This window comes from Aphis gossypii, unplaced genomic scaffold (assembly GCF_020184175.1).
Source record: "Aphis gossypii isolate Hap1 unplaced genomic scaffold, ASM2018417v2 Contig00284, whole genome shotgun sequence".
NCBI classification, from domain to species: domain Eukaryota; kingdom Metazoa; phylum Arthropoda; class Insecta; order Hemiptera; family Aphididae; genus Aphis; species Aphis gossypii.
In genome coordinates, this window is record NW_026083054.1 from 14,078 (window position 1) to 86,166 (window position 72,089).

Here is a 72,089-nt window from a genome sequence, read left to right on the forward strand (position 1 = left end):
GTACAAAATATTCATAACGATTTAGCGATAATGAACATTGTCCCAAAAAATGAATGCAATTTTACAAACCAGATAAAATTGTTTGCATACAAACAACTCGCTCAACGTTGGTTTAAGAAAATGCATGAAAATGGTGAAGACCGTATGACTACTAACGATGTCGGCGTCAGCGGTACCGGTGTTGATGACAGCAATTGGGTAATATATTATTACATTATATATATATTATAAATTATAATACAACATGCATTATTTTTACAGCCGATTACACTCGAGACGATCAATGGATCGACGATGCTCTCTTATACCAACTATTGATGTACAGCTGTTTCCTGAACATTCTATTCACCCATTCACCCATCGATCGAGAATAAGAAAAAAAATAGCTGATTAAACGCATTACAATATATATATATATGTAAACATTAATTATATTGTTACATGACGTAACGTTCGTGTTGTATGTTATATTATCATAAAATACGATTTTTATACATACACATAGTTAATATTACTATATTGTATATATTATTATGTATAATAACATCTATGATATTATATTATATTATAGAAAAAACAAAACGCATTTTATTTATTATTAGTATTAGTTTATCCATTCAAAAAGTATAATTATAAATATTGTATATCGTATGTATTACATATTCTATATTACATATTATTATTATTATTATAAAATAATAGTATACATTTTAAAGAAAAAACATAAATGCAAACATATTATATATATATACATGTATTATAGTCTTCTCACTTCCCCCGTAAACGGATTGTATTGAACGATGCGATCGTGTATGATTAAGCAGTAGGCGGCTGTATTGGCTGGGAAATTATTAGCTGCCTCTATTTCAACGCGTAAATCGATGCTTGAAGTTTTAGCGTCATCATTTTGACGCGAACAATCTATGCAGATAAATGGACCCAACTCTTTATATTTTTCTCTCGTCAGGCACGGTTGAGCGTTAAATCGTTCGTAATAATGTTTTTGAAAATCTGCATAATTTTGATAGAACATAGTGAACAGATTTTTATCGAAACTTTCGTTGAAATCTTCGTACGGGTATTCGACCGAATTAATATATGCTTTAACGTTCGTCAACGAGCACGTATCGTAATCAACGTTATAGCCGTCTGATACGGTGCCGGGTGAATTCGTGAGAAAAGCGATTATTATACACCTAGGTCTTTCTACTTGCGAACATGTTTTCACCATCCAAGAGTGTTTGTTCGTCTGCGGCAGATTTGGATACTCGCAAAGCTCCCAATTTCTAAAAGCGCAATTTATATTTTTTTTGCTATCGACGATTTTCAATAATTTTACTTTCCCGATCATCGACTTTAATAACAGGTATTTTCCACAGCACTCGCGTTAGTTGTACTTTGACTTTTTTCACCAAGGCCTTAACCGTCTCGGTGTTCATGTCTCCTCCCACGACGCTAGTGAAATGTAACGAACTCAAATCCGACATCGATCTATTCAATATCAACTGTTGGCTACAATTCACAAGTATTCGTTTGTAGTCCTCGCAAAAACCGAAAACATGCTTTAACGGTATACATCCACTGAACGAACCGTCTTTAATGAAATTAGCATTGTGTCCAGTGATATCCCAGGCAGCGTTTTGTAAAATATTCGCGTCGGCAGGCGAATACGAACAATATCCTTTCATCGCACTAGTTATCCCAGGTTTTTTAACCCGTTGTACTTCGGTAGAGTTAATCTCGTATTTCATTTCGTTAAACAAATTCGTTAGACCGTTGTGTGCTAAACTTATTTCTGTCTTAAGTTCATCGGGTTTCGTTATTTTACCCTCAATATAGATAAAACTATCGCTCGGTAACGTATGTGCATCTCGGTTTTGAATTGCTATACGGATTTCATCGCCATTATTCAACGCACTCGTCGAAAACGGTAAAAAAGAATGCACAAACATTTCTCGAATAGGCGATTCATTTACATATGCACCACCCACGTCTAAGAACGATTTATCCATAGTAGTGTTTATATTGCAAAATAAAAATTAACAGATAAAAAAATAACTACTTTTCGGCGATTAAGCGTAAAAATTTCCGATTATCGAGTGTTAACGATTTATTTTTATTATTATTAATATTTTTTTTTTTAATATTATTACTATTAACTTTTTTATGAACAGCGGCGGTGATGTATTGTAATGTGTGTCTGTCGGCAGTCACGGCTTTAATGAGTGCATTACCATTGTCCGTATTATATTTATCGAAATTAAATTTCAAACCCATTTTTTATAAGAAGTCTGATATTCACGGCTTCACCACGGAAATTAATTAACTTCCCGTTTTGATCTGTCAACGAAACTCGAATGAAATCAATCGTATTTGTTTTCAGTTTATATAACACGCTATATTTCGGTATTTCAACTATTTTATAGCCCGGCGGTACGGTCGGATAAAATTCGTGTATCGCATGCGATTGAAGTCCGTTGTCGAATGAGCCTGTAACCAAGTTACATTCGACTTTTATCGTGTTGACGTTCATAATTTTCACCACGCGATCGGACTCATGTCTATGATTTCGGAGTAAAATACGTTTATCGAAACCCAATAACGGCGCAATGCTATCTTCGACGTTCAAATCGATATCACTATTACAATGCATGGTGCATTTCAATGTACTGCTATTAGTTGACAAATTAAAAAAATTCACCCCGATGTCCTTCAGAAGTTCACGTATTTTAGTTTCCAAAACAATTATTTCATAACACCCAGTAGGTATTTTAATTTTAGTGGGCAGCGGATGATTGCTGTGAATAACATGTAGAGTATCACATCCAATTTCGACGTTAGGAATGGAATTGTATGTCTGCATACTTAGAAGTCCGATTTCCGATTTATCTCCAACTTCTATGGGCGGAAAAAAATGACATTCTAACTCGGAGCTGTTTCCACTCAGCGATAGTGTTTGAGACGGCATGATGTTGATGATGACGATGACAATAATATTATTTTATATTTAACAATAATATTATAAAATAATAATAATAATAATAATGCAATAATGTAATTATTGTTTTTCGGTTAAAAATTTCAAACATAAATGTCCACAGTTGAAAGTATTGTATGCTTGTTGTCGTTCATAGTTATATTCGATAACACAGCCTTTAAAATATTTCACTAATTGCGGCGGCGGGCGGAGATTACCGTAACTATCGTAATAAAAAACTGATTTTCCGATTTTTTTATAACATACCCAATGCGTGCCTTTATTTTTTTCAAAGTCAAGGTTAACGATTGCACATTCTATGCGTATAGGTCCAGCAGCGGGCAACCTGTCTATGCAATATACACCTCTGAAATGACGTATTTTCTTAAATTTAGCGTATTTTACAATTTCAAAATCATAAAGAGCGCGGTTGGGTAAAATTAGTTTTTTGATATCGACGATTTTCTATTGGTTTTCGATTTCGTCGACTTACGCGTTCTTGACGGTGATTTTTTATTTTTTATTTTTTTCAATGATATTTTTTTTTTCCTTCTTGTCACAGTCTTTTTCAATCCACTACCAGTGCGTTTAGCACCAGATTTCCGAATAATAGTATACGAGCCCCCGCTTTTATGCGGATTTAGATACACGCCTTTACCTAATTGTATAGGCGATCCGCTGTTCGATCTAATACTGCGTATCGTCTTAACTATGTTGGACACCCCGCCGGCCAGCGTACCCAAAGCCGAAAGTCCCGCTAATATAGGGATTAGCGCTAATGAACCACCAGTTTTAGGGACTTTGATCACACGAGGCAGTTTATTTTTATTTTTTTTTTTCGATCGAGCGCCCCTGCTTACTTTCACGTGTTTTCGCGCCACGCATACCATCGATTTAATTAATTTACCCATATTCTGTGTCACCGGACTTGTTTCGATCGATTTTTTTAACGCTTTCTTACATACGCCAACAATATTACCGAACCCGCATCCGCTACCGATTTTACGTTTAGCCTTCATACCAGTAGTTACAAGCCACGCGGCGGCCTTTTCTTTGTAGTCAGCGTCTTTCGCGTGCACTCTGTTCCAAGCACGTTCTTCCAATATACTATCGGCCGCACTGCGTACAGTTAAAGAATTACTTTTATCGTACGCAATATCGTGGTCTCTGCACGCCGAATCTAGACCGTTTATTCCGGTCTGTCCGAGAGCAAGTCTTTTCTCTAAGTTAGTTCCCGGTCCGCAGTACTGATAACCCGGCAGATGTAATTCAACTGGTAAACTATTTATTATAGTGTTCAACAGCCCCGTACCGCTATTGGACTTGACCTTTTGACGTGGTAACATTATATGAGCGCTTCGTACGGTCGACGCACGTATTTATATGCATAAAATGCGATTCATCAAGCAAGACGTAAAACTCGAAGTGGATAATATCGACCCGTTATCGTTATGTAATAGTGATGTCGAGAAGCTGCCGCCTAAGCACGGACCGTTGTTTCCAAATTCTATTAGGGCGTTGATTGTAGGACCATCGGGATGCGGGAAAACAAATCTTATTTTCACGTTATTGGTTCACGAGAATGGAATTAAATTTGAAAATGTATACATTTATTCGAAAACACTACATCAGGCTAAATATATCATGTTAGACAAGATTTTATGCGATGTGCCGGGTATTAATTTATTTAAATTCAATGACAACGACACGGTGATACCACCCGAAAAAGCTCTACCAAGCTCAGTCTTTCTATTCGACGATATCGCAACAGAGAATCATGGAATTATTCGCTCATATTTTACGAGATGTAGGCATAATCTAATAGACGTGTGTTATTTGGCTCAATCGTATTCGCGCGTACCGAAACAATTGATTCGTGACAATGCCAATTTTATAGTGTTGTTTAAACAAGACGAAATTAATTTAAAACACGTTTACGATGAACATTGCTCGGGTGATATAAAATACAGCGAGTTTAAAGATTTTTGTATGACGTGTTGGCGTGGAGGCAGATTTGAATTCGTCGTTATAAGCAGTGAACACGAACGTGATAACGGCCGATATAGACACGGATTTGATACATATGTTATTATATAATAAGCCGGTATGTCGAAATTTATTGCATTACCCGGAAATCATGGGAAAGGTAAACAACTTGCCATCGGCGACACCATCACCGACATTATTGGCAGATATTATTCAAGCAAGAATAAATATTAAAAAAAAATATGACGCGTTGAAAACTGGACGATTTGAAACGGAATCACTAATAAATAATACATTCAGTTCTATTATCGATCCACTTAATAAAATACGCAGTAATATCGATACCCCCCGCACACATTCATCACAACACCAGTTCAAACCACCGCCACCACCGCCTTCTACTCAACCACCATCAAGGTCGACATCGTCGCCCTGCACGACGTCGCTGCTGCCGTCTTCGCCGCCATCGCTATCGGATGTTGACAAAAGACATTCTATCGCCCTGACGTATCCGCCCACGTCGTATAATTTGGATGAACTGTACCGCGATTGGACTAACCGTGAATTAGATAAAATATACGGACCTCGAAAATTAACCGATGGCACATTTGTTCTGGGTAACAAAGAAATTCAGTTTATCGATAACAGAATTCATATCAAAGATGATGACTACACATATTCTATAACATCGGGACTTATTGACTTATTATTTTCCAAGTCCCCAGCGTCGGATAAATACACGAATACAGATTTAAAAACATATAAACATATTTTAAATCAAACATCTGCGCACAAAACGATAGACGGTACCCGTATTCGCAGCTCTATAGGAGTAAAATATATGAATATAATCTCAAGACTGTTTAAGACCGGCGACGGCGGCGATAAGTCTGGAAGTGGTATAAATATGCGATTGCAGAAACATAATATTGTTTATTGGAACGATCCCAACGAGCTGGTCGACAGATTGCGTCTATTGTATTCGTCTCTCGCGGCGGGTAATACAGGGGTACGCAACGAGATAATTTCGATTTGCGAAGAGTTGGTCGAGACTAAAATATTGAAAAATATTCCCAATGTCTAAGCACGCGATCGCAGCTGAACTTCATGGGGCAGCCAGGAGAACATACCCACGACGTCGTGTCATTGTTTACGGAAAAAACGATTTATTTCAAGCAGATCTCGTGGACATGCAACAATATTCTAACGTGAATAAAGGGTATAAATATATACTATGTGTTATCGATTGTTTTACTAAATACGCGTGGGCAGTCGCGTTAAAGTCTAAAAAAGGCGAAGAAGTCTCGACGGCTGCTAATAAGATTTTCGCACAAAATAGCCCCAATCTATTGCACGTCGATCGTGGACGCGAGTTTTACAATAAACATTTCGAAACTTTAGTGAAAAAATACAATATAAAAATGTACAGTACGTTCAGCGTGCTCAAGGCGTCTATTGTAGAACGATTCAACCGCACGCTTAAAGAACGAATGTATAAACAATTTACCGGTAGAGGTTCACGCGTTTGGACGACTATTTTACCGTCATTAATCGACGACTATAATAAGTCGGTTCATCGTACGATCGGGATGACACCGGTACAGGCTGACACGGATCCGACTCGGGTAAAATTGATTCGAGTTATGGAAAATAATAAAAAAATAAAATTTAGCGTAGGCGATAAAGTTCGCATTAGCGTGTACAAAGGAGTTTTCACCAAAGGATATTTACCCAATTGGTCTACGGAAATATTTACAATTATCAAAGTGAATAGAACAACGCCGAGCACATTTATCCTACAAGACTATACGGGTTGTCCGATAGCCGGCGGATTTTATGCCGAAGAAATACGTAAAACAAAACTACCCGACGATTATCTGGTGGAAAAAGTAATCCGCACCAAGGGACGGCGTGCATTTGTTCGTTGGCTTGGTTTTACAGACGAACACAATAGTTGGATAAATAAGGACGATCTTAAAATATAAATATAGTTAACGCGATACCATGGATGTGTTCGGTGGTTCGCCGACTAGCCGGTTGGATAAAAGAATCGCTGACATTAGCGAAAAGTTTACTGAAGAAATCGATTCACATGTTATTTTAATCGAGATTAATAATACAAAAATCACCGCACTCGACGAGAAATGTACGAAAGAACTGAGTTTACATGTTAATTTAATAGAGACAAATTATAAAAAAATCGCCGATTCTATAAACTCCGTAGAGATTATAAACAAAAATATTGTAGAATTAAAAGCCGCTTTAGTCCAGACAAATGCCAGAATACTTATTCTCGAAAAAAGAATCACAGATGTATTGATCGCTAATTGATCAGTTATAATTTAGCGTTCTCCCTAGTAAGACGTTAATAATAATATATATATTATATAAACGTGCGCAGTAACTTGAACGATGGCGTCAGCTATTCTAGACATTCAATGCATAATGGGCGCGAATTTTAAATATTTGATAAAAGAAATGTCTATAGTGGACGTACACAGTCGCGCTAGCCAACATTGGATTTTCAAGCACACCCAAACACCGCATACGGCTAAAAGCAAAGCCGTAAACATATGGCTGTTTCGTAACTACCATCAACTGTCTATGGATTGTGGAGACGTACAGTATTCTGAAATCGATAGGATTTTAAAATCACTACATTTTGAATGCATTTACGTGAAAGGCGAAGAAAAAAGGCAAATAATTCAAGATTTCATTCCTCAAGTCGATGTAATCGATATGGGTGCAGATTTAGACTGCCCGCGACTCAACCAACTTCATCAGCAATTGGACTATGTTAATATTAATAATAATAATAATTATAATAAAAATAATGTTAATCGTGTGAAAAATTGTAAACTATCATTTCCGTGCTGTATATACCATATGGACTTAGATCACTCACAATGTACATACAACAGAATTTTCGCATTACAGAGGTGGTTTATAAATAATGTATAAAATAATATTATATCGTGTTTAATTATTATGTACATAATTATAATATTGTATGTATATAATATATTTGTATCATGCTTAATTTTTTTCATATAATAATATTATATTTTCAAAATAAAATACTTACATATTATATTATTTTCTTGCGACGTTTTTATTTAAAATATAGGAATGTTTATGTTTACTATATATATATATATATATATATACATATAAATATATAATGATCGGATATTTGGAAGTCACGTACCTATACCATATTATTATTCTCACGCCATGAGTGATGAATGCATTTAGCATTAGAGACTGCGTATATACATAAGGAATGTAAAATCGATAAGAATCTCACAGACATAATCAATAATACACAATGATTTTTTCGATATAAACAGCATTTTCTTGCAACGTTTTTATTTAAATTATAGGAATGTTTATCATGTTTACTATATAATATATAAACAGCAATAATAATAATAAAAAAATTTTCGTGAAATATTTACACACAGGGGTCGTTGCGGGTGACTATAGTATTATATGGTGCTATACCAAATAGTGGGGAGATTGATTTTGTTAATAATGAGTTAATTGTATATCACTCCAGTGGATCAGTATTCAGTTGCTTCCAACAATCTTCTAAGGCAGTCCATCTGAATATTTTAATTATAACCAGTGATAAATTAATATATATTAAATTATATTCGCTCCAGTTATACTTATAAAAAGTAAGTTTTATTTTATTTATGTTCTCTATAATAATTATTAATAAAACCAAACAAAGTTTAGCCTACTTATTAGTTTTCAACATACAATTATTTTCGAATGAAATAATAATATTATATAGTTATAATCAATTAAAATAAAATTTCAAAAACTAAATTTTAATATTAAAGTTTATAACACTTATTTATTATCTAGATCCGAATTGTCATCGTAGCATCAGCGACAACAATAACAACAACAACAACAACGACGACGACGACGAACGACGATAACAAGAACAATATTCAATTCAATTATTCAATTTATACAAAACGTAAGTTTTCTTAAATCTTATTTTAGTATTATATTTTGTACATAAAAATTGCATGTGTTGTGTGCGAAACGTGAGTGTGTGTGTGTGTGTGTGTGTGTGTGTGTGTGTGTGTGTGTGTGTGTGTGTGTGTGTGTGTGTGTGTGTGTGTGTGTGTGTGTGTGTGTGTGTGTGTGTGTGTGTGTGTGTGTGTGTGTGTGTGTTGTCTTCTTAATAATAATAATAATAATAATAAACGGTTATTATATAATGGGTTATAAGTGATTTGATGATTAATTAATTAATTTTTATTTTACAGTTATTCAAAAAATGAATTTACTAAAGTCCCTGAAGGAACAGTCGGAAGTCCGTAACCTCTCAATCGACGATTTGGTCGTCGATGTTTCATACCCAATAAAGTCAATGAAGAGATTGGAAACTGCATTTGGGATGGCAGTATCCTGCGCACTAGAAGATTCAGTAATGGGGGGTACTATAAATGTATTCTTACCTAAATCTGTGAACGTCGCCTCTGAAGAGGTGACGAGTTATAATTTGGGGGAAGTGCCACCAATTAATTTAATTTTTAAAGGAAAAAATAAGAACAAATTCGTTATCAAATTCGAATAATGGATTTATTCTTATTTATTTTTTTATATTCAATATAATAACAGTTTTTGTTTTTTAAATATTATATTCATAACAATTTTTTTTTTTTTTTAATTATTGTATTCATAATAATATAATAATGCTATTTTAAATATTTTTGTCATTTTGTTTATGTTCAATATGCTTATAGGTTTAATTATAATTATAATTTAATACTGTTTGGAATAATAAAAAAAACATTTTATTTAGTATCTATAAAGAGTATGATTTATTATTATTATTATAATATTGAATATTTTTAAAAAAAGAGTACAATATTGTTATAGAAATCTCTGTAACATTTTTTTCTTCCAATGCACTTTGTCATCACGATATGGATCATACGACCAATGGAACGACTGTGCATCATCTAGAAAATACAAAAAAATAATAATAATTTTCAAATTTAAAAACCGTAGTATTTTTTAATTTTATAATATAGGTATCAAGTGACTTACTCAAATAAGGACTTTGTATCTCATTATCCGGGACATATGTTCTATCTGCAGAAAGAGGTGATCGCCACGGAAAAGGTTGATTTGGATCGAAATCTAATGCCCTGTCTCCATCATCGGTAACATTAAGTGTATAGTGTTCGAAATCATATGTATTGGGGAATAATGGTGGTGAAATCTAATATAAAATTAAGCTTAATTTATAATAAGGAAAAAATATATTAAAATAGTATAGACTTACTGATGGCGAGTGTAATCTCGTAGGACTACTAAAAAATGAACACTCCGATGAATCTGACTACATATTTATAGGTACGTTAAATGTCTGTGAATACAAGTACTGGATAGTGGATACGGGTGACTATAGAGACTGCAGTGAAAGGGATGACTACGTTCGCTCACGAGTCGATTTTTAATAAATATTTTTTAGAGCATTATGAAGAGTGGGAGATTTTTAGTAAATATTATCGTTTAACGTATCAACACTATATAAAAGATAGAATAATGATAGCATTTTAAAATCTATAACAAATCTTATCAATTATAAAAAAGTATAAAAATATGATACTATCATACGATTATTAAATATTATATTTTAATAAACCATGTACATGCACATCAATAATAATTATAATAATAATAACAATAACAATAACAATAACAATAACAATAACAATTTATACAATTTTATAATGACCGTGTGCAAGTGTGTGCACACGATCGGGTAGAACGTGTCGTTTGTCATCCGATCTGTTCAATGTTAATTTCATTGTTTTAATTGTTTTCATTTGATGTTTAAACGATCGGATCGACACGTTCTCTCTATACGGGGTATACAATTCGTAAGACTGTTGTGTTAGTGGTTGAGGTGGTGGTGGTGGGAGCGGATAAGATGTTGACGGCGTTGTCGATGCTGCTGCTGCTGCTGCTGCTGCTGCATGTAAGCACGCGATGACTTGTCGCGCGCAAGACGATGCTATCAGCTTACCCATATGTGCGTCGAACTCGTCATCGCGTTCATCGGATTCGACGTCATCGTCGTCATCGTCGTTGTCGGCGGCAAACAGACACCGCTTGTGATCGTCGAACGTTAGGTGATTTCGGATCACATGACCTCTAATCCCCTTTGCTCGTATGGTGGTCGAGTGCTCAATATCATACGCGTAAGATTTAGCACGTAACGCCACAAACTCATACATGGTGCGCCCCCCGGTTTCGTCTTTGAACAACCCGGGGATTCTCTTACGCGCCGACGTGTAACACGCATGATCCGGCGGCAGATTAGAGGTATCCGTACGGTTCATTAAGTTCGGGTTGCCCTCCAAGTCGCTGTAAAAGTCGTCCGTCAACACTCGATACAGGAGGGAATCTATGAAGTGTAATAAAAATTATAATAACAATAAAACATTTTTTATATTAAGTGGTATACGTACCGGTGTCGGTGTACAGCAGAGTTATCTTATCACCATAATGACGTTTCATGACGTTATAGTGATAATCATACATGAGTGTCTTGCTCCGCTCAAGGACTGCAAACCCGATGTAAATTGGTTTACAGAAATCGATCTCTTTTTTATGCATAGACACTGCTGCAAGATTTTCACTATAAGTGGTACACTGTTTAAACGTTGGGCGGTTAATGAGCTTTCGCATTTTCTGAGGGCATGAAACGAGCTTCATATCAAAACGATTTCGGACATTCTCCATCGTTTTACCTTTGTAATAGTATTAATCTTTAAATCATATCACGCAATTAATAATAATAATAAAAGTTACCGAAAACGCTGTTATTTTGTGCTTTAAAAAAATTTTCTTCAAACTCATTCGTCGCCCGTTTACGCATCTCGGTGTTTAACGCGATGTATGGTGCCAACCAAGGAGATTGTTTAAACTCCAATACTCTGTGCACCTGAAACGTATGAATAATTTGTTTGTAAAAATAAAGAGTAATGTATAGTATATATATATTTCTGTGTGTTTATATTTATATATAGTATAATAAATATTACCTTATCGACAACCACACCGTTGGCGATGGCCTGTTTTAAATTCGAGTAATGCACGACGTAGTGCACCTTCCGCTCGAACGTAGCCATCAACTTTCGGACTGCAGACCCACGCGGAATGCTGGCGTGCGGTAGGAACGGCATATCGTTGTGTTTGTCGGATACGAAATGTCGACTTCGTAGACTCGTCCCACGTCATCCGTATCCGACATCCACTCCAGCTGAGCCAACGCGACGTCTGGATTTCCCGCGTACCACGAGAAACCACCGTATGGCATATATTCGCTCATGGCCCATCCGTAAAGATTGTTGCCTTTGGAAAAAATTAATACACGTACATAATATATTATTATGTATTGTTATTATTATTATTATTATTATTATTATTATATAATTACAATCTTGATATACGAGCCACGTATTCGGCTCTTCGGCTTTGTATCCGGGCGTCTTCGGGTTATTGGCCTTGGCGTGACGTCCGCTCGCCTGTACCAGGCCCCCTCGAATTCCAAGCTCGAAAAAAATTACCTGTTCGTAATCAGTGAGGAGTTCTAATTTGACCGACGTGAATTTCAGCATACAGTCGAAACTGAACCCGGGTGCCGTGTAATAATACGCCGGGTCCAGCTGGTACGTCGATATACATATGTCACGGAAATTTTCAAACACGTCGGCGCTGAGCAGTACGTCGATTTTGAGGTATAAATCGCTATAATCGCCAAGAGTCTGACACTCAAAACGATTCCATACCAGGGTCGCATGTTTATAATCGGCGTCGCTCACGTGCGTCTCGGTCAACGCACTATAGAACTCCCTCCTTGCTGGCAGCTCCGTCTCGCGTAATTTCGAGTAGGAATCCGTGTATTCATACGGAAAAACGCCTTTGCGCGTCACCAGTGGCATCTGCGTCGGAGTGAACACTTTTGCGACTTCGCGAAACTTGCAAAAGTCCGCGGTCGTAAGGTTCCGCGCCAAGTCAGCCAAACTCGACGCCATGAACCGACACGTATCGATAAATCTAACAGAGAACTCGTTGTTGATATATTTCGAAAACGAAATATACTTTTCCTCGCTGTTAGGTATCACCGATATCGTATCGGTATCATACCCCAACTCAGTGACGATAAAATGAGCGTCATAATTCGACAGATTATGTAAATAGCACGGAACGAACTTCGGCGTTTGTAATTTAAGATTGCACGTATTACACAACGTTTTAAGAAAACGACCGGACAGGTGATCGTGATGTGCGACCTTGTGGTTACTCGCGATAAACGTTTTCGCGCACAAGTCGCACGCAGCCTTAACTCCGTGAGCGCGAGCATCCTCAACAGACATCGCAATCGGTACGTTGGTCGTCTTGAGCAATTTACATATTCTGTCTACCACATCGGTGACGGCCAGGACAAATCGTTTGGCTACATCGTCGACGGACTCGGAGCCACGAAAAACGGTGGGGGTTCGCGGGATATCGAATTGCTCGAGCAGCTCCGCTGGTACACCGTCCGCAGCTACTACCAAAAACCCGTAACTCATCGGGTGATGCGAGTGCAACGCGGAGGTATTTACCCCGTAGCGCTGCGTCGTTTTCGGGAGAAGAGCTTCGAAGTCGGCGTACAAAACGAACGGTAATCGTTGCGTTTTGCACAGCGCGTTGAATTCGAGCGTTTTGCCCTCCGCCGGCATTAAGGGTAAGATTGGTTTGTGCGTACCGCATACCAGACGATGTCGCGCGAGCGCCTCCTCACCGTGTAATTTATACCTCAAAGGTTGGTCGTCGAAACTGGTGAAACACTTTTTACAAAAAAATAAACGGTGACCGTGATTATTTTTTTGTAAACTAACTAGACGCGAAAAATTCGAAATATACGTGTAATGGTTATTTTTCTCCGAACCGGCGATCAACAACAAGTCGAAATGATTCGGCTGCTCGTTGTCGACCACCCGCAGCGGGTACGCCGCCGATTGTGTCGAAGATTTGTTTTTTTTATTTTTTTTACAATTTTTCACGCCGTATACGTTAACCGACGTACCGGGATTAGCTCGCTCGAATAATTTTATCTCCGACACGGGCGTTGGGACTGATAGCGCGGAAAAGTCATAACGGTACTCCTCGTTCGAATAATTCACGCCTACATGTACACGATTGTCGTGTGATACGTGTTTTGCCAGAATCGCCCACTTGAAACACTGACGATCAATGTTTTGTGGGTTTACGACGGCCTTGCGATTTAGAATACTTTCCGGTAACGGCAAGTACGACGAGCCGCCCATCGGTGTGAACTCGTACACGCCCAAGAGCAACCCGTCGATACACGATAAGGTGAACCCACTACCCTTGCCCGCGTAAGCGTCTTCTTCGGCGAGAAGAGCGGTTAAATCGCGATCGATGGAACCCGCAACGTCGCTATACGCAAACAATTCCCTCGCGCACGTTTTAAATGCACGATTTTGGGCAGATTCGTCTTGGTTAGGTACGACATAAGTGGCCTCCAATTTTAGGTTGTATTTAATCGGTTGAATACGCACGCATTCGCGTAATTTGTCAATCAATTCCGGCTCCAGAAAGTGGAGAAAAGCGCGATAACTGGCGATGTTATCGACGTTTTTTCTGAAGTACCACACGGTCGTACGTTTAAGCGACGACTCGATTTCAACAAAGCCGGGCGTATTCACCAATTGCATACGCGCCTTTTTTCTTTTGATATTTTTTCGAGTATTTTCCGTATAAGGAGCACAGTGCTGTACCGGCGGTGGCGAAGTCGGTCTCGATGGAGTCGCAGTGGTAGTGGGAGGTGTTACGGCGGCGGGTTGGTTAGAGATGACTGATGGGCGGGCGGATGACGAGACCTGAGGCGGGGTAGATGTGGCTGAGATGGTCATCGGAACAGCTGACCGAACGTGCGACTCTGTAGTAGGGGGTGCCCATTTTATAACTGAAGCGCGACCTATCACGAATTATTAAGATTACGATTTATTAATTAATATTGTAGTTATTATTATTATTATTATTATTTATAATAGAAAATAATTTATTATTTACCCATTGTACCGCCTATCCGCACAGCATTATGGAATTCAGGACTATTTTTAGCAATCTCTATTTTAAAAATAATTTTATTAATAACGTTATAGTAAATAATATTCAATGTAGGTACTTACTGTGGTAATTTTGTATGTGAGCGATAAGTTTATCCATCCGACTTAATACCTTGCGACATATCCCGCACGAATTCACCGGACCGTCATGGGTTTTAGCGTGTCTGACCAGCACGTTCTTACGAGCGTACACTTTACCACACGTAATGCAGTTGAACATTTTTTAAATTTAACGAAAATAGAGTTTAAAAAATAAACGTAAGAAAATACGACATGGACGTCGAACACTATAGAGCTCTGAAAACCGTCTGATTCGGAAAAATGTACACATGTAGCGGATAACCGATTTCTGTATATTGTAGCATAATTAATATTATCGATAATATATATTATGTGAGTGGGGGATGCAATAAATATAGAATATAAAAAGTATATACCATGTATTACCAATAAAATCTGCCCACCCTGATAAACACATTCCATATCAATGATAATAAAGATATATTATGAGTAGGCGTATACAAATAAACAATGTGATATAATATATATGTATATATATACAATATATATACTTTATATATATATAAGTATATACTATATACTCTATATAGAGTATATACATAGTATATGAAAAGTATATACTAATATATATAAAGTATATACTATATACTCTATATAGAGTATATACATAGTATATGAAAAGTATATACTATACTGTATAGAGTATATACACAGTATACGAAAAGTATATACCATGGCGGGGAGCCGCATGCGGGGGACGGCGGGACCCCGTGACGCGCGTGGGCCGGGTTTGGGCGGCGGCGGCGGCCGGCCACCGGCGGTCCGCGGCCGGGGCCATCCGCGTGACGTACGTAGACCGGGAATTTGGGTGAGGGGGAGGGTTTAGGGGGTTCGGCGGCGTACAGTGGGCCGCGTTGGCCGGCCGCGTGACGTACACAGGCTGGGACTTGGGGGGGGCCTGGGTTCTGTGACGTACATAGGCTGGGAAGGTGGGGGGGGAGGGTTCGACCGATTCACGTGACGTACATAGGATGGGAAGGTGGGGGGGGAGGGTTCGACCGATTCACGTGACGTACATAGGATGGGAAGGTGGGGGAGGGGGAGGGTTCGACCGATTCACGTGACGTACATAGGATGGGAAGGTGGGAGGGGGAGGGTTTAGGGGGTTCACAGAGGAAGGCGGGGATGAAGGGGGGGATCCAGAATCGGCTATTTCATACTACTAATAACAATGGGGGGGGAAGGTCTGATCAAAATAATCCTAATCTTCAATCTGATCTAATTCAAATAACATTAAATAATAATAAAAGTTTGAAGGTAAAAAAATCTAGTCTTTGTTGGTTATTTGATAATAAAACTCGAAGAGTAAGTAACGATCGACTTCGAAGATTTGTAAATACTACATTGAAAAAACCAAACATTAAAAGAAAAAATGAATGCAATACAAAAAAAATTGGGAAGATTTTTAAAAAAAAAAAACTAAGTTTTTCTTCTGAAGAAAATACCCCAGATAATTCTGACATTGATGAAAATCTTACCACTCTGTGCTCAACAATATGTGACAATGATAAATCGTTGGATAATAATTTACAAGATACCGATAATGATAAGGATAATGCCACAAAAGCACAATCAACAACTCTTCATCTCAATGAAATTAAAGTTGGTGATTTTCTGTTGGTTCAATTTGTTGGGAGTAATCATAACAAAAATCCAAATGAAAATAAATTTATTTATGTTTGTTGTGTACATCAATTGACATTTACACAGAATCAGAATACCCCGGACACAATATTCCAGGTACAAGGCCTACGTAAGCAAAATGAAAAAGGTACACATTTTTCTATAAAAGATATGACATATCTATGATAAATATTGAAATGGTGTTGGCCATCCTCCCACAACCAACTTTAATCCAGTCTCATAGGAAATTTCTTTATGAATTTCCAAGAACTATTAACGTTAAAGAAAAATAGCTTTTACCTATGTCTTAAATTGTTTTCTTATATATTATATATTTTAATTTTGTTAAGTATTTTATTTATTTTATAATATTATGATACTGTCTACATATGACTGAGTAATTAGTAATACAAAATACTGTATTTTACCAGGTATTTTATATTTTTATTTTATTAGTTAATAAAAAGTAATGTTTTGATGTTTGATTTGTCACAAAATTTAAAAGTTAATATTACCTACCTATCATCATTAATCATGTTAAAACAAAAATTTTTATATTAATTTCATGAAATTTTTATGTTTCCTATTAATTATTAAGTAGCTCTATTAATTATACTTTATTTAATGTAATTAAGTTGGTAAGTTTACTAGGTTTTAATAGAGGCATTTTTTTTTAATATTCCAAATATTGTTAGTGCCATGATCGGTCATGATGCATACTAATGTCTACAATACCATAATATCATATATTTATAGGTACTTTAAAGTTTAAACACATACAATATAGATATTAGATATAACATTTTTTTGGTAACACTTATAAAGGTAACTTGTGACAGACGAATTGAGAACCTCTATAGTCAAAGTTGAAGCTCACATAGTTGTGAACTTGTGAACCCTTCTCCCCTATGTAATGAAATATATTTGAGAATATAGTAGTCTAATAATATCTAAGGTCTTAAATAATCATAAACAACTAATGTTAATCTTCTAAAAACATTTAATAATCATGCTAATCGTTCGATAATCTTGATAATCATTTGATAATCTTAATAATCTTGATAATCATTTGATAATTATGGTAATCATTTGATAATCATGGTAATCATTTGATAATCTTGATAATCAGTAATCTGGTGTACATAATATTCGATAGTGGTTTACCCCTCGGTACAGAACAATGTTTATTTTAATGTTCTGCAATTAATATCTTATAAGCTAATGTTAGTAATAACTAATAATAATGTAATGACACGATCACAAACCGATCGGCCTAACTAAAGAAAATAACTCGATATGAAATAATAATACAAAACGTACAAGTCGCGAAATGCGAATAATAAATGTATAAACAGTGATAGCGTGTGTACGACCTGATACCGGGATTGATAAACCCGGAGATGGTACGGTTGTCCCACGACGACAATTAACAGATGGAGTGGCTCTTGATGACGACGATACATCGAACACCGTTTACGACGACCTCGACCGACGGGATAGCGACCTCGTGGACCTTATGACTGGGGAGGCGCAAAGTTGGATTCGATTGAGACATTGTATGAAGCGAGCTCGTAAAACGACGTACGGGTACGGCCGCGAAATATTGCGTACCGTCGCGTACGGACGTTGTTGCCACGGCGTTTAACGAACGGCGTGAAAACACGTGGGGACCACGACGGATCGCACTGTGTACAACGACGGGCGGGCGAAAACGGTGGTTTTGGTGCAGGCGGCCTTAAAAACACAATTCGTGTGTGTGCAAAGGGACACAACACGAAACGGAACTCAAAATTGTCCGGGCGGTGGTTTCGGCACAGGCGGCCATAAAAAAAAAAAACACAATTCGACTCCGTTACGACGAAAGCCAAGACGGCTGATAAAAACGAACGACGGACGGCGGACAACACGCGACGACAACATCATAGCCGCGCGACAACGGCGGGATGGTGACGTATGGAGCGCGGGTACTAGTGGTGGGGGGTGACGATAACGGTCGACCGGTGTCCGCGAAAACTTGCGACGGGTCCGTATCCAACAAAAACATAAGACTATATTTTTACAACTGGTTATTGAGACACTGTCATTGCTTCTAAAATGGCAAGTTAAAAACCGTGGAAATTGCTCTGAAGCATAGTGAGTATCGTATGTACCTCGTCATTGAGTCTCTGTAATGAATATCAGAATATGATACATTTTAATTCAATAAATATTATTTAACATATTATTATAGGTATAACTGATGAATATTTAATGAATAACGAATTTTCGTGGAGACATTCAAATTTAAAATTTCGAATAATTTTAATGTACATCATATTCAGATAATTTATTATTTTTATTAATGATCATAATTAGTCATTTTAATTAATAGCGTTTATTCATAATTTTTACAGCCAAACATTACATAATATGTTATGTGGTATTTAAGTATTATAATTTATAATATTCCAACCTACATGTAATTTTAGTTTTTTTCGTATGGCGTTGAACGAAGGCCTAACTAAGCTCTGACGCCATGGACTTACGCATAAGAATAATACATTTTGAAATATAATTAATAATTTTTATTTTTTGTTGAAATAATATTAACAGTTGTCAACATTTAAACATGATAATGTGAGTAAAAAAAAAATATTTCGTATATATTTTATGCTTTTTATAATATAAAAAATATTACAAAAACAGTAAAAATGTAGTTAAATTAGTTACAATTTATTTTTTGGGGCTGTAAACTGTTACAAATATTTTTAAAAACTTAGTACTTAGTACTTAGTTTGCTAAATATTGGCGTTGGTTTGGAACGGGTCGGACAAAGTGGGGGGACTGACCGAATTTTCAAAAAAATTCGCCTAAATTCCAATTTTGATTTGCAAATTCTAAAAACCAATTTGCAATTATTTGCAATTAATTTGCTAAATGTTGGCGTTGGTTTGGAACTGGTTGGACAAAGTGGGGGGGCTGCATGAAGTTAGCCCCCCCCAAATAATTTTTTTAGTTTGCGTGCGTGCAATTAATTTGCTAAATATTGGCACTGGTTTGAAGCGAATCCGCCAAGTGGGGGGGCTAACTTCATGGTCATCATTTTGGAGGGTGAATTGGGACAGTCCGGTGACAGATGATCGTCTCCGCGTCGAACATATCTGGGTTGGTAACCACAATAAGCTTTGGTGTGCCCGTATTGTTAGCAGTCATAATATTGGCTTATTGTTTTGGGTTTGTACTCTTCGATTTTGATTTTTATGTGGAGAAAGAAGGTCAGTTGAAATATTTCTTTTGAACTATGTGTTGGTTCGAGGTCGACAAAGAACAGAGGAAGGCGATTTTTGTTCACTCTATGTAGAACATTGGTGACTTGTCTTACTTCAAATAGGCGTACTTGAAGTTCATCTTTGATTAGGTCTAGTGGTGTGGAGGGGTGAAGGTTGCGGATAACTACTCTAAGTGGTTTGTCTTCTATGTATGGAACTCAGCTTCTTCTGCTTTGAGGTAATGAACAAGGGCTATGTATGCTACTGGGCTTGAAGTTTGAATTTTTAAACTATCATTTGATGACTTGCAGATAAATCGACGCCTATTTCTTCGATTAGAGCCGAGCAAAAGGCAGGGAAATCTATCACGTTTTTATAAAGATTGGAGGAGGGGATTCAATACTTCGCCGACTTCGTCAGTTTCAACACCATTCTGAGGAATAGCCTCATTTGAAGGTTTCTAAGAAGGTTCGTCTTGAGCAAGTGATTGAAAGCGGTTAGGTGTAGCGAAAATTTTTTTTATTTATTTATTCTGATTTGGTGCAGTGGAAGGTTAGAAAATAGTTATATTTTTAAAGTGTATTGTTGATGTAGACAATTTTGAGACTATTTGATTTAAATGCATTTTTCGAAGTTCATAAATATTACTTATATTCAATTGTTCATCATACTCTAGGGATAAATCCCGTAGACTTAAATCTTCACCAATTAATGTGTGAACATTTTTAGATTCTGAAACGGAGTGAAGAATGTATTGATTTTACAAAGATGTATGTTAGATTCTGAACGAAGTGTGATGAATGTATTGATTTTACAATGATGTGTGTTTTTTTATTTTTATTTTTTTTTTTGTGTCTGAGTACAGCATAACTAATCAAAATAATGCTCCAATTTCAAACTTCGGGGGTGGTTTCTGATGTAAAAGTGAATATCCTTGGTGCATTATAGAGGTAAAAAGTTAACATTTTCCAACAGTTTTCAAAAAAATGGAGAAAAACAAAAAAAAAAAATGACGGAAAAACGGGAATTTTTACGCAAAACCAGTTTTCGACCAAATCGATTTTTTTATATGGTTGTAATTCAAAAACTAATCACTGTAAATACTTGAAATTTTTACCAAATGTTTATGTTAGTATTATCTATATACAGTTAAATTTTCAAAAATTTTTGACTTTTTTTGGGTTATTTATAGACCACTGAAATTTTCGATTTTTATGCGAATTTTTTTTTGAAATGTCGGTAAAAAATTTTAGATGACCAAAAAAACTTGAAAATTTAATAAAAGGTTCCTTATGAGTTGTTCTTATTGTAGCTAAAAAAAATTAAAAATCGTTAATCACAATTTTTTTTATAAGTGTTTATAGTTCAAATTTTTACGAAATCTGTCGAAAACTCGAAAATTTGCAAGTAATTTTGAAGTTGAAAAATCATAAAATTGTTTTCTTTTATAACTAAGTTTTGAAAATTTAGTACAAGGTCTCCATACATTTTTCTTCAAATATCTGTAAAAAAAACTACCGGATTCAGACAAAAAATGTTTATGAGTGTTTGAAATTTAAATTTTTACAAAACCGCGTTAAATAACGGTTTAGCTTCAAACGATTTTTGATATTTGTTATTATTCAAAAAGTATAAGTCGTAGATACTTGAAAATTTTACCAGTTATTTAGATTGGCATTTTCTTTACATGATTTAATTTTCAAAATATTTTGAGTTTTTTTGACGTGTCGATAAAATTTTTTTGGCCCTATCAAAATACTTGTAAATTTTATATAAAGTTTCTCATATGTTATTCTTATAGTGATTAAAAAATTATAAGAATACATGGGCACAATTTTTTTTTATTAGCATTTGAAGTTCAAATTTTGACAAAAATTCGTCAAAATCATGAATATTTGCAAATTATTTTGTAGTTCAAAATTCATAAAGTTGTTTGTATTTATATCTAACGTTAAAAAATTCAACACTAAGTTTTCCATAAGTTTTGCTTCAAAAAGCTATAGAGAAAATTTTAAGCGTCATTATAGGAAAAATGTTTTGAGCGTTTGAGTTTTAAATTTTAAATTTTTATGAAATCGGAATATTTGTTTCAAAATAGAATATATGACAATATTTAATTATAATATATTCTATACTGACAAATCATCTCCGTTCAGAATCGTTTTTCGTATACAATGATACTTATCATTGCATTCAAATTTAATCTACCCTAGTCCGAGGTCCACCCCACCCCCTAATGTACAGCAGAGCGGTACCCACTTGCCGACTTTTTTGAATTTGCATTAGGCAATAATTGAACAAATGGTTTGACAATGGATATCTATTAAATTTTCATTTCCTACACTATTAATGCAAGCAGTTTTTATAGCGTCGCATATGCCTTCAGCCCCTCTTTTAAATATTTCTGTTGCACCTATAAAATACAACTTTTCTTCACTTTTTTAAATTCACTGATTTAATTAAAACATACATTATATAGTATTTATATATTTTTCAAGAATTAACATCTTAAATTATATTATTCAGACAGTCATTAAATAACAATATTTAAATCAAATGTTATGGATATTGATTAAATTTCTTAAAATTAAACCATAGCTATAAAACTATAATAATAACACATTGATAACTATTACCTAATCTTGTACAATTTTAGATGTTACCTTTTTTTTTTTTAGTTTGATTGTAACAATATTTTTGATTAAATTATTAATTTGTTTTGCTTACCATCTAAATTAAAGTAGAATCTGAAGAAATATTATCAAGAATTTTTCGTTATTTTTTTAAATAAAATATAAGTTTTTTTTGTACATAAGTATTAGTAGTTTCTATTACCTCAGATAAATCTTGTGTTGTAAGTTATAAATAAAAACTATAACAATAACATAATTCTATATTTATTTATTTATTTATTTAATAAATATTTTAACCTATTTTAAATTTAATAATTTTGATTTTCAATTACTATCACATACTAATTTTTTTTAAAGTGTGGTAAGGGAAATTGAATCTGATGGGTGAATGAAAGTTCAATACGTTCTTAGCTTTTCAAAACAACCAATAAATATATATACATATATTGGTTGTATATATTATGATTTATGATATATACATATAATCTATTTATTCATTTTTGAATATCATCAATATAATTTATTTATTTATTTTATGATTTTGATTTAAACTCATAAACTTAAATATATTAGAAATAGATGCAAGTAGCTTTGAAAAAACTGAATATTTGAACATTGATGTAGTTATTGAAGAAGAAGATAAATCAAATGTATCGACTGTCCTAAATACTTCTAACGAGACAGCAGGTATGTACATTGTATTTGTAAAATCTTTAAGAATTAATCAACATTTCCAAATTATAATATTCAGATAATTAGTAAATAACAATATTTAATTAAATTTTTGTAAATATCGGAAGAGTTTAGTGAAACTAAACCATGCACAACTATTATGATACCTAACTTACAATATTTTACAATTTTAGATGCTGAGTTTTCTGATATCTATGAATCTGTTGACAATTTACAATCAGCTTCGCTTATGTTTAAAAATGATCCTGTTTTATTTATGAATAAATCAATCACACCAGGAATGAAGTTAATTCAATTAGAAATGGGTCCATGCCAACCAGTTGCTACCGATTTACCCAATGGTAAATTTCCAAAAGATGAATCAAATCCACCACGTTCGTTTTCAACGTCATATTATACAAAGTTGGTTAATGAAAAATCTGAACATCGATCGTGGATTACATACTCGCCTGCAATGAATAGAATTTATTGCTGGACATGCAAACTGTTTGGTTCTATTAGAGCTCAAAAAAATTCTTTTGTCACTACAGGTTGCAATTCTTGGGTACATTTAGGTGGTTTATATGGTCGAATTCATTTGCATGAAACTTGTAAAGATCACTTAGAAGCTGAACTAAATAAAATAATGTACATAAACAATAACCGTGTCGATAATAAACATGTTGCAATAAATAGTGTTGTTCATGTATTAATGGACATAATATTATGTTTATCCAAACATAATGATGCATTCAGAGGACATACTGAGTATTTAACTAACGATACAAATGGAAAATTTCTAGATTGGGTTAATGTTTTTGCCAAACATCATACAATTTTAGCTTCTCACTTGAGAAATATTAAATCATCAACAAAAAAACAATGATTGACATTTCTATCTAAATCATCACAAAATTATATGCTTCACTGTATTGCTGAATCGATCCGTGAAACAATTTTAAAGGAAGCAAAACTGGCTGGAATATATTCACTTATACTGGATTCTACAACTGATGTGTCAAAGCTTGACCAATTTGCTTTCGTATTGAGATATTGTACAAATGATGGACTTATAAAAGAGCGATTAATTTGTGTTGATGAAACAGTAGATTCAACTGGAAATGGAATGTATGAGTTATTTTGTAAAGTATGTGACAAATATAACTTAAATTGGAGACATGATTTGATTGGACAAGCTTATGATGGTGCATCTAATATGCAAGGAGCTGTAAAAGGATTACGATCGTTAATACAAAATGAAAATAAAAGTGCACTACATATATGGTGTAGCGCCCATTGTTTGAATTTAGCAGTTGTTGATTGTTGTGAAGCAACTGAATGCGCACAAGACTTTTTGGTACAGTTAGTAGTTTGGTTACATTTTTAGGTGCCAGAAAGAGAAGTGCAACATATGTAGAGTTTCAGAAACAACTATATAAAAAACAACGTATTCGTCAATTAAAAAGTTTTTCTGCTACGAGATGGACATACCATGACCGTTCTTTAGAAGTTATACAAAAAACTTTTAAATCAATTATTTTAACATTGAAAAAAATTATCTCTGAAGAAACTGACAAAAAAACAAACATTTAGCCAATAGTTTTTTAAAACAACTTAATTCATTTAAGTTTGTTCTTACAATGCATATGATGCGTAATATATTCTTAATTACTACACCATTATCAAGTTATTTACAAAATCCTGCCATTGATTTCATTCAAGCAATAAATTTAATTAAAACGACTCGGCAACAAATTCAAGATTTAAGAGCAATGAAAACTGAATCCATATATGAGAACCTATTTTCAGAAACAAAATTATTTTGTGAGACACATGACTTAGAGGAACATGATTTAGTAGAAGTGCGAACATCAAGAAAAAAATGAGTGGAGAAATAAGTAATGACGAAAGAATAACTTCAGCAAATTATCGATACGTATGTGAAGTTTATAGATGTACATTGGATGTAATTTTATCTAAACTAGATGATAGATTTAGTGGTTCTGAAAACATTTTTAAAGAATTTTCGTTATTACTACCTGAACGCTTAGAGTTAAACAAAGACACCACAAATAAATTTCATTACTTGGTTAACTGGTTGTCTGCAGATAGAATTAATAAAAGTGGTTTAAATGTAGAATATGAGTTATTTGCTTCTAATTATAAAAACTTTATTAGTAGTGCTACAGCCACTGAGATAGATAAGATATAGCGGAGCGCGGACTCGGCCGTAAAAACAAGCCGTCGTGTTTGACGTTACCCCCACCACCGAAGGGCAAAACATTTCATTTTTACATAGAAAAATACGATGAATTTGTAAATAACGATTTATTTTCGTTCTTAATAGCTGAGATATTTACTCAAATGCTTATATAATCTCAAGCCTTTTCGTTAGTTTGTAATTTGTTACAATTTTGTATATCTAGTATATTCAATATGGTTGTCTCGTGTTCAGCTTTTGGATGTACTAATAGGCACATTAAAGGTGGAAGTATTCAGTTCCACAAGTACCTAAATATTAACATTTTATACAGTTTTATTTGTGGCCAGGGGCCCGGAGGTTTCTTGAAGCCCCGATGGTTTTATAATTTTATATAATTAAATATTTAATCATTGAGAAGCGAAAAAAATACCCACGAAAAAAAAACCCAAACTACAATCACACCGGAAAAAAAGCCCAAGGAAATAAAAGTGCTATCATTGTAATCTTATATTTTGAAATATTTTATAAACTGTGGTTGATTGTTGATTATACAATGGATTTACAATCATATAATACATTTTTAATAATAAATAATAATATTTTTTAAATAATTTTATCATATAATTATTTAATAGAACATAGGAAAAAAATATTAAAAATACAAAATATTCTCGTTTGTGGTAACATAATAATAACTAATAATTATAATACGAGAGATCATAGTCATAATAATTAAATAATATAATAATAGTAAATTGTTAATTTAAAAAATAATTTTCGATAAGTAGTCTATACAATCATGATAAAATTCAACAATAACCTGTAGGCTATATCTATACATAAAAAAATTAAAATTAACTTAACTGTATAATAATGATAATTAACTATAAAAGCTAAGTTAAAACAATACAAAATTTAACTGAATAAGTTATATTATATTAATAAGTTTGATTGAACAAAAATAACTAACAAGTTATTATACCTACCTAAATATTAATATTTTATATTATATAGATTTCCACTTAATAATCCTGAATTACTTAAAAAATGGTTGATTGAAGTTAAAAGGAAGAATTTTATACCTACAATGTATAGCACTTTATGTAGTGAACAACTATTTATAAACAAAAATGTCCATTGTAAATCTCAAAATCCCTGCTTGAACACTTTCCATATCGTTATATCTTATATTATAATCATGGTAATACAATAAGGTAATGAATAATTACTACTACATTTCATTTGTTAAAGAATTAAGAAAATAAATTAAGAATTATGAACGAAAATAATCATAACTACACGTATATCGTATGTAAAAATGAAATGTTTTGCCCTTCGATGGTGGGGGAAGCGGGATTCGAGACGGCTCGTTTTTTGTATCATTGCGGGAATGGCGAGTCCGCGCTCCAGTCAGTGTTGGGAAGTGACAGAGAAATTCCCATGGTGCGGGGAAATTTGGCTCAAAAGTTATAAAAAGGGAATGCAGGGAAAATAGAGTGGAAAAGGGGAAAATAAGAAAATAAAAATATATGAATAAAATACCAAAAAAAAACTCTTCTCCCAAAGACAAATTCAACACTGATAATATAATATAAAATATGATAGTTTATGATTATAACATAATTATTGGCATTATTTGGCACTAGACATTTTACTAGTGTATGATTATAGGTATCAACTATCAGATCACGGTATAGGAGATAACATAATAGCAGGAACCACGGTTTAAGATAGTACTACTATCTTAAACCGTGGCAGGAACTGATACAACACTACATGGGTGGACTGATGTCTGGTGGACAGAATGGAATATTCTGTGATAATATCTTCTATACCGTGATCAGACATCAGTCTATAAATAGAATGGTTAATTTTTATTTTGAAAAAATAGTAGTGATTAAATTTGGTAATTACCTAATACCTATTTAAATAAAAGTGAAAATGAATTTATTAGATTCTGATTGCGACGATCCAAAACTATCAACACCGAAAAAAAAAAAGAGCAATACGTAATGAGTTGGATAAATTGGATAAGAGAACGAATAGAAAGTTATTTAAAAAAGAATGGCTTGAGTTGAGTCAGTTTAAAAATTGGCTTAAAGAAATTCCAAATAATAATTTAAAGTGTAAGTGCATTGCATGCAACACAACTTTATCGTGCGGAAAAAGTGAATTACTAAAACACTGTAATGGAGCGAAGCATATAGCAAATTGCAAAGGTATAAAAGGAACCAAACCTATATCTATGAATTTACCATCGACAGTCACCAGCTGCAAAAAAAATGAGTTGGACAATGTTAAAAAAGCTGAAATCAAATTGTCATGTTTTTATGCTACAAATAATATTGCACTTCAAACCATCGAAACACTCACACCTATTTTAAAAGGAATTTTCTCTGACTCAAAAATTGCACAAAATCTTCAACTCTCAAGGAAAAAATGTGTTAGTATAATTAAAAATGTTATATTACCAGTTGAAAACGAAGATACTGTAAAAATTATTCAACATAATCCATTCTCAATTCTAATCGATGAAAGCACAAATATAAGTTTTCATAAGTTTTTATGTGTACTTGTGAGATTCGTTCACCCAGCAGATGGACAGGTATGTACAAGACTACTAGAATTAGTTCCAGTTGATGCAAAAGACTGTAGTGCAAGAAAATTGGTGGAAGAGTTCAAAAATTGTTTAAATTTAAAACAGATCCCTCTTCAAAATTTAGTTAGTGTTGCTAGTGACGGTGCAAATGTCATGATAGGTAATAAAAATTCTTTTTTTTCTCATTTAAAAAGTGAACTTCCAAAATTAATACTAATGCAATGTATTTGTAATTCTGCTGCACTTGCTGCAAGTAAAGCTACACAACAGTTGCCTCGTTCACCAGAAGATTTATTAAGATTGGTATCATCATACGTTTCTGGTAGTGCTAAACGTACAGCAATATTATTAGAAATCCAGGAATTTTTTGATGGTCACAAGAAAAAATATTAAAATTAGCAAACACAAGATGGTTAGCGTTACATCAGTGTGTTGTTAGAATGCTGGAATGTTGGGTAAGTCTTACACACTATTTTACACTTGCTGTAACAGAAGACCATCTTAAAAGTGCTGAAATAATTTTGGATATGTTAAGAAATCAAGTTATTAAATCCTATTTCTTATTTTTGAAGTATTCATTACAATACTTCAATTCTTATAATGCCATGTTTCAAACAAGATCAATAAAAATTCAGGACTTGTATAGTAACACAACAAAACTTTTAAAACTACTATGTCAAAACTTTATTAAACCATCATTACTAAGAGACGGTTTATCTAAATTAGTATATTCTGATCCTAACAATTTACTGCCTGAAAGTGAGGTTTTCCTTGGAGCGGAGCAGAATGTGAAATGGAGATAAAAAATTTACCTGACTCAATTGTCTCTGAAGTAAGAACTCAATGTCTTAAATTTGATACAAAAGCTGCCGAAGAAATAAGCATTAGACTACCATTAAATAATAACATGTTTAAAGAAATAACATTTTTGGATTCATCTATAGCTTTAGACGCAAGCAACCATAGCTCAGTTAAACATTTTCCAGTTCTCTCAAATATTTTTGAAAATATTATAAGTCCAACTAAACTAATTGAAGAGTGGAGAGAATTGCCATATTTTTTTTAACAAGGAAGAAATTAATAATTTAAAAAACATGAGCATTAATGAAATGTGGCATAATATTGGACAAGTAAATGATTTTACAAGTGATACAAAAAAATTTTTAAATATTTCTAAACTAGCAAAAATGGTATTGACATTACCACATAGTAACGCAGAAGCGGAAAGGATATTTTCTGTTGTCAACGATGTCAAAACCAAAAAAAGGAACCGTATATCTGATGACACATTAAATGCTGTTACTGTGATCAGATCATCATTTCAAGATAAAAATATTTCATCTGCAGATTTCAAAATAACTAAATCACATACAGATTTGCACAATGTCACCATGTATAAATAGTATGTATAAATTGAAAATTGACATTTGTTGTAATTATACTTAAATAAAACACATATTTGGTCATTAAAAATACAACAGACTTTATTAATTATCTACTCAGTCTATACCAAAATTATACTTGAATAATAATAATCTTTATTAGAAGTTAGCACTAGTATAATACTATAAATTTCCTGAAAAATATATTATATTATCTTTAATCGTACTATCTGTATTATCATAAAGATAATAAACTTTATAAACAATTGTGATTGTTATTATCAGCTATCCATGTAAATTTAATTTTTTTTTACAATTGAGTCAGAGCAGGGAAATTTTTGTGGGAAAAGGGAAATTAAGTTGCACACAGTGGGAATTATCTCTAGTTAACATTCCCAACACTGGCTCCAGTGTATCTTATCTATCTCAGTGGCTACAGCAAATGACATAAAAAGTCAAACCAAACATACAATTAATACAAATGATTTAAGTGATCAAAATGATACTGACAGTGACTGTTCTGAAGAAACAACACATGTTACAGCTATAATGCTATATACTCTGCACTATGTAAAATGGGAATGGCGTCGGCTTTTCTAAATTTGTTCATGGCTTATAAAGGAATTTGTACTTTGCCACCAACATCGGCAACTGCGGAGCGATGTTTTTCCAAACTTAAACTCATTAAAACTAAATTACGGCCAACTCTTGGAGAAAAAAAGTTGGACAATTTAATGTTAATTTCATGTAACTCTGATATAGAAGTATCAATTGAAGATGCTATTAATAAATTTGCTGCAACTTCCAGTATTTTGTAGAAAGCATTAATGTGTTGTTAACACTTATAAAATAATGTTTAATGACTGTTTGTATTAAAATGTTTTAATTAAAAATTTTTTTTTTAAGTTTATACCTACCTACTTATTAAGGAAGACAATTAAATACGGTGCACCATGGTTAATTTAAAGTTAGTTATCATACAACATAATAATATGTTATCCGCTAGAATGCTTGATAAAGCTAATGTTTTGTTATATCTATAGGTTTTTATGTCGAATCGTTTGCTTGGTTATTTAGAATTCGGTAAATAAAATATTAAAACATTGAATTTTTATGTAAGTTTTAGTATTAATAATGATTTTCAAAAAAAAAAAAATATCCATATAAACTCAAGTAAGGTTTTGTAGTACAACTTTTTGGTAGGTTGGTGGTCTTAACTACTCATTAACCACCAACTGAAAAATGTCAAACCGCCTCTGCCGGGAGGAAAACTCGATTGGCAGTACAATGCAATATAAATTATAAATAAAATTATATTTTTTCATTTATTCCCGAGTAGCATTTTCGACGTTCAGTGTCTGTTTCTCATTACCGTGGGTTATACACGGTTTATAAACGATATGTGAACTGTACTATTGAACTATTTGGGTTTTTGGGTTCAGACAAAGTGTTTCGGTGCAGATTTTTAACTAAAAATTATATGATGGTTCATGATCGGTGTTTCCGACATTGAACGGTGCTGTGAATATGCAAATGCACCGATAGAAATCAAACATTTCGGTGAACGTGTTTTAACATAGTGGGTTAGTTAACAGAATATTATAATTAACAATGTTATAATTAACAGAATGTTTGTGAACATGGTGTAATCACGGTTATTCTAGACATAAAATACACGGTTTAGTGTCGGTATTACCGACATTGAACGGTGCTGTGAGCCTATGAAGGTTCCATGTCATAATATCTTTTGTAAAAATATCTTATGACAAAAATGTCTTTGATCAAAATATCTTTTTAACTGATTTTTTTTTTTTTTTAATAAGATAAGATAATACTTATTGGCTTATAAAACAAAATTGTTAAAATAAATACAAGAATAATTATTAATTACATCACATATTGTACAGTATTAATAAATGAATACAAAAAAATACAAATTCACTACTGAGGTGTTTAAATCATTAGGGTAAGTCGGGTTAGGTCTAAATCGTTTGTAAATAATAAATATAATTTAATAACATTCACAATTTGTTTAAGTTAAAAAAGTATATATTTATAAAAATCACAAGTTATTATCTGCCCATCGTTTGATGTATTATTTAATACGATAATAATATAGAATACATAATGTAGAGAGAAAATATAAGAAAATAAAAAATAAATAAAAATAAAACATTTTATAGGAATCATTGATCAAATAAATGTTTATTATTTTATTAGATTAATGACTAATATTGAAGATTATAAGATAAACCTCTTAAATATTGAATTGTTGATATTTCCGAGCAATTTTCCACAATTGTTTTTATTTTTTTGTCATGATCCTTGTACTTTTTACGGCGTGGCGGACTTGCTTCTCCCGATTAACGTTTTTCCAATCGAACCTGATATCACACGTAATTATTATTATTTTTAATTAAATTAATTAATTAAATATAAGATGAAATATAAATACCTCTTGCAACAATTGCTCTTGCTTTAAGAAGCGTATGAATTTCCATATCGAAACGTGATTTGCACCAAGTGCTGCATTGAATGCATGATGCCATCCTTCTACCGAAGTATTCGTACGTGGAAGATTTTGTCTAACTGATTCATAGCAATTCCACATATTAAAACTAAACGTGGCGTCTACCATTTCTACGATTGGGGCGTCCGATCCATGTATCCTCAAAATAGTTAATCATTGGCGGTAACATATTTTAATTTTCCACATAATAATTTGATTCAACTAAATCATCAAAATATGGTATAGTTTTAATTATTGGAACAAAAGCAATTGCACATAGATGTCGAATTTGTAATGAAAATTCTGCATCTTCAGTGTTCATATTTTGTAATCCATTTTCTTGTATTTTACGCTATAGACATTGTTGAAAATGAAAAAAAACATCCTTTTATTTCCAAATTGGGAAATACGTCTTTAAATGCTAATATAAATGTTTGTTCGAAATCAATCATAATACTGCTTGGATTCAAATCCGGTTCAAATCTTTTTAAAACATTTCGTCATTAATAAGTAAACAATTGTATAAGTTATTTGGTTACAACAGACGTGTATGGTATATAATTGTGAAAACAATTTTGGAACTGTCCGAAATGTCCCATCTGCCATCCAAATATTACAGTTTTTAAGTATTTTTAAATTATCAATCGTCGAAAAAATCAAAATTCTTTTTTCGTTTTATTTATTATATTCAGTACAGCGCCAAATATATTTGTTTTTACACTTTACCATTACTATAAAAAATATGGAGATATCCATTTTATAATAATAAGTTATTACCTTTTTGACTTTTAATAAAAGTAAAAGTCATAATGAAGAAAACAAATCTAAAGCCAAGTACATTAATTGACGAGTAAAACTCTTATGGCAAAATTATCATTAACGTGCTAAAATTTCCAGCTAGTTAACTTATACCTAATAAACCGATAAGGCCTTTACCATTTTTATCTTAATAGCATAATAATATGTATACGTATTAAATACTTATATAGTCTATAGTGACTGGGATCACCGGCCAGTTTTTGTGTAGCAGACTACGAACAACTAATTTAAAATATTATATTTCTACCATAAAATATAAAATTTAAACCAGAGATATAATTTTATGTAATAAACTGATAAAAATAAAATAAAAAGATATTATGTTCGAAAATATTTTTGTTTAAAGATATTTTGAGCGGTCACCGCCTGTGAATATACAACGCATTGATTATAATTGAACTGTTCAGAAATAATGTTCTTACACCATTCAGGGACCGTCACTGTTCATCGTAATTATAAAACGGTTTATACACCGTTAAAGAACCGAGCAACAAAACTTTCTAGTTTAATGTATATATATAGGCGTTTTGGTGCATTTTGTAAACGAAAATGCATGCACTTAAAGACTAATTAATATTATATTATGTAATAGTTTGAAGTCGGTGTCATAAATGTCTAAATAACACACCGAACGATGCTAAGAATATTACTAAAATAAGGTACCGAATACGGAATAACCGAATAAACAATTAAAAGAATATCTGTGGGTGTATCAGATAATCATCGGTGTTCGGTTCAGTAAAAGTTTTATAATCACCGTGTTTTATTAACCACGCATGCACCGAATGCTAACACCGCGAAATAAAACCTCGTGTATTATAGTTATTTACAAAGTTATATATGTATAGCGTGTTTACTGATAAATAATGCCGCCAATTCATTATTGTTCTTGTGATTAGTAATGTGTTGTCTTCGTGACTGTCGGGACTCCTCTTGTCTCGTAATTATATTAAATCCAACAAATGGAAATAATATTTTACATCATTAGAATATTACGTGACGTGACTCCTGCTTTTTTATTTTCAAGAAAATTTAAAAACATACGACTGTCATTATTAAGTATACACCTATTAATATTCATTATTAGTCTATGGGGCTGGTACAGATTTCCCGATTTTGATAACAGCGAGATATCATCAAAATCAAATTTCGGGAGATCGGTGTACCAACCTTAGAAAAATAAATTTCCCGTAATAAAAAAAAAGTTTTTTCGAATAACCGGTATTGCCAACAAAAAATTACGAAAATCCCTATTTAAAAAAGCTTAAAACCTAACTACCGCTTATCAATTATAACTACAGGTTATCAATTCTAACTAAAAAAAATTACAAAATAATTTACATAATAATTTTTTTAGTTGTATCCATCAGAACATTAATATTAGCAGTAGCGTCGTAATTATGTAGGCCTCCCACAAAAAAAGGTATCAGAATGGAATTTGTATCTTTATCAATTAATTATATATTATAATATATTATTATACTTTATATAAAATAACATTATCTTTATCATCTATTTACCATAAAATGAGTTTTAAGACTTGTGTACGAACCGACCTCTATGCAAAATTATATGCAAAAACGGTTTACCGTGAAAACTGACAATTTCGCAATTTGGGAAATCACGTTTAGGTACCAGCTGTTTCCCGGGAAAACTGCCAGAGATAGGACGAAAATCATAAGAGATTAAATTGATCCCCATAGGATACTTCGTAAGTTCCATAGTTTAGATTTTTCAAAAACGTGTTATTTAGGTTTTTTAAAAACATCGTATACGTCAAATGGCTTTTAAAAAATAAAAGTTTTAAATAATGACTTTTTGGAAAAATGAAAAACTGATCCTAGTGTAGAATCCCTCGGAGAACAAATCGACCTCTATGCTAAATGTTCGTTCGGCCATCGGTTTACCGGGAAAATTGACAATTTCGTAATTCGGAAAATCGCGTTTTCCAGCTGTTTCCCGGGAAAACCGTCATAGATAGGACAAAAATCATAAGAGGTAAAATTGATTCCCGTAGGGTACTTTGTAAGTTTTAAATTTAGATTTTACGAAAAGGTGTTGTTTAAGTGGCATATAAACAAAAAGTTCAAAATAATTATTACTTAAAACATTAAACAGACGTATACCATAAGGAAACGTATGGTTATACGAAAAATAACTTTATGTGTTATTCAACTTTTTGCTTCTCAGATTACGGGTGAAATAATGGTCGTAGGTACTTCGACCATAGACCCTTTTTGAATTGTCGTACGCTAAAATACCAAAATCTCGAGTTTCATAGTGATCGATCGAAAATTCAAAATCCAAAAAACACGTTACTACGTAATTTTCTAAGTACAAAAAACATACGAAAAATCATAACTCCCGAACCACAAGTCGCATAACGTCGATCTCGGAACCCATCGATTCGGCGCGAAGTCCTCTATAATATTCCATTACAAAAACGGTTTGTTGCTCCCAAATCTTAGTGCCCATTCCAAAAAAAACCGAAAAAAATGTAAATTTTGAACTTTTGAAGCCCCAAATTACAGGGAAAAACGGCTTCTACGGTCTCGACACAAGACGCCAAATTTGATCACCGACCTTCAAACTACCCAGTTCCCGAGTTTCAGAAACATTGTACAAAAATTAAACATTTTCAAAAATACACCTAGGGGGGGTGTTCAAAGACCCTCGACTTCGGGAATTGCGTCTTAGAAGAGCCTAAACCAAAACGTTTGGTGAAGCAATGGTCCCCCTAAGTTGAAACCTGTCCGAAAAATACTAGATTGTCTAGATTAGGTACCTACCTACCTATTTGTGTATTTATATTATATTAAAATACAGTATTTGTAATTAAGGTGATTTGTTTTGAATGAAGGAAAACGATTTTTGTTATCCGACAACTTAGATTTACTTTTAAACTTTCAAATGATAAGTAAATAAGAATGTTCGCTGTGGATGAAGGACTTAGTATTTTAACAGAAGCAAGCTGCAAATGGTATTGTGACTAAAATTTGAACCTCTGTACTTGACTATTTTATAGTTTTATGCAGTTATATGTTTATTTTTTTATGCATACATAATAACTTAATTTATGACAAGTCTCAAAACCTTTAACGCTGAACAATAGGTATAGTAATTACAAAATAACAAGGGTAAATATTATGTTTTCTATTCAGAATTATTGTGGTCGTCCATTTGCGGACGATATTAATCACACATAAGAGAACGAGAAATTGTGAACCCAAAACTTTATCGGTAGAGAAATTTATGAGGATTCCATTTAAGTGGTCAGTGTAACAAATCTTCCAGTAGTTAAATATATAGCTTTCAAAAAGCATAAAAAAACCAAAAAACAATACAAAATTTGCTTTATCAATTATTATAGATTATAGATTAGTATAACCATGGTTGTATATAGTTTTAGAAGGTTACCATTTCAAATCTTAACCAATATTTGAGGTTATTAATTTATTTTTTATTGTTTTTAATTTCATGATAAAGAAAAAATGATTATTATCCATTTTGATATTTTTGATTTAATTTTTAAGTATTTAAAGTATTTTACATTTTTTGTTTTGTTTAATTGAATAATAATTTCACTACAGTGTACAGTATACAAATTTCAAATCTAAACAGTTCTCCTTATATGTGGTTTTTGTAAGTCGTTCATAGTTATTGGCTATTGGTTATCATTTGTGTATTCTGTAGATTTTATATACTATTGAAGTATACCTACTCTATAAGCACATCACTATAACACAAGGATTTTTGCTATATTATATTGGAACAAACTTTGTGTGGAGAATATGAATAATATTGATTATAGTATAGTAAATACGAATAATACAAAAAAAAAAAGAAGAATTTGAAGGGATACTGAATCATACACATTCAAAATAACACAAAATTCAAAGTTTTACAACACCAGTCATTGAACAGTTTAACTTAGTCTTAGAAAATTTCAAACTCAGTATGTACTTAATTAATGATGAAATAGGTAGTTAGTTATATTGAAAAACTAGACAAATTTATCAGCTAATAGATTTTGTATATGCAATTGTATATAATAGTTACAACCTATGTAACAGTGTACAACAGGCAAGTAAAATAATTAATTAAATGTATTAATTTAAAAATGTTAAAAAACAAAATATGATTTTTTATTATAAAAAAACAAAATATATACGTAATATCTAATATCGCTTTAGGTAATAGTAAAAGGAAAATATAATATAAAATAAAAATAAAATATATAACTAGAGATAAAAATTAGAAAAGTAATTAAATGTAACACTTTGAAAATAATTAAAACAAAATATGATTTACCATAAAACAATAAAAATAGTTACTTACTATGTATTAATATTATAAATAATTACTGTGGTAATATTATAAAGAAAATACAATACCTATATAAATTATATAACAATTAAAAATATAACTTAGTATACAAAATAATATAAAATAAAATAATTAATGATTATAACCTAAATATAATATATTAAGAATTGATAAAATTAAATTACAACGGCTTCATGGCTGCGCATAAGGTTCAATTTCCCTTTGAACGTATCCATCATTACGATGACCGGTATTCCGCAAAAACAACAAGAGGTCTTGTTGTTCATTAAGGCGCTGGACATTTTGAGCAATAATATGAGTGGCAATAACTCGTTCCGATCTTGATATGCCGTCTCTCACCTAATAATAATAATAATTCATATTATATTTTAAATTAAGTAAAACAAGTTAAGTATGTTAACCATTTACCCTGAGATTATTCCGTACTTGATTAAACTCAACTGAAAACTGATTTTCAATGTAAGTTAATTTTCCTGAAATAGAAGATGACATTATTATATATTACATACGTTATTATATCATATCAATTTTATATTATTTATCCATTATTTAATAATGAATAAAAATATGTAATATATTTTATTATAAATATAAATATATATTATTTAATAATATATAAATAATATAAAATTGATATGATATACTATAAAACTACAGCAATAAAGACAATTTATTTTACATCATGCTAAATATTAAATTAACTAAATGTTGAACCCAAGGCAAAACAATCAAACATAATTAATAGACTAGAGTGATATGTCACAGATTTGCCAGGACACAACTAATTTTCAACCCATTGTCTTGAGGAAGTGTCTTAATGAAATGTCCCGGATAACAAATTTTGGTTGTTGGTATATGGTTAAAAATTATTGTCTATTTTATAAAAATATCAATTCATAATTATATAAAATATTTTTTAAATTATTATTAATATTATTATTATTTCATGTATAAATGATTATTCATTTTTAACAAAAATCTAGTTTTAAAATAATTGTGGTGTAATTAAAAAAATATATTATTAATTATTTTGTTAAGATAAGACACAAGCAAAAAACAAGACAATAAGAAATCAGTAACCATAGCACAAGCATTACACATAAAATCAAGTACTAATAATTAATACTAAATAATTATATATTTGTATTTTAGGCGGTTCATTTATGAATACTGCATTCTTGGTTGAAAAATTTGAACTTATTTGAGGTGAAGTATGTTATCTAGAGGTCATTTTCTGAAATTCTTGATAGTTTTTTTTTTTTTTAATTTTGGAATAAATTGTAAAAACTCAGTAAATATGTTAAATCTGTATGGAATTGATTTTAGTAATTACTTATTCATTATTTAGTTGCAACTCCAAAAATGATAGTGCTACCTAGAGATTTTACATTCTGAACAATTTAAACAATTCATCACTGATTTCAAATTTAAATTAATCTTAAGTTCTATACTTAGAAGAAGCGCATCAATAGAGATGCAAAAGGAGCATGCAGTTGGCTACAGAAAAAACATTGAAGAGCAAACAACAAAAAGTCAATAGTATTGTAAAAATATATTATGTTCAATAAATATAATAAAGTATGTTGTACTTTTTCAGCATAAGTATTGGAATTAAATAAGTTTATACCTACTCATCATGGTTATTTTTACCAAAAATTAATTCAATGTTAGAAAAATTTGAAAAGTAAAAAAGCAAACTAACAGGGAATCATTGTTCATATTTTAAACAATTTTAACCTACACCTATATTTCTGAAAAAGGGGGCAGTAAATTTATCACTGCTCACATAATATGCATGTACATGTTATATTGATAGTCTCTTAATATGGATGATAATGTCTATATATTAGGGTGATGCTTATTTGGACACAAAAAATTTTTTTTTAAGTTTTTTTAAGTGCACCCCATCACTATTTTCTACTTATCGAGGAGATACTAAAAAACATTTTTTGATTTTTTTAAATTGTATTTTAAAGGTCGCTACTAGGAATGGAAAATTGATAATTTTAGAAAAAAAGAAAATGTTATGCATAAATGTTTATATTCAAGTATATTTGTCACATAAAGATAAGAGGTATCAATATTATAATATAACTACATTTGATAAGTATTTTTAATTGTATTAAGTATTTATTATATTATTATGATTGTATTAATGTTGATTTTTTTCTGTCTGGATATTTTTGTCTAAATTGTTTTATGAGTAACAAAAGAAACTGTTTTTGTTCTTCATTTGTGGTGTGTAATTTGTTGTATTCCTCCATTAAAGCCACTCCTCGCTCTGCAGTATCATTGACAACTCTCATTGACTGAACGATTTCTTTACTTTTTTTAAAATCTTCGTCTTCATCCCAATGGTCAACATCTTTATTCAAAAATTGAGATGAAATTCCTAATATATCAAAAAATCTGCGAGTATTTTTTGTTACAAAATCTTCAAGGTTTTTTCTTAAAACTATATCAGGATCTAAACTTATGCGTTTCATCGGATACTCTATTCCTTCATTATGCATAGCATCTACCATTTTCCGTTTTGTTTCGGATGAAACATTTTCATCAAAAAATGCGAACGCAATTAGTTCTTCTGATAAATACCAAAGATGACCAAGGAATTTCTTCATGGCTTTTTTTGAAATTGTTAAATCGATTTCTTTGTATTTCTTTAAATCTTTTATTAGTTGTAGGTCATTTCTTGGTGAGTAAATCGCTGAAGCAGCTTGAAACCAATATTTAATATATATTCTTACTGTAAAAATACATATGTCACGAATTCCTTTATATTCTATTTTTGTCAGTTTAAATTGTTCTTTAAATAAATATATTTTTAAGCAATATATGGCTTTTGCCATCCATCGGGCTCGATGAAGCCCACCAGGAGCTCTAAAAGATATACCTTTTTTAGGAACTCCCCCTAAGAAAATAATACTTAGACTCAATAATTCTTTAAAATCATCTCTGGGTTGAAACTCTTCAAGTTGTTTTAAAGCAAAATTGATCGTGTCAGTAGAAATATTGTTTATTTGATTTAAAGTAGAAACATCGGAAATTATAGTTTCAAAATGTTCCAGCTGAATTGTGTACCAAGCTTTTTTAAATCGTTTAAACAATAAAATATCTGGTGAAGATGAACACCCAATAGAATGAACAACAACTGCTTCTAACATTATCTCCATGATATGATGACGACAGGCTAACCATTACATTTGTTTGTCCATATTTTGCTCAAGTAGAAAACATGCACCATTTCTTAGTCCACTATTTACTGCAGTAGTATCAAAGCTCATATATTTAATTTTGTCACCAAGTCCCCATGATAATGTAGTTTCATATACTGTCGGAGCTATTGATTTACCTGTTCCAGAAATGAGTTTTGGAATAGCGAGAAGTTGGTCAACACTTTTACCTGATACTAAAATTAGAAGACGGTCTACTGTTTCATGTCCACTTATATCTTCAATAATTTTTCCATCCCAGTGAATAGTCAGTGGGACTTCTGGTATAAAGTCATTCTTCACTGATTCTGCAATTTCTTGTCGATATCGTATACGTTGACGACGAATAGATGAAGTGTTTATATTATATTCTAAAGGATCACTGCCAAGTCGCTTAATAGTATTCATTAGTACTACTGTAGCTTTCCGATCACTTAATTTTGCAACATCAAGACTAACAGCCAAATTGCTGTCAAGAAGTTTCTTTCTACCTCTTTTTTTTTGTGGTGATTTATTAATTGACGAGTCATCAACAGTAGAAGTATTGTTGTCAGATAAATCACTATCATCTCACTTGAACAGGAAGATAGCAAAATGTGGGACTGTCCAATTTGTGATTTAATTATTTCGTCTTCTTTAATCCGTCTTTTTTTAATATTATCGTTTTTCTTCTTAATCTCAGCTTCCTTTTTTGTGAGATTTCTATCAATATTTCCAATTTTACCAGGTCGTCCTTCTTTTCGTTGTAAAAGTAAAAATTCCTTATCCTCCAGAATACGAATTTTATTTAAGGCATCAGCATGGGCTATATCAAACAGTTTATCGAGGTTCTTTTTCCAATTATTCTCTTTTTCTTTTAATCCTTCGGATCGCTTTGCTTTATTTTCTTTATTTTTTTTTAGTTTTTGCCATTCATTAAATAGACCAACAATTTTATCTATAACATGTTTCTGAAGTCTTGTGGGTATTCTAGCCTTGTCCCAAATTGTTATTACATACACAGCAGTAACACGTGCAGAATCTCTAACATTTATTTTAATAATATTTTTATGATAAAAAAATAAACTCATTACCTCCTTTCTTGAAGGTAATTTAGTTTCACTTAAATATTGTGACATCTGTCCGATCAGCCATACATGAGTCATTTGTCTGGTTGAAACAGCTGTATTGATATTTGTTGTCATAATAAACGTAGTTATAAACTATAGAAATCGTGAAATTACTATTTAAAAAAATAGTTATAAAATAAAATACAAAAAGCCACAAAAATGTTGTCCATAAAATTGTATACAACGGCGATGACGACTAACGACGAGTTTGCGATCACGACGACTGTAACATTATATTGTTGTAATTGTACATCTGTGCCCGCATTATCAAAATATGTATAAGTATATTTGTAATAAACATTGACTGTTTAGATAAGAACATCTAACGACCTATCACTTTGTACTAGAATTATATATATTAATCATTTTAGAAATTATCGCGTATACTGTATATAGCTATTTTCAGCGTAATTGTCGAATCACTTTATCTACTGGTAGCGACCGTTAAAACTTTATGAATTCAACTACAATTTTTTCTGTAGCTATTTAATATCATGTAGAACAAATTAACAAGGTGCCAAAATAATATTTTTAAAGTTGAAATTTAAGCACCACCCTACTATATATTATTATTTTATTCAAGGAGCAAAGGATACCCACATTATTATGTATTGAAAATACTATACATAGAACTATGTATTCTTTAAACTAATTGACAATTATGTATTTATTTGAGTGAATAAACTACCTAGTCTAGCTAGTCTGATGGCAGTACCCAAAAGCTATGTGTGTTTACTTCTCATAATCTGAAGTATATTTTTAAATCCAATAAAAGTGGTGAAATGAATAGAGTTAAATAATTCATAAACTTTTTGCTTTTTCAAGTTATATTAACTAATTATTGTAAATTGCATTAACAATAATAATAATAATAATATGTATTTCATATAGGTAATGATATAAAATCAAAATATTTTAAAGAATATAAATGTTGTAAAGAAGATACATTAATTAAACATAAGCTCTGTTTTTAAAAGCAGGGATTGTGTTGAAAATGTCTGACATAGATTTGTATTATTATTTAATAATTGTTAACAACTAAGAAAATGAACAAAGTTGTTTTAGCATTTGATATTGATAAAACATATAAAATAAATAAAATATTTTTTCATACAAACATTTGTGTTATTATAAAGTTACAAAGAAACAAATAAAATTTATTTCATGAAAATGCATTTACTGGATGAATGAACACTATAATTTATTGGTTTACTAAATATTTTGTAATTGAATATGCAACCATTATTCAATAAGCAAAATTTATAATATATAATTTAAACGTAAGAAGAATTTAATAATATTTAAAAATAACTTAATTACACTACCTAAGTTTTCAAATATTCAAATATGCATACACAATTCATTTTTTATAGCTTAGTAAGTTTAAATACTTTCACTAATATTAAAGCTGTTCTTCAATTAAAAAATTAAAATTAGAATAGGTACTATAATAATATAATATATTACAATACAATAGTAACCCCTAGTAAGTATTTTAAAAGCCAAATTGCTTATAAAATCAATCTCAACCTTAATATAAATTATATGGTTTAAAATAATTTAATCAATGAATTAAAATTAAAATTAAATTAAAATATTAAAATAAATTATTATTAATATTTAAATAACAAATAAATGATTAAACTGATTAAAGCCTAACTTCACCAATATTAAAAGCTAACTAAACAGGGTTTTATTTTATAGGAGATTAAATTTCTCGGTATGAATTTTTGGAAAAATCACGATTGGTAATAAACTGATATTTAAATTTTTTATTTAATCGCTAATAAACGATGTGGGAATTGGAATTTTATAGGTTGGTATGAGCCTTTTTTTTTTCTTATCAGGTTTATTGTTATCAGTTTTTATCAAAATCGGGAAAACTGTACCCGCCCCATTAGTCTATATAGGCATAACACTAATGACTCCCCTCTATTTTATCTTCCCTATATACCACTGCTGTAAGCCTGTAACTGGTGTTATAATGACATTATTTTCTTTACAAATATGTAGTGACAAATCTGTTTGTATTGAGCTTTTTAGTTCACTTAAAATATAATTAATTATAATTACAATTACATTGATGTTTAATGCGTATGGTTAACCATTAAACCACCTAGAAAAATGGCTTATTAGACAAGTATAATGCTAAAGTCTGTACTATTATTTCGACTAGTTAAAATTGCGTTGAAAATATTTTAACATAAAATTACATTTTTAAATAAAAATATACCTATAATGTAATATTTTTTACGCTGTGGATATACACCCGACCATAGTCGGGAATATAGAAGACGCCCGACCATGATCGGACTGATAGTAGGCGCCCGACCATGGTCGGACTGATAGTAGACACACGACCATGGTCGGACTGATAGTAGACACACGACCATGGTCGGACTGATAGTAGACACCCGACCATAGTCGGGAATATAGAAGACGCCCGACCATGATCGGACTGATAGTAGGCGCCCGGCCATGGTCGGACTGATAGTAGACACACGACCATGGTCGGACTGATAGTAGACACACGACCATGGTCGGACTGATAGTATTCGCCCGACCATGGTCGGACTGATAGTAGACACACGACCATGGTCGGACTGATAGTAGACACACGACCATGGTCGGACTGATAGTAGACACACGACCATGGTCGGACTGATAGTAGACACACGACCATGGTCAGACTGATAGTAGACACACGACCATATTGTTATGAAATGCGCGGCGATTTATAATTGAATTTGTAAAATTTGTTATTTAAGCTAACCTTTGAGTAAAACCCTATATATTTGTACATCCTCGCATTTATGCTATTAAGATAATTTGTATTGTGTTCTATTACAATAGTAGATGAAGTGACCTATATAAAAGAATACAAAAGATTATCATGTATACAATAGACCTGAAATATAAATACACAATATGCAAGAAGTAAACCCTAACCTGATGTTATTAATACATTTGTCATACAGTTTACTCTTAAACACGGAAAGTGACTAGTGTTTTTGGTGATTTATTCATATTTAATTTTAAATAATAATTAAACAAACAAAATGTTAGCGGTTGGTCAGTTATTCGAGTCTTACTCTGACTTTCTAAGTGAAATTGAGAATTACAAAAAAACATTTTTTCATGATTTTTCCACAAGTGATTGTCGCACATTAAATGTAGCTCGTCAAAAATATCCGAAGAAACTAGAATTTACTCCAGATAATTTAAAATATTATTTTATTAAATTTATTTGCATTCATGGTGGTACTTTTAAGAAAAGTAAAAAATGTGAAGATCTACGATCCACATCGTAAGTATTATCAGTCTTCATACTCATTACCATAAGGTTTGGACATTTATGCTATTTTATATTATTTAGCACAATGAAATAAAATTGTCCAGCATTTATCTATGTAAGAGTTACTAGCGATGGCATGAAGTTGGAAATTTCAAAAATGGACGAAACACATAACCATGTGACTTCTGCATTTTTGTTTTCCAATTTGCCAAATCAACGGCGCTTAGCTCCTCAAATGAAAGTAGAAGTACTCGAACTTATGGATATGAAGGCAAACAAAAAGCTGATCCAATCCAAAATCCACACTGAAACTGGTAAAATTGTAACATTAAGGGACTTATCCAACATACGTAGTACAGGTACATAAAACACAGTCTTACATTAAAAAGTTTATCTTGTTAAATCTCATTATTTTACAGAGATAAAAAAGCGAGGAGTTAAAACTTTTGAGGAAACTTTTTAAGATGTTAAAAAGCTTTATCACTGCAACGTTGAACTGTTGACCGACCATGAAGGGAATTTCTTGGGCATGTTTATTCAGGACTCAAGAATGAGGGAAGAGTTTCAAGCATTCCCCGAGGTGATTATCTATAAAATGAATACATTATATTATATAATATTAATAAAATGTACTTTATGTATATCTGTGTAGATGGTTTGCGCGGATGCAACATACAAGTTAATTGACATCAAAATTCCATTATATGTTTTGTTAATCGAGGATGGCAATGGTCAAAGCGAGATTGCAGCTCTTGGATTGTTGGTCAATGAACAGCGAGAGACATTAGAATGGTTTTTTTAACAAGTTTAAAGAATGTAACCCAGCCTGTTCAATGACAAGAGTCTTCATTACAGATAAAGATATGAAGGAGCGTACTGTAATTAAATCTTTATTCCCACAATGTAGACTGGTGATTTGTTTATTCCACACACTACGCACATTTAATCGCGAGATCACCTGCGAAAAATTAGGAATAACTCCAGATGAAAGGGATGCAAGTAAAGGTATAATTGAAAAGTTATGTTATTGCAAAAGCGAAAGAGAATACCAAGATATGTATACCATTTTTTTAAGTGAAGCTCCTCATGCGGTAAAAAATTATTTTATTAAAAATTGGCATGATATCCGTGAAGAGTGGGTTACTGGATTGGCATTCAATAGTGGTAACTTTTTAAATGCAACTAATAAAAGGCTAGAAAGCTTTAATTCAAAATTAAAATCTGTGATACCAACCTTTTCCAACCTTTCCGAATTCTTTAAACAACTATTTGTAGTTCTCAAGTGTGTTCGTTCGGAGAGGGATAGCAATACAATTGGTATAATCCAAAAACGTCCAACCCAACAGTTTAGAAACGAAGACGAATATAAATATTATACGCTTTTGACGCCATATGCATTTAATATTTAAAACAAAGTCTAACAAGCACAGACAAAAGTAATGTCCTTAGTACTACTACATTAACTGTATACTCTTGTGGATTTTTTAATTCGATGAAACTGCCATGTGTCCATATTTTTAATAAACGGAGATCAACAAATAATTGTTTGTATGATGAGAAACTATGTGACAAAAGATGGACACGCAACTACTATTATAAGTCTCAAACAATTCTCAAAGAACCACTGATGCCATGTGAGGGTGAAACTCCTGTTTTTGTTGACATATAACCAAAAAATAAAAAAGACTATTATCAGCCAATGAAAAATTTCAAAAATCTTCAATAAAATTATCTAAATTAGCTGAAATTCTACCTATATCTTTATAACATACTTATGAAAGAAGAATGGATCAATTAGAAAATATTATAAGTTTATAGAGCAAAAATGAAGAAATTAGCATTGTAAAATTGTCCAACATGCCGTCAACAAGTATAGTTAGTGAGGAAATTGATCAGCCTAAAGAATGTTACGATCAAATCAATTTCAATCAGTCGTCAGGTACCTATGTAAGAAAATACTAATTACAACATTATTTAACTTGAAATTTATAATTTAGAAAAAATTACATTACATAGTGACATGCTCTCAACAAGCCTAGTTGGCGAAGCGATTGATCAACCCGATGAATATCAATTCAATGCCGGAACAGGTCAGTCAACAAGTGACAAAATTGATATTGTCCAAACTCTAACTGAATGTTAAAATTGCCATAAAAGACATAAAGTTACCAATAAAAGTCAAATGCTGTGGTAGACCTAAGGGTGCAACAAAAACCACAATAGGTCTACAGATCAAACGAAAACCAGTTATACCAGTACCATTTGTTTTACTAAATTTTTTGATCAAGGAAAACTTGATAATGGAATGGCTTACTAACAAGGCAGTTGTAAAAAAGGTGAGAAAAGAAAAATATATTATACAAGAAGGAAATGTCCAACATCCAGAAAATGTGTCAAACGGAATTGTCGAGAACGAGGTTGATGTAGGGAGTATCAAGCCATACTGTTCTAAAGAAGCACGGAGAGCAGTAATTTCTTTAATGAAAACAAAAAAAAGAACACCATCTGAATATGCCCAACGTGCAACTACGAAATAGAAGAACGACCATCTATTTTGTACGACTCTTGCTTTGCTTGGAAATTTGGAATCATATGGATTGTGTCAAGGATAAGGAACACATCAAGCATTGGTTTTGCGATAAATGCTACGCAAATTGCAAATAATATAACATAATAATTAACATAATAAATTACAATGTATATAATATTACATACATAGTATAATTACCTTAAAAATTGGCTTTCAGGTTATTCAAATTGAAGTAGGTAAGTCACGACTCACGAGGAATTCAACGTTGACAATTAAATGTTAGGTTATTCAGTGAACACTGAACAGAGACTAGACTCTGTAGTCTATACCACTAGAGAGTAAACACTTAACACTGATGATTGATCAGTAATGACTAATAATTAAATATTATAGCTATATTATGACTATATATATATATATATAAATTAAAACAATAACAATATGGTATTATGGTCGTGTGTCTACTATCAGTCCGACCAGGGTCGGGCGCCTACTATATTCCCGACTATGGTCGGGTGTATATCCACAGCGTATTTTTTATTCAGTTAAACTGACTTAAATTTAATTCTAAATATTTTTACTTATGCCCAATTATATACATGTATAGGTTACAATATACAGTAAGCAAATACATTAGGTACTTACCTATTATTTTTTATGACAAAACTTATTACATAATTGCTAGGTAATATAAAATATAAAAATATGGTTTTATATATTCTAGACATAATCATGCACACTGCACATTACCAGATATATATTGGATATAGTAATCATATAGGTAAATACCTATTATAAGTATTCACGTTTAAACTTAGTTCCGTTAAAATAATCACTATTCTAATCACAGCTACAACTCGTACTATTAAAAATACATATATTACCTAACAATTCAAGATGATATATGTATACACATGATCACTACAATATACATATACATTATAAACATATGTATGTACCTAACATGTATAATAACAAAATATATTATTTAAATTATTTAAAAATGTATATGATTATGAATAAGGATAGATACAAAGTTATTAGTTTTGGTCACTAGGTATTTCCAAACTTCCTATAGCTTATCAAAAGTATATAGGTACCTAAGTTAAATTACTAAAGCTTATTGTAGGTAGTTAGGTACTTTTATAATATTATGATTATACAATAATATACATATTATATTGGTATATAGTAGTAGATAATATATTGTATAGATAGGTTAAATTATTATTTATGCAATTCTTTCTCCAGTAATTAGGTACTTAGTAAAAGTAAATAAGTCAGTAATTTATCACTTCAACAATAATAATTAATAATTAAATTAATTGTTTATATTTATCAAACTATTATACCCATTCAAAATGGTAGATATTTGTTAAACTGTTTATAGTTAGTTAGGAATAGTTAAATTAATAAATATTACTAATAGAATAAAATAAAGTTAAATTGTTTATGAGTGATAAATGATAATATGATTATTTTAAATGTTAACTACTGGCATTATTATTGTAAACTGTTAAATTGTAATAGGTCTATAGATAGGTACTAAATTTGATTAATTGAGGTAATATTAATCTACACATTATTAAAATGTAAATATAAAACTGGTTGGTACCTATATATTAAATATATTGGACAGTTGAACTTTTTTTTTTGTGCCAAAAATTTCTATAAAATTAAGCATGTTGACATTACCTATGTTATGTTATTTAGCTGGTCAACTAAAATTTAGTTAATTAAATTTTAATTAGGTATATATTTATGTATATAAATATGTTTTATTATTTTAGTAGACATTAAAATATTAATAAAAATTCAATTTTTGCCTGATTTTACTAAAACTTATATTTAAACTTCATTATAATCACTGAATTATTAAAAATGAATTCTTTAACATTTATATTAGTTATGTAGCTTTAACTCTCAGCATTTCAATAGGTCATCAAAAAGTACTCGATACTGTCTCAGAAAACAAGCAGCTCGTTCCATTGCTAGGTACCTTATTTTCATCAAGTAGTGAAAATGACGAAGATAGTTCATTATTGACTCGAAATTCAACTATTCCCCTAGTTACTGAAAAAATTGTCTCCAACAATTTAGAAGGAAATGGCAGTCATAAATTTAACAGTAACAATTCACATTTTTCCTCTGATTCTTCTGATAAATATTTAAGTAGTTCTAGCATAACAGAAGATGATATCTTGCCACTTGAATCAGATGAAGGACTTGATACCATAATTGCAAGATGGGCTATCCGTCGTAGTATTACTTACTCTACCTTAGATGATCTGTTATTAAATTTATCTAAATATTCTCATTTCAAAACTTTAACAAAGGACTCGAGGACTTTATTAAAAACCCCAACCACAACTTTAATAAAACAGATCAAGGGTGATATTTATCACCACTTTGGTATTCAACAAGAAATTGAACACATGATTGAACTTAATTGTAATCTGCCTTGTACATTAGAACTAACAGTCGGAATAGATGGTCTACCTATTTCTAAAAATCCACCAAGTCAACTGTGGAAAATACTTGGATACTTTTCAAATTTGGAATTAAACAAATTTAAAGTTTTTATAATTGGCGCTTATTATAGTAAACCTAAACCTGAAGATTCCAATGAGTTTTTGCAAGATTTTGTAAATGAGTTGTGTGATCTTATAAATATTGGCGTTGTTTCTAATAATACACACTTCAAAGTAATACTAAAGGCTTTGATGTGTGATACTCCGGCAAAATCATATATACTGAATGTAAAACGACATACTGGCAAAAAATCTTGCGTAAGATGTATTATTTCAGGTCAATATGAAAATAACAGAGTATTTTTTCCACTCTTAAATTCGCCTCTTAGAACACATGATGATTTTATTGCTCACTCTGATACTGAATTTCATTCGGGCCATACTATATTAGTAAATATACCCAAGTTTAATCTTGTACATGATATACCGTTTGATTATATGCATTGTGTGTGTATTGATATCATGAAAAAATTATTAGTTTTTTGGAATGGTGGAATCAAACGTCACAACTCTTGACTCTTCCTCATAACTTGATTTTATCATTGGATGATAAGTTAAATGATTTAGGTCATTATATACCAGAAGAGTTTCAAAGAGCACCGAATGTCAATAGTCGAAAACATCCTTTTCGAGATGCCAGCCGATGGAAAGCGACAGAGTTGCGTCAACTTCTCTTGTATACTGGTACGGTTGTTCTACATGGTATTGTTAACAAGGAAGTGTATGATCACTTTATACAGTTGTGTATTGCTATACGAATCCTACGACTAGTAACATTTCATAGGAGTATATTGACTATGCAAAATCTTTAATACATAGTTTTGTTTCATTGTTTGCTCATATTTATGGGAGGTCTTATATGTCTCACAATGTGCATATTATTTAACATTTAGCAGACTATGTTAAGAAGTTTGGGACTCTCGATAACTTTTCAGCTTTCCCATTTGAAAGCTATATGCAACCGTTAAAAAAAAATCAAGAGTGGTATGAAACCGTTGGAACAATTAGTACGCCGCTATGCCGAAGAAAATAAAATATGTCAATTAAATAAAATGAAAATACAATTTGTCTTGGACCAGTAAAAATGCAGCATAAACTAAATAATCGACCAATGACCAATGAAAATATATGTGAACCTCAATTTACAGGATGGAAAACAGAAAAATTTGTTATAAAATTAAACAAAGCAAATAATTGTGTGAAAATGAAAAGTGGTAATTTAGTACTAATAGACAATATTGCAACTTGCCAATTAGATAGAAGCATACTAATTATTGGACGAAAGTTTGAGAAAGTTGTAGAATATTTTAATGTATCCTGTTCTTCAGAATTATTGAACATACATTTAGTTTCACAACTGAGTTATCTTCAGCCATGGAAATTAACTGACATTAGTGAAAAAATGATGCGTTTCCCTATTCTAGATGATGAAACAAAATCTGTCGTTATGCCTTTGTTACATTTACAATAGTGTATTAATTTAGTTTTGTTTTATATATACAACATAATATAATAGCTAACTTAAGTAGTAATAATTATTAAAAATTAAAACTAAATATAATTTATTACAATGTAAATAATAATTTAATTTCTAATCACCAACAATATAATAAACCAATACAAATGCAGTAGATAATTATAATTCAATAGTTTTTTAAGGTTTTAGGTTTTTTTTTATCCATACATAATAGATCAACCATCTATTACAATACATTTTAGTTCATTATTTTTTTTTTTTTTTTTATGATTCGTTGTATAATATATTTATATTTAACATAAATATAGGCCATGATATGTTGTAATTTTCAACCCTACAAATCAAGTTCAACATGTGCCAGAAACATGGATTAATCATAAAAACAATATATGCTGGTTTCCATACTGCCAAACAGATGAAAATCATATTTTTTACTGCATCACGAACATGATAAACAAAAGTATAATTCCTAATGTGGAGGATGGTACCAATTGTAGCAGGGCCGTTTAGTAAGTATATTATTATGAATAAAATAAGTTTGTTTGTTTATTATTTTACTCTTGATAATTAGAAAAGGCATTACAATCAAAATCAGTGTCCAAGGCTTGGACTGATCTGATGAAAATGACGAAGTGAAAAGTAATTCATCTCCGAAGTATCCATCGCCTAAAAAAGGAGAATGATGCCAAAATGTGCACGTGTGATAGAAAAAGAGTTTAGTCCTAGTCTCCCAAAACCACCAACAACTCAGATTAATTCAATTGGTAATTTATTATTTAATTCTATTTGTTTTCAATATATATAATATATATATTTTTAATGTTAATGAATGTATAAATTGTTTAAATGTAGTAACTAGTACAAATAAAGAGACAAAAATATATTATTCGAAGGCTGATGAAGCACCAGATTTAGATGACGGATCAACTAATATAACAACTGAACTTGAACACTATTATAATCATAAAGATGATAAGATAAAAAGTATATTAAATGTATGAGTCACTAATTCATTTTTTTTTTTATTTCATCTTAATTTCAAAACAAATCATTGGTATAATGTATTTATTTTTAATATAGAAAGTAATATGGGTATTCCTTCTACTTCTGAGGTAAAAGATACTCATGATGGTACAAATTACATGCAAGAAACTTCTTCAAACACACCCAAAGAATATCCTCATAAAACCAAAAGTATATTTATACCTAAATACCTAATTTTTATTTTAACTGATTGTTGCCGTTGGGCTTTTACGAAGTATGAGACAATATTATAGTAGACTGTATAACTACCTTCTGGTATCGAATATAAGACAACGCCTTGTGGGATTAAAGTATGCAACACAAAGCACACTGCCTAGAATCAATGGGGTAGGCAATAAAACATGACGACGATGAATATGACAGGAGGAGACTAAAATAGCTTAACGGCCATAGGAATGAGGAAGTTGATTTTAAACACGGGAAAGGGGAAGACGAGTTTAGTTATAAGAGGGGATATCTCGGTGGTCGGAATCGGTATGGTGCAATGACCACCGAGCTCACATAAATCGGTGTTACGGACCTATACTGTCCGTATCGATTATTTTATATGCATAAGATCATACAATGTCAAATTTCCTAACTTATAAAATTAATACCACAGGCACACGAGTACAGGACACGAGAGAGTAGAATATTATATTAATATAATAATTTGACAATTAAAGTAAAATCACACGTCTCTTTGCAAAAGTCGAAACTCGGTGTCTTAACGATTCGATAAGAATCATGGGTAAGAATACACAAGCAGTCGTTCCGGGACCCCTCGTATGACGAAGTCACCGCCCACTCTTGTAAGAAATCATATATAAGAGGGATCGAGACAAGAGCTCGACAGACGGTTACTGTATAACCAACGAATAGGGATATCTATGACACTCAGAGGCCGGTCGTAACACCACTCAAGTCATTTTGATATCAGTTTCTGAGGCAGGTCGTAACACCACTCACCATCTTATTTTATATATTTACATTAAGCTTATAATATTTGTATTCGTGCAAGAATTATTTAATAAACAATTAACTTATACTTGAACAACACGACGTATTCATTTTGTACATTGATGCATGAATCGACCTAGTCGGGACGCAACAGAAAAATTGGCGCTGTGGACAGGGTTGATTTCCGAGAACGAGACAGATCAGAAATATTGCTAATATTTTCCTGTCAACTTCTTCAACCAGAGGCAATTTCACCAAGTGGATCACCGTTGGACTGAGACGTCTTTCCAACAACTCTGTGGAAATCGATCTACAATCATTGTTGCAGTTCAGGCACGGCGAGAAGATCAAGCAAGCAGAATGAAAACAGCAGTTTTGTAAGCATAATTTATATATGTGATCGTCTCCTTTGGTCTATTGGTCCATCGTAGTAGGAAAATTTTTTATTATTTTATTTTGGGAATATATAGCAGTATGGTTATTTGAGATTTTTTATTTTGAGATTTATATGAGATTATTTGAGAATTTGTATTGAGATTTATGAGAATTAATTATTTGAGAGATTATGAGATTATTTGTGAATTTTATTTGAGATTATATATGAGAATTATTTGAGATTTATTGAGAAAAATATTAATTAATGAGTACGGGTTCTGCAGAAAAGGACGCCGAAATTATTGACGAGTTTGAAGAAATAGCTCGAGAAACATTAGATAAGATAATAGGTATAATAGAAAACGATAGTAGTATTGTAGATTTAATGATAGTAGTAGTGAATTAATTACTGAAGCAGAAATAAGTAGATTAATTAAGGAAGATATAGAAATAAGTAACCCAGCAGATTTAAATAAAAGTATTAGATTAATTAATTTAGAGGAGTTTGAAAAAATCCTATTACAAATAATACGCGTACGATAGGATTAAGAAGCAATAAAAATATTGTTCATTCAGAATATATACCAGTAAAAAGGGCGGTAAAATTAAAAAATGGCAACTCTCCAAAATAACTACACTTAAGGTAACCGAAGCTTTAAAAATAATTCCCCAATACTCAGGTCTAGCAGAGACCACTTATCCGTTTATTTCCGCATGCGAAACCATAATTGATGCAGTAGAACCCGATCAATTACCACTTTTATTAAAAATGATTGCAGCAACTAAATTAACTGGTAAGGCTTACAACGCGACTAGGTATAAAGAAATTAATGCCTAGGAGGACCTTAAACAAATAATTTTAGACGCGTTCGAATCACCATACGGTGCCGCGAATTTACAGATAGAATTAAATATTATAAAATTAAAGCCTAACGAGTCCATACATTCTTATAATAATAGAGTAGAGGAAATATTTCAAAAACTTTGTAATGCGGTAGCCGTAGGAAAAACATCATCTCAGACAATGACATTACGCGAAAATATTGGAGAACAGGCTCTGATTAGCTACATTAATGGGTTAACAGGAGAAATAAAATTTGAAGTAAAAGCAAAAAATCCGACTACTCTTGAACATGCTATGCAAATAGCTCTAATGGCCGATAAAAATATTCGAACTTATAACGATGTACAAGACATTTTTAAAAATAATGAACCGCCTAATAGACCTTTTAATAAGAATTTTTCTTATAATGAAACACAAAATATGTTTAGAAATAGCGACCAGTATAATAATAGACCGTATAATCAAAACTTTAACCACGAACGGAATAATAATCCGCCGAATTATAATAGATACAATAATATTAATAACGCTAACAATGGGAATACTAATGGCAACCAAAATACTAGGTACAACAATTTAATTGTTAGGCGCTGTTTTACGTGTAACCGCGAAGGTCATTTCGCATCGCAATGCCGCATGAATGTAACCACCCAATCGATTTAATCAAACGAACGACGGAAATGGCTTCATAACATATGCGAAAAACGTGTTCATATTGTAATAAACGGGGACATATGGCCGATGTATGTTATAAAAAACAGCGCGACGAACGTGGAAATATTATTAACTCGGAAAACGGACGGGTGTCACACGTGACTCGCGGAGCGCGTGCGATAAATTACGTATCCGTGAATCCGACAGAGATTGCTTCCCAATCATACTCACAACAATAAATAATAACAACCATGTTAAATGCATTTCACCTGCTTGTATAAACGAGTTGTAATTTCTTGTAGACACAGGCAGTGAAGTGAACGTTATAAAAACTGATGTTTTACGTAGCGGATTAACAATAGACAATACACGAAAAATGTATTTAAAAGGGATAAGTGATAATACAATACAAACGTTAGGCAAACTAACAATACCTTTAATAATACAAGGACAGGAAATAAGTACAGAATTTAATTTAGTAGATAAGCATTTTCCTATAAGGAAGCATGGTATAATAGGTAATAGTTTCTTAACAGAAAATAATTCTATAATAGATTTAGCAAATAAAACATTAGCGATTAATATAAATGTAGATAATAGGAATATAATATTAAAACCTAGGACAGAAACTATAGTATCTATATCTATAGCTGCGAAAGATGTAGAAAATAAGGACATTTTTATTCATAGGCAAGAAATTAAGGAGGGTGTATTTTGTGGAATTATTGTAAATACCGTACAAAACGGTGAAGTAGTAATAAGTATGTTAAATATAACAGAGGAACCTCAAAATATATGGGGGCATGATCTAAACAAAATTCAATATGACCGCGAGTTCGATTATAACATCAACCGGTAATAACTAATAACAATAATAATAAGCGTGTAGATAAAATTAAACAATTAATTAGAAGTGGGCATATGGATAACGAACAAAGCAATCCATAATAGAAATTTGTGAACAATTTCAAGATATATTCCATTTAAAGGGGGATATATTAACGCACACAAACAATGACGCATAAAAAAAATTTACAAAAAAATCAACCGCCTATATATAGGAGGCCATACCGCCTACCCCATGAGCAAATGGAGGAGATAGATACACAAATAAAACAAATGGAAAAGACGATATTATAGAGCCATCCTTTTCACCATGGAATGCTCCATTGTTATTAGTGAAAAAGAAACTTGACGCGAGTCTAGGCAAAAATTTAGAATAGTAGTAGATTTCCGAGCTTTAAATAACGTGACAATTAATGAATACCACCCGTTACCTAACATAACAGAAATATTAGATCAACTAGGACAATGCAAACTATTTAGCATACTAGATCTTGCATCAGGATTTTATCAATTAAATTAGATAATGACAGTAAGGAACTTACCGCCTTTTCAACTAACAAAGGGCATTGGCATTTTAAAAAAATGGCCATGGGTTAAAAACCTCTCCTTCTACATTCCAACGTCTAATGAACAATGTAATGACCGGAATAGTTGGCATAAAATGTTTAGTCTATTTAGACGATATAATAATATACGGAAAAACCTAAGTGATCATAATAATAAGCTACGTGATGTGTTTGAACGATTACAAAAACATAACTTAAAAATACAACCGGATAAATGTGAATTTTTAAAACAAGAATGTTTATACCTAGGACACATAATTAGTGAACACGGCATTAAACCCGACCAAATAAAATTAAATCAGTATTAGAATTTCCGATACCCGCCACCGTAAAACAAATTAAATCATTCCTTGGACTCTCTGGTTACTATAGAAAAAAATTATAAAGTCATATAGTTAATTGCAAAGCCAATAACAAACTTATTGAAAAAAGGGGTTACCTTTAACTGGGAACAACTGTCAAAAGGCATTTGATTGTCTAAAAAGTTCGCTTTGCTCTGAACCTATATTACAATATCCAGACTTTACAAAACCATTTATAGTTACCACCGACGCAAGTGGAAAAGCACTAGGCGCAATACTATCACAAGGGAAGTACCACAAGATTTACCTATTGCATACGCATCAAGAACATTAAATAAAAGTGAAAATAATTACAGTACAACCGAACTCGAATGTTTAGCCATAATATTCGCAGTAAAAATCTTTAGGCCGTATTTATATGGTAGAAAATTTATTATTTTGAGCGATCATCGCGCACTTTCCTGGTTATTTAATCTAAAGGACCCGCTATCAAAACTCGCCCGTTGGCGAATATTTCTAGAAGAATATGATTATGAAATTAAATACAAACCAGGCGTACAAAATTCAAATGTAGATGCATTAAGTAGAATGTATACGATAACTGAAATAAAAAATGAAAGCTACCCAACATTTTTAAATAAATTTGAAACACAACTTATTACTAATAAACATAAAGGAAGTGCACGGTACTTTACTAGAAGCACCTGAGGAATATCATATAGTATCGGAAATAGCAAAACATTACAACTTCATGTCTGGAATAAATTATGAATTGAAACAAATTTTGTAATAATCAAATATTAGCACCGTGTAAACTGTAGGTGAAATTAACTATATAAAAAATAAAGACAGGTATATAATGTTTATGGTAACAAAAAATAAAAATAAACAAAAAACCACATACGAAAATATTTATTTGGCATTATTAAATCTAAGAATGTTCTGTGAGGATCAATCGTTACATAAATTAGCAATGAATAAATTAGGATTTAACGACAAACTAGAATGGGCGCAGGTACGTGCCATGATTCGTCATGTATTCCGAAGTACCGATATAGAAATTATAATTTGTTCTAAGTTCGAATTTAGCGACGATGAAAAGTTAATGATATTCAAACAATGTCACGACTCTAAAATCGGTGGGCACGTAGGTATACACAGAACGATAAAGAAAATAAAAAACCAATTTAACTGGAAAGGATTAAAAGAAGACGTTGTAGAATACATAAAAATTGTGAATCATGTCAAAAGGGGAAGGTTACAAATAAAAGGGTAAAACAACCTATGCAAATTACATCAACAAGTTCCGAACCTTTGAAAAAATTTTCTAGATATCGTAGGCCCACTAGTCACTACGTTATCAGGGAACACATATATATTAACATTACAAGATGACCTAACTAAATATTCAATGGGGATAGCATTGCCCAATCACCAAGCTAATACAATAGCCGAAGCATTTGTAACGAACTTCGTATGTACACACGGCATACCACAAATAATATTAACCGATCAGGGAACCGATTTTCTAAGTAAAATATTCACCGTGTGTAATTTATTACAAATAAATAATAAACACTAGCCATTCCACCCACAAACAAACGGTAGTTTAGAAAGATCGCATAGGACGCTTACAGAGTACCTAAGGCACTATGTCGACAAAAAACTCAACAACTGGGACGAATATTTACCTTACGCATTGTTCGTGTACAACTCTACTGAACACACATCAACAGGTTATCAGCCATATTCATTATTATTCGGAAGACGCTTAGAAATACCAGTAAAATTATCCCACGAACCAGAACCTAGATATAATTATGACATTTTATTTTGATTTAAAGCAAAAAATGCAAGAGTCGCATAAAATAGCTAGGGAAAATTTAATAAAAAGGAAATAAAATCTAAACAAAATTATGATAGTAATGAAAATCCTATAGAAATACACGTAAAAGATCAATTTTTGTTGAGAGACAAAACGCAGAAAAATAAATTAAATCAATTATGGATAGGTCCCTATGAGGTAACAGACGTATTAGATAGGGAAAATATTGTAATATTAAGAGGGAGGAGGCACGTAACGGTGCATAAAAATAATATTAAGAAGTTTAATGAAACAAAATAAAATTATATAACAACAGTAAATAAATAAAAGTAGGTTAATTTAAAATATATATATGCGTAATTAAAATAAATTTTTAGGATTTTAATAACATGCTCCACGCTCCAGATGGAGTTGGCTCAAACAAAACCATATCGTATTTCAAGGCTTACCCAAGAGAACGGGATGTACTTTGAAAACCAAGGGCCACTACGTTTAACTAACTCTGACTGGAAATTACTGATTTATGTGAAATTAGATAATTTCAATCGACGTACTAAAGACACAATGAACTTTTACGAAAAAACTTTAAATGTATGTAACGACTTAACAATAGCATACGAAGGTATGTTTAAAGCTACTTGTGACAACTTCAAACTAACATCTAACAGTCTCGAACAGGAAGTTTCTAGGAAAAGATTTTTATGTTGCAATCGATAGATGAAACAGATCACAATAACCGGGAAAAGAGGGGCCTAGTAAACTTAATAGGACGAGTACAAAAAACATTATTTGGAACATTAGATGACACTGACGCGGAACTATACGATAGACAAATTGAAAAATTACAATCTAGTCAACAAAATTTATTGAAAATAATAGAAAAACAAACTAGCGTACTAAAGGCGACAGCAAATACATTTAAAGAGGCAAGTCAGATGGAGGCTCAATAAATAGATTAGTATACTATAATAATCATCGTTTGCAGATACAGTAAATCAAATAGTAATAAATTTAGATATAGTAAAGCTAGAACTAATATCAATGAACAAATAAATACATTAAATCTATTATTCCAACAATTAAGTTTTGAACCGACACAATATGTGAAATAATAATTGTTGCACAAGGTGGCATAATGCATTCTAGCGTAATAGCCGTAAATGAATTAAGACAACATTAAAATAAAAAACATTTCACTATAGTTCCTAAAGAACAAAGCTTACCGTTTAATTTAAACCAAGTATCGCTATACGAATTAAGTAAAATATCGAAATTTAATATTATTTATAAAAACGAAACCTTAATCTTTGAAATAATAATACCCTTAGTAAATTCAGTAAATTAACGTTGTATCACGTAATACCACTCCCCGTTGCGAAAATGATCACTATATTCATATTATTCCTGAATACTCATACATAGCAATCTCGAAAACACACGAATATTATCTTACATTGTGTATGAACCACCTGATGTTATGTCGACTAATAAACATGGGTACTTTATGTCCCGAGACACAGCCCCTAAGACTAGGAGCAAGTGAATTGAAAAGTTGAAAAAAGCTAACGTTATACGTTCCGTTGTTCCCCAAGTCGTTCGTTGAAGTTCAACACGACTATTGTTTACTTCATAAAAAACTATTGTTTCTTCATGGCTCGTTACTACTCCCTTTACCGTCTAATGATTAACCTATAATTTCATTACTTATTACTTATATTATTTTATTGTTCTATTACTTATTATATATTTATATTCTATATCTATACTTAATATTATTACTTTTTTATATATTATTATTTTTTTTTTATCTATTTCTGTTCATACATTCTCAACAATTGGTCCATTCTGTCGCTTCTTTTACGACTTACCATCACCATTCGTTTCATTTCTTTTCTATATTTTTTCCTGTCGTGTTCTAACATTTCGTCAGCCTCCGGCATTACGTCTAACCAATCGTTTATTACTATACAAAATTGTTCTCTCAAGTCATTTTTTTCACAAACGTCATGTATATAAACCGTAATGTTCTTTGTAAATCGCTCTAATTCCGATTGTGAATATGGTTCGCTCAATTTCTTATTAGCATTTTCCATATGCGACTTTAAGCAACTAGGTGCTTCGTCCCTTCTTAAGAAAGTAGTAACGTTATGTTTTTCTCGTTTGATCATATCGTATAGATAATTTATGAATTTGGTTTTCTTCTCCCTAAAAAAAATACTTAATCTTAAACTACACTCTAAGTCTTATCTACCTTATTATTTAATACTTATTTAATTATATTAATTTCTACCTAAACTTTCGTATCGGATTTCTAATCATCCTTGTCTAGTTTGTCGTTTTCGTAATATTTTTTACATCATTTTTATGTACAGTCACCTTCCTTCTACCTCTCTGTATTACTACATTTTCGGTATCCAAAACCTCTAAAATTTCAAAAGGTCTTTTCCATAACGGACTAATTTGTTTTTCTGGGTTTTGTCTTTCAATAATACCAAATCTTTCACATCTAAATCTTCGCTAAATTCCTTTTTATCATACTGTTTTTTAGATTTAATCTTCTTATTAATTAATCTTTCTCTGGCAATTTTATGTGACTCCTGCATTTTTTGTTTTAAATCGAATATATAATCATCATAATTATACCTAGGTTCAGGGCTACATTTTAACTTGACTGGTATGTCCAATTCTTTTCCATATAATAACGCGTAAGGTTGGTAATTAGTCGAACTATGTTCCGTTGAATTATATACGAATAATGCATATGGTAATAGTTGATCCCAATTATTTAAATCCTTGTCTACATAGTGTCTCAAATATTCGGCTAAAGTTCTATGTGATCTTTTTAAGCTACCGTTAGTCTGCGGATGATAAGGACTTGTATTTATTTTATTAATCTTTAGTAATTTACACACTTCTGTGAAAATCTTACTAAGAAAGTCTGTACCTTGATCAGTTAATTTAGTTTCAGTTATACCGTTCACACATACGAAATTTACTACAAACGCCTGGGCAATAGTGTTTGCCGTATGATCTGGTAACGGAACACCTAATGAATATTTCGTTAGATCGTCCTGCATAGTCAATATATATGCGTTGCCTATTGCAGTAGGTATTAGAGGTCCTACTATATCCATAAATATTTTTTCAAACGGTCTAGAACTTGTCGTAGTTATAATCATCGGACTACGGTGATGTCTATTAGTTGTTTTATTCGCCTGACACGACGGACAGTTTTTTATATATTCCCTTACTTCTTGTTTTAATCCTGGCCAGCTGAATTGTCGTTTAATATTCTTAACCATTCTATTTAATCCAGCATGACCCCCTAGTAATGAGTCATGAAATTGCTTGAAAATAATTAATTTTCCTCATTAGTGTATTCTAATTTAGTACAGATTATTATTTCTATATCTGTATTTCGAAATATATACCTAATCATTGATCTTGTTTTTGTCCAGTCCAACCCGTCTTTCTTTCCTAACTGGTTCATGGCTAACTTATTCAAGGAATTTTTAATGCAAAAGTATTTTAAATTTAATAATGCAAAATGCATATTTTCACTTGTGGTTAATTGCTTTTCTTTACTTTTAGTTATCAAAAATATTATGTATCTTTCTTCGTAATTAAAATATACTACGTCGCCTATTTGTTTATTTGATTCTAGCATTTTATTCGTTCCAAATTTTCGTTTTAATTCGTAGTTTATTCCCGATTTAAAGTTATAATATTTTTCTATTTCTGATACAATATGATATTCTGCGGGTGATTCTAGTAATTCACCGTTCACCTCTTTCACATTACTATTCGTTATTATTGTTGTTTCCGATTTTTCTAGAAAGCTCGTATAACTTTCGTCCTTAATTTCTTTATACTATACATTCTACTTAAAGCATCTACGTTCGATTTTGTACTCCCGGTTTATATTTTATTTCGTAATCGTATTCCTCAAGCTGTATGCGCCATCTCGCCAACTTTGATAACGGATCTTTTAAGTTAAATAACCAAGATAATGGTCTATGGTCAGTGAGTATTACGAATTTTCTACCGTAGAGATAGGGCCTAAATTGTTTAACCCCGTATACAATCGCTAAACATTCTTGTTCAGTAGTTGGGTAATTCATTTCACTTTTATTCAAAGTTCTAGATGCGTACGCTATTGGTAAGTCGCTACCCATCGTTCCTTGGGATAGTATAGCTCCTAGAGCCTTACCACTAGCGTCGGTTATAAGTATAAATTGTTTCGCAAAATCTGGATATTGTAAAATTGGTTCTGCACAGAGTGCGTTTTTTAATTTGTCGAAAGCTACCTGACAATTTTCGTCCCAATTAAATTTAACATCCTTTTTTAATAAGTGTGTCATTGGTTTAGCTAACATACTATATCCCTGAATAAATTTCCTGTAGTACCCCGATAAACCTAAAAATGATTTTATTTGCTTTACAGTTTTAGGCACCGGAAATTCTAATACTGATGTTATCTTTTTCGGATCTGGTTTTATTCCGTGTTCCGAAATTATGTGTCCCAAATATAAACATTCGCGTTTTAGAAATTCGCATTTATCTGGTTGTATTTTTAAATTATGGGTACGTAAACGTTCGAATACGTCTATCAGCTTATTGTTGTGATCGCTCAAATTTTTCGCATAAATAATAATATCGTCTAAATATACTAAACATTTAATGCCTATTATCCCCGACAATACGTTATTCATTAATCGTTGAAATGTAGCGGGACTTGTTTTCATTCCCATAGTCATACGTTTAAAATGGTAATGACCTTGACCGGTCGAAAACGCTGTCATTTCGCGAGATTCCTTCGCTAAAGGTATTTGATAAAAACCATTTGCTAAATCTAAAATGGTAAAAAGCTGACACTGTCCCAATTGATCTAATATTTCCGTAATATTAGGTAATGGATGAAATTCATTTAAAGTTACTTCATTGAGTGCCCTAAAATCAATTACTATTCGAAATTTATCTTTACCAGATGAATCTGATTTCTTTTTTACTAACAACAAAGGTGCATTAAAAGGTGACATAGATCGTTCTATGATATCATTTTGTTCCATTTTAATTAATTGTTGTTCAATTTCCTTTTGCTGTGCCTGTGGCAATCTATACGGTCTTCTATATATAGGCGGTTGATTGGCGGGTAATCTTATTACGTGTTCCGCGGCGTTAGTAAATGTTAAATAATCGTTTTCCAAATGAAATACATCGGAAAAATGTTCGCATATTTCTAATATTGTTTTACGTTCCTCGTTATTTAAATGGTCACTACGTATTAAACTTTTTATTTTATTTACGCGATCGTTATTGTCATTTACTACAGTTATTTCGTGTAATTTATATTCTATGTCATTGTCGTATAATATTTTATTTAATTGGTCCTCATAAATGTTTTGTGGTAATTCGGAAATATTCAGTATACTTATCACCGTGTTTCCGTTCTTTACCGTGTTTATTATATTAGCACAATATACGTCCTGTATCAATTCTTGTTTCTGTATTAAAATATTTTTATTTTCCATTATCGGATCAGCTATTGGTATAGATATATTGTTTCCGTTCGCGGTTTTAATGTGTAACATATTTTATCTTTATTTAATTCGCACGGAGTGTTATCATTTATAGTTAATATATTATTCGCAACATCTATTATCGCGTTAGTTTGTAACAGGAAGTGGTGACCTAGAATTCCATCTCGCGGTATTGGAAATTCCTTATCGACCACATGAAATTCCGTTTTTATTTTATTATTATTTAATATTAATATTATTGTAATTTTGCCTATGGTAGTTACTATTTTATCATTAATGCCTTTTAAATTTATTTTTTCTTTTTCGTTTACTAATGTTTCGCCTGTTAATTTATTTATTTTATTAAATTGATTTCACTACCGGTGTCTAAAAGAAGATTTGCTGTATTTGTTTTAAAGTTAGGTGATTGAAATGTAACATGATTTTCATTAATTACTGATACGATGGTGAAACATCGTTGGGTGATAATTCCTCCGTTACGGCCGTTATTTGGTTGATCGAACGGACGCCGTTCCCGTTCGATACCTGACCGTTTCCCGTCCGGTTTGTATTATTACGCTCATCCCGTTGCCTACTATAACAGCTAACACTATCGTGTCCTATCTTATTGCAATAACTACAAGTTATTGGTGCTGAATTATTGTTAAAATTATTATTAGTATTTTGTCGTGCGTTATTATTTTGCGGCTGCGGATTATTATTATTATTTCGACGCGCAACCTGTGTAACATTACCACGACAATCGCGAGCGACATGATTAGTTCTGCCGCAAATATAACATCCGGGATTGTTTTGCTGTCTCCGATTATTATTATTATATTGACCGTTATTATTATTACGCGGATAGTTATTACTGTTATTATTATTGCGACCAAAATTATTAAAATTATTATTACGATTAACATTATTATAATTATTAGGACCTTGTCTATTCTGACCACGATTATAATTTTGCTCCATTTGGATTATTTCCCTCATAGTTATTTGACCAACGATCCCCGTTATTATTTTTATTTCCGTTCTGATTTACTTTAGTTTCGTTATTTTGTAATTCTTTGTTAAAACTAAATTCGATTTCCAACTGCCTAGCCATTTGCATTGTCAGTTCTGACGTTTCTGGGTTCCTAGCTCGTAATATTGTTTGTAAATCCATTTTCAACCCATTTATATAAATTGCTAAATCCTGATCTTTTAAAGTTTGCCTCAAAATTCTCGATTCTTCCGGTGTTTTATTCGCCAAAGTTGCATTACATAAATTATAATACAATTGTTCTACGCGACCCGTATAAGTTAGTACATCTTCGTCATTTTTCATACGAACAGAATTTAATCCTATCTGTAATGTTTGTGGTGACAGTTGCTGTTCAAAAGCCCCCCGTAATATTTTTTTAATGGTTTCCCAATCACTGGTTTCCCTATACCGACATACTTCTAACGCTTTGCCAGTAATCCTAGTATTAATAAATTTCACTAATAAGGGTATAGTTTCTTTATCTACGGCCTCACATGCATAATCGCATGCCCGTATGAACGAACAAACGTCTTTTGCATCGGCGCAAATTGGTATCATAGCAGTGACCTGCTCAATTGTAGCCTTTACACTAGACATTTTTGTTCTTTGCTTCCTTTTCACTGGTCCTAATTCTGAATGGATTAAATTTGGTGTACTACGTAACCCTATTAATCTTTGTTCTAATCCTGTATTCGAGTCTTCTTTAACAGTAGTATCTAACAAACTTTTCCCTGTTGTTTTTTCCTTATTAATTCCCTGTGTAGAGTCGCTACCCTTTTTTGTATTTATACTTATGTTTACTAATTTATCTACTTCAATATTTTTATCTAACTCTACTTGAGTTCCGATTTCTTTTGTTGTATCTGTTTCCTCTTCCGAACTATTACTATCGTTTTCACTATAACTATTTTCTTCTTTTTCCTTATTCATACGTTTATTTTTATATTCATTTATTATAACTTAAATTAAATATGTTTTATTTCTTAAAATAAATTTTTATTATTTTTTTTTTCAATTATTAATCAAACATGAATTTCTTTAAATAATATTTATCAATATTATCTATTATATAAAAATAAGTCCGGTTTTCCTCCCTGACGCTATAACTCCAGAACGCACGAACCGATTTCCACGGTTTTGCATTCGTTGGAAAGGTCTTGGGCTCCGTGAGGTTTATAGCAAAGAAAATTCTGGAAAATTCAGGAAAAATTCAACAGAAAAGTGGGGAAATCGTTTTTCACATACAGCGCCATCTATTATACATAGCATGTACTTCAAACCAATAGCAACGGTGCGTGATAAAGTGTGTGACAGATAGTCATTATTCTCTGCTCAGTTAATTTCATTTAAGCTCAGTGTAAATTATGTGGATCGTGCATTTGAAGTTAAATTCAACACTCTGTCCATAGTCCAAAATGCCTAGAGAACGACGTGCGAACATCGGCCGCCGCACAAGACATGCAAGCCAGCAACAAGTCTATTCAAGGAACTTAAGAGAAGAAAGACAAAATATAATAAGAGAAAATGACCGATTGAGACATCGCGTGAGCACACGAAGATCATTGGCATCATACAATCGCTTGGCATTCCAATATGATCCCACTGCGAACTACAGTGATGATGAAAATTTGGATATTGGACGAATGACGACTATATGCCGATATTGCAATGCGGTAAAGTTCAAAAGAGAAACGGTTGGATTGTGCTGCGCAAGTGGAAAAGTCAAACTGGATCCATTACTTACACCACCACAGCCACTGAAAACATTGTTTGATGGAAGTGATCCCGATTCCAGCCATTTTCTTCAACACATCCTTGAATACAATAACTGCTTTCGCATGACTTCCTTTGGAGCTAATATCATTCGAGAAGGCGGCTTCATGCCGACTTGCAAGGTAAAAGATACAACACACATAACCAACACATAATTGCAACACATAACAACTTCATATACACCACACACTACACCATCACACGATTTACAATGTATTCATGAACAAATTTTAATGATTATTTGCAATTACAGATACAAGGTCAAATATATCATTTGCATGGAAAATGTGAATGACGAAATCAGCAACTTCCAAATGGGCAGATACGTCAGTACTAATGAAGCACTGTGGCGATTATTGTCATTTCAAATTCATGAAAGATATCCCACAGTTGTACATTTAGCAGTGCATTTGGAAAATGGCCAAAGAGTTTACTTCACTGAGGCTAATGCGGCACAACGAGCTGAGAGACCACCATCGACAACATTGACTAGCTTCTTTGCAATGTGTGAAGCAGATCCATTCGCAGCGACGCTGATGTACGTTGAAATGCCCAAGTATTACACTTGGAATCAATCAACAAAGAAATTCCAACGTCGCAAACAAGGAACCCCAGTTCCAGACTGGCCACAGGTGTTTTCAACTGATGCACTAGGTCGTATGTACACTGTTCATCCTAGAAACGATGAATGTTTTTATTTGCGACTGCTGTTAGTAAATGTACGTGGACCGAAATCATTTGCGCATTTGAAAACTGTGAATGGCCACCAATGCCAAACATATCGAGAAGCATGTCAACTATTGGGTTTGCTGGAGAACGATTCTCATTGGGATTTAACACTTGCAGATTCAGTTGTTTCATCAAATGCGTACCAAATACGAACGCTGTTCGCAATTATCATCACCACATGTTTTCCTTCACAACCAATTCAGTTATGGAACAAATACAAAGACGCCATATGTGAAGATATCTTGCATCGCTTGCGTATTCAAACGAATAATCCTGACATCCAAATAACCGATGAAATCTACAATGAAGGATTGATTCTGATTGAGGATCAATGCTTGACTATTGCAAACAAGCTACTGATTGAAGTAGGAATGATTGCGCCAAATCGATCGATGCACGATGCATTCAACCAAGAATTAAATCGAGAGCTGCAATACAATGTTGATACATTGCAGGAATTCGTTAGAAATAATGTTCCGTTGCTGAATGAACAGCAAAAACAAGTATACAAAACATTAATGCAAGCGGTGGACAATAATACTGGTGGTCTATTCTTCCTGGATGCACCTGGAGGAACAGGGAAAACATTTGTCATTTCATTGATTTTGGCCACTATTCGATCAAGATGTGACATAGCTTTGGCGTTAGCATCATCTGGAATTGCGGCGACTCTTCTAGATGGCGGTCGTACTGCACATTCTGCGCTTAAGTTGCCACTCAATTTAAACACAATTGATACTCCAACGTGCAATATTTCCCGATCCAGTGCAATGGGAAAATTGTTAATGCAATGCAAGCTCATTGTTTGGGATGAGTGCACAATGGCACATAAGAAATCACTTGAAGCACTTAACTTCACACTGAAGGATCTTCGGAGAAATAACAACATCTTTGGCGGCTTGATGATATTGTTGGCAGGCGATTTCAGGCAGACGTTGCCAGTAGTTCCCCGTGGAACGCCTGCAGATGAATTGAATGCTTGCCTAAAGGCATCACCTTTATGGAATAACGTAAAAACATTATCGCTAACCACTTATATGAGAGTTCAACTTCAAAATGATCAAAGTGCTGCACAATTTTCCAAACAATTGTTAGATCTTGGAAATGGAAAAGTCCCAGTTGATGCGACATCTGGATTAATTACTCTTACCAACGACTTTTGCCGATTTGTAGACACTCAATTAGTTCTTATTGAAAATGTTTTCCCAAACATTAGTGAGAATTATAAGAATTATGCTTGGTTAAGTCAACGAGCAATTCTTGCAGCAAAGAATAATGATGTCCACGCACTGAATTTCACCATTCAATCAAAAATTGCTGGCGATTTGGTGACATACAAATCCGTTGATTCAATAACAAATCCCGATGATGTAGTAAATTATCCAACGGAGTTTTTGAACTCTCTGGAGATACCAGGATTTCCACCACATAACTTGCAACTGAAAGTTGGTACAGTTATTTTGATACTGCGTAATTTGAATCCACCGCGACTTTGCAACGGTACTCGATTTTCGGTAAAGAGACTTATGCCGAATTTAATTGAGGCAACCATTATTAACGGAAAGTACACAGGTGAAAATGTATGTATTCCTCGAATACCAATGATTCCGACTGATCTTCCGTTTGACTTCAAACGATTGCAATTCCCAGTTCGCCTTGCGTTCGCAATGACAATTAATAAGTCGCAAGGCCAATCGCTTAGTGTTTGCGGGATAAATTTGGAAAATCATTGTTTTTCACATGGACAGTTATACGTTGCGTGTTCACGAGTTAGGAAACCATCCGCTTTGTTTGTGTTAACGTCAGACCAAAAAACAAAATATGTGGTTTACCAAAGAGCACTACAATGAAACAATTAAATAACACTTCATTTTAGTAGGTAATTGAAATGAATTTATTACTGTTGTGAAATGAAATAAATATTTTCCTTTTCAAATATATAACAAAAAAAATTTTTTTTCTTTATCTTTTAATCACCAAACGAAATGTTACATAAAACGAATCTGGTGGCGAAACGGAGTTCGCCGGGTCTGCTAGTTTTATTATAAAATTCTCGTAATATTTTTATTATTCCCCCAATTATTTCTATCTATATTTTTTTTATTATTATCTTTTTTTTTTTCTAGGATTTTTTATCCTCTCTAAAATTCACAATATACGTCAAGTAATTTTTTCAACACGATAGGACTTTCTCGCCTATAAAATTCACAATTATCTTTTAATTATAACACGGCTTATTTCTGCCTAATAAAATCTCCGATTATTAAAATCGCTAAATACGGCTCTTCCCGGCCTAAATAAATTCACAATTATTTTTTTCACAAAATACGGCTCTTTTTGGCCCAATAAAATTCACAACTATTTTTCAATATACGGCTCTTCTCGGCCCAATAAAATTCACAATTATTTTTTCAATATACGGCTCTTCTCGGAACAATAAAATTCAATACTTATTTAATTCACAATATATATGGCTCAAATCCGCCCCAAAATAATTCCTTTCATCAACTTTTAAAATATGGCACTTTTTCAGCCTAAATAAATTCAATATATAAGGACTTATTACTTGCCTTCCCAATAATTCAATAAATAAGGTCTTAACTGCCTTCAATAAAATTCTCAATTAATATTCTTTTTAATTCACAAAATAAACTCTTTTTTTTTTTTGATTGCGTGTTCCTTGACGTATAATTCACTAATATTTTTTTTATTCAATAAATATTTATTTCCGTATTCCTCACGTATAATTCTCTTTAAATAAAATATTTTCCCCTTAATTATAATTTTTTTTATCTAATAATATATTCTCTTTTTTTTTTGTATTATTTTTTAAAATAAATTTATTTATACTATTCTTACGATATTTATCTTAAATAATTTTTCCGCATAAAAAAAAATAATTTTCTTGTAAAATATTTAATTTTAATAAAATAATTTAATTTCCGTAATTAAAAATGTTTAAAGTAATTAAAATAATTTTTCTTTCCTTTTATATTAAAAAATAGAATTTATTTTTTTTTTTTAAAAAAAAATTATTCTTCTGCTATTATATTTTATAAATAAAATAATAAAATAAAATTTTATTTTAAAACTTTTAAATTATTATTTTCCTGAAAAATTTTCTATGTCAAAATATTTTATTTATTTTTAAAAAAAATAAAATATTTTTATTATTATATTTTTTTTTTTTGATTTTTTTTTTTTTAACTTATTATTTTTTTCTGAAAATTCTTTATGTTACTTTGTTTTATTTTTTTGTTGAAATAATAAAAATATTTTTTTCTTAGGATTCTTATTTATTTATTTGTTTCTCGAAAAATTATTTATATTTGAAATATTTATGTATTTTATAACTAAAATAAAGTTGTATTGTTTTATTATTCAACAAAAATTTTATGCGTAAAAATAATCTAAGTGTACTACTAAAATATTAAATTTATTTAATCGTTGCGTTTTTTTTATTATTTTTTTTTTATTTTTGCTTATTCTAAATTGTTTCCTTTCTTAAATTATTTATTTAATTTTATCAAGATATTTTATTTAATGTTTCACGGGGAATATATATATACACCTTCACAATTAAAAGTAACTTATACGATGGAGTTTTTAATTCCAAAGGAGACGCGAACAGAGTTAGACGCTTAAAATTATTCTACATTAAGAAAAAAAAAATTATGCTTACACAACGATGGTTTGAGTCGATGCTTCCATTCTTCTTGATTGCTGAGCCGTGGTGTTACTTGTTGATTCTTTCCTCTTTCGGAGTCGCTGAAGTTGACGTTCTGCAGTTGTCTTCTTCAACAGTGATTCGTTGCCGAATGTGCCTCCGTGAATTCTTTGAAGTTGATATATTTTGAATGTTTTTTCGAAAAATTTTCGAAGTGGAAAAAAAAATATTTTTCCCGAAAATGTTCTAAGTTCGAAAAATTAAAATTGTTCGACCAAAGAATTCTTATTTGAAAGAATCCTACCGACTGCGCCAAATTTGTAACGTGCCAAGTACAATCAGTTGAATGATGTCGAATCGGAAAGGTTTTGTGAAATAAATGAAACTCTCGAAAGTATTCTAAGTGTTTTTATTTAAAAATTATTCTAAGTCCAATTAATTAATTTAATTAAACTTGTGAAAAATATTCTAAGTTCAGGAGACATAAAATATTAAACTGGGTGACGTGAAGGTGCTTGCTCTAACTCTGGTGGATCACGTCTGAATTGTGCCTAATCTGGGCCCC

The 72,089-nt window shown here is 31.8% G+C and overlaps 5 protein-coding genes and 1 pseudogene across 5 annotated transcripts in view; 2 read left to right on the forward strand and 4 right to left on the reverse strand.

The window, feature by feature from the left end:
* Positions 1–456, forward strand: part of LOC126553641 (uncharacterized) — a 1,051-nt gene extending 595 nt beyond the window's left edge. The window contains exons 1-2 of the mRNA XM_050208784.1: positions 1–198; positions 262–456. The exon at positions 1–198 is cut by the window's left edge and continues 595 nt beyond it. Coding sequence (XP_050064741.1) covers positions 1–198; positions 262–318 — 255 coding nt within the window. The 3' untranslated portion in view covers positions 319–456. The remainder of the gene's footprint in view (positions 199–261) is intronic.
* A 740-nt stretch (positions 457–1,196) lies between these two features.
* Positions 1,197–2,012, reverse strand: LOC126553631 (uncharacterized). The gene is made up of 2 exons (XM_050208774.1): positions 1,340–2,012; positions 1,197–1,276 (listed from the first exon to the last, which is right to left on the reverse strand). Exons 1-2 carry the CDS (start codon positions 2,010–2,012, stop codon positions 1,197–1,199), a joined length of 753 nt encoding a protein of 250 aa, XP_050064731.1.
* A 1,068-nt stretch (positions 2,013–3,080) lies between these two features.
* On the reverse strand, positions 3,081–4,337 carry LOC126553639 (uncharacterized). The gene has a single exon (XM_050208783.1). The coding sequence runs from the start codon at positions 4,321–4,323 to the stop codon at positions 3,418–3,420; it is 906 nt and encodes a 301-aa protein (XP_050064740.1). The 5' UTR covers positions 4,324–4,337; the 3' UTR covers positions 3,081–3,417.
* A 6,312-nt stretch (positions 4,338–10,649) lies between these two features.
* Positions 10,650–12,160, reverse strand: LOC126553638 (uncharacterized). The gene is made up of 3 exons (XM_050208782.1): positions 11,810–12,160; positions 11,467–11,748; positions 10,650–11,402 (listed from the first exon to the last, which is right to left on the reverse strand). Exons 1-3 carry the CDS (start codon positions 11,874–11,876, stop codon positions 10,711–10,713), a joined length of 1,041 nt encoding a protein of 346 aa, XP_050064739.1. The 5' UTR covers positions 11,877–12,160; the 3' UTR covers positions 10,650–10,710.
* Positions 12,129–15,522, reverse strand: LOC114130374 (uncharacterized). Its single transcript, XM_050208775.1, has 3 exons — positions 15,083–15,522; positions 12,438–14,987; positions 12,129–12,352 (listed from the first exon to the last, which is right to left on the reverse strand). Exons 1-3 carry the CDS (start codon positions 15,084–15,086, stop codon positions 12,129–12,131), a joined length of 2,778 nt encoding a protein of 925 aa, XP_050064732.1. The 5' UTR covers positions 15,087–15,522.
* Positions 15,523–44,634: 29,112 nt separating this feature from the next.
* LOC126553632 (uncharacterized) lies at positions 44,635–46,279 on the forward strand (annotated as a pseudogene).
* The last annotated feature ends 25,810 nt before the right edge of the window (positions 46,280–72,089 follow it).

Excerpts from the sequence above, each read along its gene's own strand:
- LOC126553639 (XM_050208783.1), bottom strand. The coding sequence starts at position 4,323 with ATGTTACCACGTCAAAAGGTCAAGTCCAATAGCGGTACGGGGCTGTTG.
- LOC114130374 (XM_050208775.1), bottom strand. Across the intron at positions 12,353-12,437 it reads GTGGCTCGTATATCAAGATT|GCAACAATCTTTACGGATGG; the intron begins GTAATTATATAA and ends TTTTTTCCAAAG.
- LOC126553631 (XM_050208774.1), bottom strand. The coding sequence starts at position 2,012 with ATGGATAAATCGTTCTTAGACGTGGGTGGTGCATATGTAAATGAATCG. Across the intron at positions 1,277-1,339 it reads TAAAGTCGATGATCGGGAAA|CTTTGCGAGTATCCAAATCT; the intron begins GTAAAATTATTG and ends AGAAATTGGGAG.
- LOC126553638 (XM_050208782.1), bottom strand. The coding sequence starts at position 11,876 with ATGCGTAAACGGGCGACGAATGAGTTTGAAGAAAATTTTTTTAAAGCA. Across the intron at positions 11,749-11,809 it reads ACAAAATAACAGCGTTTTCG|GTAAAACGATGGAGAATGTC; the intron begins GTAACTTTTATT and ends ACTATTACAAAG. Across the intron at positions 11,403-11,466 it reads TCTGCTGTACACCGACACCG|ATTCCCTCCTGTATCGAGTG; the intron begins GTACGTATACCA and ends TACACTTCATAG.